Consider the following 72,089-nt stretch of genomic DNA (forward strand, 5'->3'; position numbering starts at 1 on the left):
GACTTACACACACACACACACACACACACACACACACAGAAAAACACACATTCTAGATAGTTAAGTCACATAAGTAGCTTGACTGACATTCTGGGTTAATATATCATCTGAAAAGAAGGGAGGGATTTGGAGGAACGAGGCAAGTATGACTGATGCTATACCTCTACAGTCCAGTTGATCTAAAGGGTCTACCACAGGGACATTGTGCCCACTGTCCACCACAGAGAAATGCTCCCCACTGTCTACCACAAGAACACCTTCTAATTGTCAACCATAAGGACAATCACAGGGACTTCCTTCCCACAGTCTACCACAGGGACATCCTCACAATTGTCCAGCACAAAGACATAATCCACACTGTTCACAACAGGGACATCTTCCTCACTGTCCAGCACAGGGATTTGCTCCCCAATGTCCACCACTGAGACATGTCCCCACATTCCACCACAGAGATGTGCTCCACACTGTCCACTAAAGGGACATTCTCCTCACTGTCCACCACAGGAATATGCTAACAAGTGTCATCAAGAGGGACATCCTCCTCACTGTCCACCACAGGGATATCCTACAAACTGTTCACCATTGAGACACTCTCCCAATGGTCCACCACAGTGACATTCTCCACACTGTCAACCACAGGGACATTTCCCAACTGTCCACCACAGGGCTGTCCACCCAACTGTCCACCCAAGGGAAATCCTCTTCACTTCCACCCCAGGGATTTGCTCCTCACTATCCACAACAGTGACAACCTCCCAATGGTCCAATGCAAGGATGTGCTCAACACTCTCTCCAACAGCTAGATCCTTCACACTTTCCATCAGAGGGACGTCCTCCTCACTGTCCACCACAGGGACATTCTCCCCTCAGTCCTCCACAGGGACATTCTGAAAACTGTCCAACACTCAGATGTGCTCCACACTGTCCAGCACAAGAGACATCCTCCCCACTGTCCACCACAGTAATGTGCATGCCATAGTCCACCACAGCTATATCCGCCTCACTGTCCACCACAGGGACATCCTCCTCACTGTCCACCACAAGGATCTACTCCCCAATTTACTCCACAGGGACATCTTCCTCACTGACTACCAGAGCGACATCCTCCCGACTGTTCACCACAAGTTTGTGGTCACCAGTGGCCACCAAAGGAACATCCTACCCACAGTCCTCCACAGGGACATCCTCCCCCTGTCCACCACAGGAATGTACCCCCCAGTGTCCACCACAGGGACATCATCTTCAATAACCAAGTCAAGGACATCCTACCCAATGCCCACCACAGGGACATGCTCCTCAGTGTCCATCATAGGAACATTCTCCAATCTGTCCACTAGAGTGACATTCCTCACACTGTCCAACACAAGGACATCCTCCACACAGACGACCACCAGAATGTGTCACCCACTCTCCACCACAGGGACTACTTCCTGACTATCCACCACGGGGATATGTTCCCCTCTCCCCACCACAGGGACATCCTCCTAACTGTTGCATTTAGCTCGGGAACTAAGAATGTTTTGCTTTTCCTGTGTCTATACTACCATGTTTTTCAATAGATTGTGTGGTGATTTTCAGCTGTAATATACCAACTTGCTTGTACATTCTATTTAAAAGAATAAAGAAGGTATGGCCAGGTCAAAAGTGGAGAGTACGTCCATCATAAGGATATGCTCCCCACTTTCCACCACAGGGACATCCTCCACACTGTCCACCACAGAGACATCCTCCCAAATGTCCATCACAGTGATATTCTCCCAACTGTCCATCACAGGAATGTGCTCACTAGTGTTGACCACATGGACATCCTCCTCACTGTCCACCACAGGGACATCGTACAAACTGTCCACCATAGGGACATTCTCCCCACTGTCCACCACAGGGGCATCATGCTCACTGTACACCACAGGGATTTGCTCCCAACTGTAGTCCACAGGGACATCCTTCCCACTTTCCACCACAAGTATGTGCTCCCAACTCTCCACAACAGGGAAATCCTCCACACAGTCCACCAAAGGAAGATCCTCCTCACTGTCCACCACAGGGTAATCCTCCCAACTGTCCACCCCACGGATATTCTCCCCACTCTCCTCCAAAGGAACATCTCCATCACTGTCCACCATAGGAATGTTGTACTCACTGTCCACAACAGGGACATCCTCCAAACTGTCCACCACAGTAACATCCTACCCGCTGTGCACCAGAAAGCTAAATCCAACTATTAGAATGCAAAACCCACTAAATTTCAGTTCAGACATGTTGTGTGGATTTTCGCATAAACAATAGTATGACCCGGCCATGTATACTTCATTCTTTCAAATAGAATGTCCAAAAATTTGCTATATTACAGCTGAAAATCACCATACAGCTTAATGAAGAACCTGCTGTATTGACACACGAAAAGCAATGCATTCTTAGTCTCCAAGCTAAATGCAACTATTACAAAGCTGCAAACACTGAATACATGTTACTGGTGATGTTTCTGTTAAGATATGTTGTTTGGATTTTCACATAAACAACTGTACACCACCTGGACATGCATACTTCATTCTTTTGTATAAGATGTACAAGTAATTTACTATATTACAGCTGGACATCACCATACAACCTAATGAAGAAACCTGCTGTATAGATACACAAAAAACAAAGCATTCTTATTCCTGTGCTAAATCCACTGATTATAAAGTTGAAAACACTGAATGCATGTTACTGGTGATGTTTCTGTTAAGATGTGTTGTTTGGTTTTTGCATAAACAATAGCACCACCTGGCCAAGCTTACTTCATTCTTTTAAATAGAATGTACAAGTAAGTTGCAATATTACGGCTGAAAATCACCATGTAAACTTATGAGGAAACATGCTGTATAGATACATGAAAGGCAATGTATTCTTAGTTACCAAGCTAAATGCAACTATTCTGAAATCTGAAAACACTGAAACGCATGTTACAGATGATGTTTCAGTTAAGAAAAGTTGTTTGGCTTTTTGCCTAAACAATTGTACAACCCAGGCATGCATATTTCATTTTTATGTATAGAATGTACCAGTGAGTTGCTATATTACAGCAACTCACCATACAACATAGTCATGAAACCTGCTGCATAATTACATGAAAAGCAAAGCATCCTTAGTTTCTGAGCTAAATGCAACTATTACAAAGCTGAAAACACTGAATGCATGTTACACATTATGTTTCATTTAAGACATGTTGTTTGGATTTTCCCATGAACAATAGTACCACCTGGCCATGCATACTTCATTCTTTAAAATAGTATGTACTTATGTACAAGTAAGTTGCTATATTAAAGCTGAAAATCACCATACACATAGTGAAGAAACCGGATGTATGGATACATGAAAGTAAAGAATTCTTAGACCCGGAGCATTTATGCAACTCTAAGAAAGCTGAAAACACTGAATGCATGTTACAGGTGATTTTTCTGTTAAGACATGTGGTTTGTATTTTTGGATAAACAATTGTACCATCTGGCCATGCAGAATTCATTATTTTGTATAGGATGTACAAATAAGTTGCTGTATTACAGCTGAAATTCACCATACAAAATACTCAAGAAACCTGCTGTGTAGATACGCGAACAGCAAAACAAGCTCAAGGACTTGGAATCTCAGAATTCAAGCAATGCCAGGCACAGGCTAATCCTAGTTTTCCTACAGTTAGAGACAGGAGAATCCCCAGTTCACAGGACACTGGTATATGCAGTGGTAAGCAACAAGGAACCTTCTCCAGGTACTAATCAATTCATGATGTCATCCTCTGACCACACAATTATGCTGGCAACACATGTGCCTCACAAACACACTGGATAGGACTTACACACACACACACACACACACACAAACATGCACGCATGCACACACACAAATGAAAACACACACACACTCACACACACTCTACATATTTAAGGCACATAAGCAGCTTGACTGATATTCTGGGGTAATCTCTTATCTAAAATGAATGGAGGAAGGTGGAGGAAAGAGGAAAGTGTGACAGACGCTTTAACACAACAGCCCAATTGATCTAAAAGGTCTATCACAGGGACATGGTCCCCACAGTCCACAACAGGTATATGTTTCCCCACTGTCCATAACAAGGACATCCTTCTCACTGTCCACCACAGGGACATCTTTCCCATTGTCCACCACAATGTGATCCTCAAAATTGTCCACCACAGAGACATTCTGTATACTGTCCACCACATGGATATCCTCCTCACTGTCCAGCACAGGAATATCCTCCCCACTGTCTACCACAGTGACATCCCCCCACTTTCCACCACAGGGATGTGCTCCCCACTCTCCACCACAGGGATTTCCTCCTCACTGTCCTCCACAGGGATACCACACCACTTTTCAACACTGAGTTTAACTCATCACTGTCCACCACAGGAATGTGCTCACCTGGTCCCCAACAGGGACATTCACCTCACCTTTGATCACCAGGACATCCTCCTCACTGTCTACCATAGGGACATCCTCAAAAATGACCACCACAAGGATATCCTCCCCACTGTCCACCAGAGGTACATTCTCCTCAATGTCCAACACAGGTACATCCTTCACTCTGTCCACCAAAGGAATGTGATCTCCAAAGTTCAGAACAGGGTCATCCTCTTCACTGTCCACCACATGAATGTGCTCCCCACTGTCCACCACAGGGACATTCTCCTCACGGACCACCACAATGGTATTCTCCCTACTGTCAACCACAGTGATGTGCTCCCCACTGTCCACCACACAGAAATCCTCCACACTGTCCAAAACATGAATTTGCTCCCCACAGTCCAAAACAGAGATATCCTCCTCACTGTCCACCACAGGAATGTGTTCCCCACTGTCCGCCACAGGGACATCCTCCTCATTGACCACCACATGGGCATCCTATCAACTGTCTACCACAATTATGCCCTACCAACATCTACCACAGGGACCTTCTCCCACCTGTCCACCACAGGCACATCTTGCACTGTGTTGACCACAAGAATGTGCTCCCCACTGTTTACCACAGGGATTTGCTCCCAATTTTCCACAACAGGGACATTCTCCTCACTGTCCATCACAGAAATGTGCTCCCACTGTCCACCACAGGGACATCCTCCTCACTGTCCACCACAGGAATGTGCTCACCAGTGTCAAACACAGGAACATCCTCCTCATTGTTCACCACAGGGACATCCTCCCAAATGCCCACCATAGACATTCACCCAATGTCCACCACAAAGACATACTCCAAACTGTCCACCACAGGGATATGCTCCATACAGTCCACCACACAGACATCCTGACCAGTGTCCACAACAGGGATTTGCTCTCCACTGTCCACCACAGTGACATCCTCCTCGCTGTCCTCCTCAAATATGTACTCAATATTGCCCTTCAGAGGGGCATCTTCCTCACTGTCCAACAAGCGATATCCTTCCCCCTGTCCACCACATGGACATCCTCCCAATAATCCACCACAAGGATGTGCTCCCTACTGTCCACCACAGGGACATCCTCCTCACTGTCCACCACAGGGACATCCTCCTCACTGTTCACCACAACAATGTGCTCCATAAAAGGGTCATCCCCCTCAATGTCCACCACAAGTATGTGCTCACAACTGGCCACCAGAGGAATATCATCCTCATTGTCCACAACAGGGACATCCTTCCAACTGCCCACCATAGGGACATTTTCCCCATTGTCAACCACAGGGACATTCTCCCTACTGTCCACCACAGAGGCATCCTCCACACTATCCACCACAGGCATATGCTCCCCACTGTCCACCACTGGGATATCCTCCTCAATGAACACCACAGAAATTTGCTCCCAATCTTCAGCAACAGGAACATCCTACACACTGTCCAAAACAGGGACTTCCTTCCAATTATATAGAACAAAGATGTGCTCCCCACTGTTTGCCAGAGTGACATTCTTCGTCTACCACAGGGACATCTTCCTCACTGTCCTCCAGGGGAATGTGCTCACCAGTGTCCACAACTGGTTCATCCTCCTCACCTGTCCACCACAAGGATGTGCTCCCCACCTTCTTCTACAGGGACATCCTCCTCACTGTCAATCATAATGATGTTCTCACCAGTGTTCAACACAGGGATATCCTCCTCACTGTCTACCACAGGAATGAGCTCACAATGACCACCACAGGGAAATCCTTCTCACTGTAAACCACAGGGACATCCTCACAAATGTCCACCACATGGATGTGCTCCCCACTGACCACCACAAAGACATTCTCCCCACTGTCAACCACAATGATGTGCTCCCCATTGTCCACCATGCAGACCTCCCTCCTCTGTCCAAAACAGTGATTTTCTCCCCACTGTCCACCATAGGGAAATTCTCCTCAGTGTCCACTACAGGTTAATGATCCCAAAGTCCATCACAGGGAAATCCTCCTCACGGTCATCCACAGGAATGTGTTCACCAGTGTCTTCCTCATGGACTTCCACTTCATTTTTCACCAAATGGTTATTCTCCCAACTGTCCAACATATGAATATCCTCCCAAATGTCCACCACAGGGACATTATCCCTACTGTCCTCAACAGGACATCTTACTCAATGTCCACCACATGAATGTGCCCTCCACTCTCCACCAGAAGAACATCCTACTCACTGCCCACCACAGGGACATACTCCCAATTGTCCACCACAGGAATGTGCTCCCCACTTTCCACTAGAAGGACATCCTGTCTACCAGAGGGATATCCTCCTCACTGTCCAACACCAAAATGTTCTCACCAGAGTTCACAACAGTGCCATCCTCCTAACAGTCCACCACAAGGATGTGCTCGCCACTGTCCAACCAAGGATCATCCTCATCACTGTCCACCACAAGGACTACCTACCAACTGTCCACCACAGGGAAATTCTCTTCATTGTCCACCACAGGGACATCCTCCAAACTGTCCACCACAAAGACATTCTCCCCGCTGACCACCACAAAGACATTCTCCCCATTGTCAACTACAGTGATGTGCTCCCCACTGTTCACCACAGAGACATACTCCCCACTGTCAAAAACAGTCATTTGCTCCCCACTGTCCATCACAGGGACCTCGTCCTCACTGTCCAACACAGAAATGTGCTCCTCACTGTCCACCACATGGACATCCTCTCACTGTTCTCCACAGAAATGTACTCGTTAGAGTTCACAACATGTTCATCCTCCTCACTGTCCATGACAAGGATGTGCTACCCACTGTCCACCACAGGGATATCCTCCTCATTGTTCACAACACGAACATCCTCGAAACTGTCCACCACAGGGACATTCTCCCCACTGACACCACAAAGACATTCTCCCCACTTTCAACCACAGTGATGTGGTCCCCACTGTCCATCACAGGGACATTCTCCTCACTGTCTACCACAGCAATGTGGTCAACAGTGTCCTCTACAGGGACATCCACCTCACTGTCCACAAGAGGGACATCCTCTGAAATGTCCACAAAAGGAATATCCTCCCAATTATACAACATAGGGACATTCTCATCATTGTCTACCACAAGGACTCCCTCCTCACTGTCCACCACAGGATTGTGCTCACCAGTGTCCACAAAAGGGTCATCTTCCTCACTGTCCACCACAAGGATGTGATCTCCACTGTCCACCACACAGATATTCCCTCCACTGTCCACCAAGGCACATCCTGCACAATACTCACCACAGGAATTTGCTCCCCACTGTCTACAACAGTGACATCCTCCCCACTGTCCACCACAGTGATTTGCTCCCAACTCTCCACAAGAGAGATATCTTCCTACTGTCCACCACAGGAATGTGCTCCCCACTGTCCACCACAGAGATATCTTCCTCATTATCCACCACAGTAATGTGCTCACTAGTGTCCATGACAGGGAAATCCAACTAGCTGTCCACTACAGGGACATCCTTCCACCACAGACATTGTCCCCATTGTCCCCCAAAGGGATGTACTCCACATTGTCAACTACACAGACATCCTCTCCAGTGTCCACAACAGGGATTTGCTCCCCATTGTCCACCACAGGGACATCCTCCTAACTGACCTCCACTACAATGTGCTCACCCTTGTCCTTCAGAGGGACATTCCCCTCAGTGGCCACCAACGGAGATTCTCCCCAATATCCACCACATGGCATCCTCCCCACACTCCACCCCAGTGTTCTGCTCCCCATTGTCCAACACATGTATAGCCTCTTCACTGTCCACCACTGGAATGTGCTCCCCACAGAAACATCCTCCTCACTATCCACCACATGAACATCCTCTGAAATATCCACCACAAGGATGTGATTCTCACTTTCCCCAGAGGGACACCTCCTTACTGTCCACCACAGGAACATCCTCATCACTGTCCACCACAAGAATGTGCTCCGCCTGTCCACCATAGAGACATCCTCCTCACTATCCACCACAGTAATGTGCTCACCAGTGTTCACCACAGGGACATCCAACTCACTGTCCACTACAGGGACATCCTCCCAAATGTCCACCACAGACATTCTCCCCACTGTCCACCACAAGGACTTCATCCACACTGTCCAACCCAGGGACATCCTCCTCACTGACCTCCACAGGGACATTCTCTCCATTGTCCACCATAGGCAATTCTCCGCAATGTTCACCACAGTTATTTGCTCCCCATGGTCTACCACAAGGGCTTCCTCCCCAATGTACACCATAGGGATTTGCTCCGCGCTGTCCACAATAGGGACATCCTTCTCACTGTCCACCACAGAGACGTCCTCCCAAATGTCCACCACAGGACATTCTTCCCACTATCCACCACAAGGACATCATCCCCACTGTTGGCCACAGAGCTAAATCCAACTATTAGAAAGCTAAATACACTAAATGCATGTTACAGGTGATGTTTCTGATAAGACGTGTTGTTTGGATTTTTGCATAAACAATAGTACTACCCAGCAATGTATAATTCATTCTTTTAAATAAAATGTACAAAAAGTTGCTATAAATCCAAAAATCACCCTAAAACCTAATGAAGTAACCTGATTATGGACACACAAAAAGCAAAGCATTCTTAAGTTTTCAGGCTAAATGCAACCATTACAAACATGAAAACAATGAATACACATTACACATTATGTTTCAGTTAAGACATGTTGATCGGATTTTTGCATAAACAATTGTACGACCTGGCCATGCATATTTCATTGTTTTGTATAGAATGTATATATAAGTTGCTCTTTTACAACTGAAATTCACCATAAAGCCTAATGAAGAAACCTGCTGTATAAATACATGAACAACAAAGCAAACTCGAGGACTTGGGATCTCAGAACTCAAGCAATGCCAGGCATAAGCTAATGCTAGTTTTCCTATGGTGAGATGGGAGGTAGAGACAGGAGAATCCCCAGCTCACAGGACAGTGGGAAGCAACAAGGAAACTGCTCCAGGTACGAATCAATACCTGATGTCATCTTCTGACCACACAGTTATCCTGGCAACATATGTGCCCCACAAACACACTGGATAGGACTTACACACACACACACACACACACACACACACACACTAGATAGTTAAGGCACATAAGTAGCTTGATGGAGATTCTGGGGCAATCTTTCATCTGAAAAGCAGAGAAGGTGGTGGAGGAAAGAGGCAAGTGTTACTGAAGCTATAGCTCTAGACCCCAAGTGATCTAAAGGGTCTACCACAAGGACATCCTCCCCACTCTTCAGCACAGGAATCTGCTCCCCATTGTCCACCACAGGGACATCCTTCTCACTGTCCACCACAGGGACATCCTCCCTACTATCCATTTACAGGGACTTCCTTCCGACTTTCCACCTTAGTGTCATCCTCACAAATGTCCACCATAGAAACATTCTCCACACTGTCCATAACAAGACATCCTCCTCACAGTCCACCACAGATATTTGCTCCCAACACTCCACAACATGGATATCCTCCCCACTGTACACAACAAGGATGTGCTCCCCACTGTCCACCACAGGGACATCCTCCCCACAGTCCAAAACACTGATTTCCTCCCCACTATCCACCACAGGGATATGCTCCCCACTGTCCACCACAAGGACATCCTTCTCACTGTCCACTACATGGACATCTTCCTCAATGTCCACCACAGGGATTTGCCCACACTGTCCAACACAGGGACATCCTCCACACTGTCCAACAAAGGAATGTGATAACCAATATCCCCCACAGGGACATGCTCCTCATCTTTGACCACAGGGACATCCTCCACATTGTCCACCACAAGAATATGATCCCCAATGTCCACCAAAAGGACATCCTCCTTACTGTCCACCACAGGGAGATCCTCCCAATTGTCTACCACAGAGACATTCTTTACACTGTCCACCACAGGAATGTTCTCCCAACTGTCCACCACCAGGACATCTTCCTCACTCTCCACCACAAGGTTTTTCTTCCCACTGTTCACTACAGAGACATCCAACCCACTGTCCACCACAAGATGTACTTCCCACTCTTCACCACAGGAAGATTCTCCACACTGTCAAATAAGGGGAAGTCCTCATCACTGACCGTGACAGGGACATCTTTCCCACTGTCCACCACAGAGAATTCTCTACACAGCCCATCACAGGGACATCCTCCTCACTGACAAGCACAGGGATTTGCTCCCCACTGTTAACCGCAGGGACATCTTCCCCACAGTCCACCATAAGGAAATGCTCCCCACTGTTCACCACAGGGACATTTTCCCCACATTCCACCACAAGGTTGTGCTTCTCACTGTCCACCACAGGAACATCATCTCCACTGTCCAAAATAGAGATGTGCTGCCCACTGTCCGCCACAGGGACTTCCACCCAACTGTCCACCACAGGGATTTGCTCCCCAGTGTCTACCAAAAAGACAAACTCCTCACTGTCCACCATAGTTCTTTGCTCCCCATTGTCCACAAGAGGGACTTCCTCCCCACTGTCAACCACAGGAATTTGCTACCCACTGTACAGCACAGCTATATCTTCCTCATTGTCTAACACACGGACATCCTCCTGAATGTCCACTGCAAGGTTGTGATCACCAATGGCCATCACAGAGACATCTTCCCCAGTGTCCACCACAGGGTCTTTCTCCCCAGTATCCACAACAGGGATATTCTCCTCACTGTCCATGACAGGCATATGTTCCCCACTCTCCACCACACGAGCATCCTCCTCACTGTCCACCACAAAGATGTGCTCAACATTGTCCACCACAAAGACCTTCTCCTCACTGTCCACCACAGGGACATTCTCCCCACTGTCCACCACAGGGATATCCTTCTGATTGTCCACCACAGGGATTTGCTCTCCAGTGTTCAACACAGGGACATCCTCCCAAATAAACACAACAAGGCTGTGCTCCTCATTTTTCACCACATGGAAATCCTCCTCACTATTCACCACAGAGATATCCTCCCAACTGTCCACCACAGGGACATTTTCCTCACTGTTCACAACAGGGCCATCCTCTCTGCTGTCCACACAGGGATGTGTTCCGCACTGTCCACTAGAGAAACATCCTCCCCACTGTTCCACTATAGGGATTTGTTCCCCACTGACCACAACAGGGACATCTTCGCTGTCCATAACAAGGATATCCTCCTCACTCTCCACCATAGGGATATCCTCCCCATTGTCCACCACAGGAATGTACTTCCCAATGTCTACCACAAGGTAATACTCAACACTATCCACCATGATGATGTGATCCCAACTGTCCACCACAGGTATATCCTCCTCAATGTCTACCACAGAGACATCTCTGCAACTGTCCACCACAAGATTGTACTCTCCACTGTCCACCAGATGGACACCCTCCTCACTGTCCACCACAGGGACATCCTCCTCACTGTCCACCACAGGAATGTGCTCACCAATGTGAACTACAGGTTCATCTTCCACACTGTGCACCACAAGGATATTCTCCCCACTCTCTATAACAGGGACATCCTCCTCACTGTTGACCACAGACACTTCCTTCCCACTGTTGACCACAGGTATGTGCTCCCCATTGTCACCACGGTGACATCCTCCCCGCTGTCCACCACAGGGACATCATCCTCACTGTCTACCACAGAAATATCCTCCCAACTGTCCTCCACAGTGACATGCTCACAGCTGTCCACCACAGTTATATTTCCCCACTGCCTACCATAGGTACATTCTCCCAACAGTCTACCACAGGAAATTCTCCCCACTGTCCACCACAGGCATGTGCTACCCACTGTCCACTACAGGGACATCCTCCCCACTGTCCACCTCAGAGACATCCTCCCCAAGGTACACCACAGGGACTTCCTTCCCACTGTCAACCACAGATTCATCCTCCACACTGTCCACCACAAGAATGTGCTCCCCACTGTCCACAACAGAGACATTCACCTCACTGTCTACAACAGACATCCAACCCACTGTCCCCCACAGGGAAGTGCTCCAAGTTGCCCAATACATCAACATCCTCCTCACTGTCCTCCACAGGGACATACTCCCAACAGTCCACCACAGGGGTATTTTCCCCAATGTCCACCACAGGGACATCCTTCCCACTGTCCACAACAGCAGCATCATTCTCACTATCCATCACAGGAATGTGCTCACCATTGTCCACCATGTGGAAGTTCTCCCCATTGTACACAGCAGGAATATTCTCCTCACTATAAACCACAGTGGTGTCTCCCCACTGTCCACAACAGGGACATCCTACTCACTGTCCACCACAGAAATGTGCTCACTGGTGTCCTCCACAGGGACATCCTACACACTGTCCACCACAGGGACATCTTCCTCACTGTCCTCCACAGGGACATTCTCCAAACTGTCCAGAACAATGACATCCTACCCAGTGCCCACCACAGATATGTGCTCCCTACTGTCTACCACACCTACATCCTCCTTTCTGTCCACCAGAGGGACATCCTCCTCACTGACCACTACAAGGATGTGCTCAACACTGTCCACCACAGTTATATCCTCCAAACTCTTCATATTAAGGTTGTGCTCACCTGTGTCAAACATAGAGACATCCACACCAATGTCCACCACAGAGACATTCTAATTCCTTTCAACCAAGGGAATGTGCTTCCCACTGTACAACACAGGGACATCCTCCCCACTGTCTACCACAGAGATTTACTCCCCATTGTCCACCACAGGGATTTGTACTCCAGTGTTCTTTTCAGTTACATGCTCCCCACTAAACACCACAGAGATGTACTCCCCACTGTCCACCACAGGAAAATAGATTTAACTGACCACCACAGATACATTCTCCCAACTGTCCACCACAGGGACATTTTCATGATTATTCACCACAGAGACTTCCTCTCTACTGTCCATCACAGGGATGAGCTCCCCACTGTCCACCACAGAGACATTTTCCCCACTGCCTAACACAGGGATTTGCTGCCCACTGTCCACCACAGGGACATCCTCCTAACTATACACCATAGGAAAGTGCTCACCAGTGTACACCTCAGGGACATCCTTCTCACTGTCAACAACAGGGACATCCTCCTCACTCTCTACCACAGAGACATCATCCCAAATATCCACCACAGTGATATCCTCCCCACAGTAAACCACAGGGACAACCTCCCCACTATCCACCCAAGGGAAGTGTTCCCCACTGTACATCAGAGGAACATCCTCCTCATGGTCCACCACAAGCATGTGCTCTCCACTGTCCACAACAGGGACATCCTTCTCACTGTCAACTTCAGGGACATCCTCCCAACTGTCTATCACTGAGACACTCTCCCCACTGTCCACCACAGGTATATCCTTCACATTGTCCACCACAGAAACATCCTCCCCACTCTCCACAAAAAGGATGTGCTCCCCACTCTCCACCATTGGGGGATCCTCCAAACTGACCACCACAGGGTCATCCTCCCAAATGCCCACACAGGGACATTTTCCCTACTGTCTTCCACAAGGACCTCCCCCCGACCACTGTCCACCAGAGAGATGTGCTCCATCTGTCCACCACAGAGACATTTTCCCCATTATTCATCACGGGAATGTGCTCCCCACTCTCCACCACAACTATATCCTCCTCGCTTTCCACCACAGGGGCATACTCCTCACTGTCCACCACAAGGATTGTTCCCCATAGTCCATCATAGGAACATCTTCCTCACTGTGTATGACAGGGAGTTGCTCCCCACTGTCCACCACAGGGACATCCTCCCCACTATCCAACATGGGAATTTGCTCTCCGGTGTCCACCACAGGGACTTCCTTCCCCACTAAACACCACAGAAATTTGCTCCCCATTGTCCATCACAGGGAAATCATCCTCACTGTCCACCACAGGGACATCTTCCCAACTGTCCACTACAGGAATATCCACTTCCCTGTTCACCACAGTGATGTGTGCCCCACATTCCACCACAGGGACATCATCACTATTGTCCACCATAGGGATTTGATCCCCACAATCCACCACAGGGACAATCTCCTCATGATCAACCACAGAAATGTGCTCACCAGTGCCACCACACAGACAACCTTGTAACTGTCCACTACAGGGACATCCTCCTCACTGTCCACCACAGGGATATCCTCCTCACTGTTCACCACAGGGACATCCTCCCAATTGTCCACCACAGGGATATCCTGCCCACAGTTCACAACAGGGGCTTCCTCCCCACTATCCACCACAGGGATGTGTTCACACTGTCCTCCACAAGAACAATCTCCTCACTGTCCCACAAGGATGTGATTCCCACTGTCCACAAATGAGACATTCTCCCCATTGTCCACCACAGGGACATCCTTCCTACTGTCCACCACAGGGACATCCTCCTCACTGTCCACCACAGGGATATCCTCCTCACTGTGCAGCACATGCACATCTTTCTCACTATCCACCATGTTGATATCTCCCCACTGTCCACCACAGGAATGTGCTCCCCACTGTAAATCACAGGGACTACCTCTTCACTTTCCACCACAGATATTTCCCCCTAAATGTCCACCACAAAAAATGTGCTCCACACTGTCCACCTTAAGGAGATCCTCCGTACTATCCACCACAGTGATGTCTCCCCACTGTCCACCACAGGGACATCCTCCTCACTTTCCACCACAGGAATGTGCTCACCAGTGCCACCACAAGGACAAACTACTCACTCTTCACAACATGGACATCCTCCCCACTGTTCACCACAGGGGCATCCTCCTTACTCTCAACCACAGGATGTGCTCCCCTCTGTCCACTACAGAGACATCCTCCTTATTGTCCACCACAGGACATTCTCCCAACTGTCCACCAGAGGGACATTTTCCCCACTGCCTACCACCAGGACATCCTCCTCATTGTCCACCACAGAAATGTTCTCACCACTGTCTACCAAAGGACTTCTTCCGCACTATCCACCTCAGGGATATGCTCCCCACTCTGCACCACAGGGATTTGCTACCCACATTCCACCACCATGATATCTTTCTCACTGTCCACCACAGGAATGTGCTCTTCACTGTACCCCACAGTAGTATCCTCCTCGTTGCTCTCTACAGGGATATCATCCTCAGTGTCTACCACAGGGACATCCTCCCAACTCTTCAACACAAGGACATTCTCCCCACTGTCCACCACAGGGACATCTTCCCCACTGTCCATATCAGGATACCATCCGGCCATGCATATATCATAGTTTTGTATAGAATATACAAGTTAGTGACTATATTACAGATTAAAATCACCATACTACCTAATGAAGAAACCTTCTGTAGAGATACACAAAAGCCAAGCATTCTTAGTTCTCGATATAAATGCATCTATTAGAAATCTGAAAACACTGAATGCATGTTTCCACTGATGATCTATTTAGATATGTTGGGATTTTAATAAAAACAATAGTACCACCTGGCCATACATAATTAATGGTTTTGTATAGAATGTACAACAATTTGCTATATTACAGCTGAAAATCACCATAAAACATAATGAAGAAACATGCTGTATAGACACATGAAAAGCAAAGCATTCTTAACTCTCAATCTAAATTCATCGATTTTAAAGCTGAAAACATTGAATGCGTATTATAGGTGATGGTTTTGTGAAGACATGCTGTTTGGATTTTTTCATAAACAATTGTACAACTGTCCTATGCATATTTCATTTTTATATTCATAATATACAAAAGTTTCTGTAGTAAAACTGAAATTCACCATACAACATAGTCAAGAAACCTGCTCTACAAACACACAAAAAGTAAAGACTTCTTAGATCCTGAGCTAAATGCATCTGTTAGAAAGCTGAAAACACTGAATGCATGTTACAGGTGATGTTTCTGTTAAGACATGTTTTTTTATTTTTTCATCTAAACAGTTGTACCACCTGGACATGAATAGTCATTGTTTTGTATAGAATACACATAAGTTGCTATATTACAGTTGAAACTCACCATACAAACTCTTGAAGAAACCTGCTGTGGAGACCACAAAAAGCCAATGTTCCTAGTTCTCGAGCTAAATGCATCTATTAGAAATCTGAAAATATTGAATGCATGTTACAGGTGATATTTCTGTTAACACATATTGTTTGGATTTTTGCATAAACAATTGTAAAACCTGGTGATGCATATTTCATTGTTATGTATATAATGTACAAGTAAGTTGCTATATTACAGCTGAAGATCACCATATGACATAGTCAAGAAACTTGCTGTATAGACACATGAATAGTAAAGAATTCTTAGATCCCAAGCTAAATGCTATTAGAGAGCTGAAAATATTGAACGCATGTTACAGGTGATGTTTCTGTTAAGACATGTTGTTTGGTTTTTTGCAAAAAATATGTATGACCTGGCCTACATACTTCATTGTTTTGTATAGAATGTAGAAGTAAGTTGCTATATTACAGCTGAAAATCACCATACAACATAGTTTATAAACCTCCTGTAAAGATACATGAAAAGCAAAGCATTCATATTAACCGAGCTAAATGCATCCATAAGAAACTGATAACACTGAATGCATATTACTGCTGATATTTCTGTTAAGATATGTTGTGTGGATTTTCACATAAATTATTGTTCCACCCAGTCATGCATACTTCATTGTTTTGTATAGAATGTACTAGTAAGTTGCTATGTTACAGCTGAAAATCACCACAAAACCTAATGAAGAAACCTGGTGTATTGACACATGAAAAGCATAGCACTCTTAGTTCCAGATCTTAATTCATCAATTATAAAGCTGAAAACACTGAATGCATGGTGAATACAGGTGATGTTTCTGTTAAGGCATGTTGTTAGGATTTTTGCATAAACAATTGTACCACAGGGCCATGCATTTTTCATTGTTATGTATATAATGTACAAATAAGTTGCTACATAAAAGCTGAAAATCGTCATACAACATAGTCATGAAATCTGCTGTATAAACAGAAGAAAATTAAAGAATTTTTAGATCCAGACTAAATGCATCTATTAGATAGCTGAAAACACTGAGGGAGGGAGAAAGGGGGAGGATTGGGGGAGAATCTGGGGGAGGCATGCTTAATTTGCTCTGCCCTCTGGCCTTCACTAATATGTAAATCCCTAAGGCCTGAGGCCTATAGTCTGGCCTATGTGACTGAACAATGTAATTCTATGAAGACATGACTGCTTTTTAGGACCCTGGATTCTGGGGGGCGCCAAACTCCTGCTGGTACTCACACAGAGTCTCGGGGTTCTAGGCACCTGCTCAACCATGATCCAGGATACCCTCACACAGTCCCACAGTGGACAGTGGAGAATACATCACTTTGGTGGACAGTGAGGAGAATGTCGCTGTGGTGGACAGTTGGGAAGATGTTTCTACAGTGGACATTGAGGAGCACATTCCTGTGGTGGACTGTGAGGAGGATGTCCCTGTGGTAGACAGTGGAGGGTACATCCTTGTGGTGGACAGGGAAGAGAATGTCCCTGTAGTGGAGAGTTGGGAGGATGTCTCTATGGTGGATAGTGAAGAGCACATACTTGTCCTAGACAGTGAGGTGTATGTCCGTTTGGTGAACAGTGTGGAGTGCATTCCTGAAGTTGACAGTGGGGAGGATGTCCCTGTGGTGGACAATGGTGAGCAAATCACTGTGGTGGACAGTGAGGAGGATGTCCTTGTGGTATACAGTGGTGGGCACATGCAAGTGGTAGACAATGAGGAGGATGTCCCTGTGGTGAACACTGAAGAGGATGTCCCTTTGCTAGACACTAGAGAGCACATCCTAGTGGTGGATGTCTCTGTGGTAGACAGTGGGGAGCACATTCGTGTCCTGGACTATGAGGAAGATGTCCCTTTGGTGGACAGTTGAGAGCAATGCCCTGTGGTGGAGTGTGGTGACGATGTCCCTGCGGTGGACAGTAGGCTGAATGTCCTTGTGGTGGTCAGTTGGGAGGATGTCCCTCTGGTGGACAGTGAGGAGGATGTCACTGTAGTAGACAATGGTGAAAAAATCCCTGTGGTGGACAGTGGAGAGGATATCCATGTGGTGGACAGTGAGTACCTCATCCCTGTGTTGTACAGTGAGGAGGATGTCCCTGTTGTGGACAATGGTGAGCACATTCCTGTGGTGGACAGTGAGCAGGATGTCCCCATGGTTGACAGTGGGGAGCACATGCTTGTGGTGTACAGTGAGGAGGATATCCCTGTTGTGGACAGTTAGAAGGATGTCCCTGTGGTGGACACTGCTGAGCACATTAGTGTGGTGGATAGTGCAAAGGATGTCTCTGTGATGGAAGGTTGGTAGGATGTCTCTTTGGTGGACACTGAGGAGGATGGACAGTTGGGAGCTCATCCTTGTGGTGGATAGTGAGGAGGTTGTTCCTGTGATGCTCAGTGGGGATCACATTCCTGTGGTGAATAGTGAGACGGATGTCCCTGTGGTGGACACTAGTGAGCACATTCCTGTAGAGGACTGTGAGGAAGATGTCCTTGTGGTGAAGATTGGAGAGCACATATTTGTGGTGGACATTTGGGAGGATGTCTCTGTGGTAGACAGCAGGGAGCATATTTGTGGAGAAGAGGATGTCCCTGTGGTGGACACTGATAATCAAATCCCTGTTGTGGACAGTGGGGAGGAGGTTCCTGTGGTGGAGAGTGGGGAGCACATCCCTTTTGTGGACTGTGGGGAGGATGTCCCTGTCATAGACAGTGAGGAGGATGTCCCTGTGGTGAACACTGGTGAGCACATTACTGTGTTGGACAGTGAGGAGGATATCCCTCTGGTCGATAGTTAGGAAGATGTCTCTTTAGTGGACAGTGAGGATAACATTCCTATGGTGGACTGTGAAGAGGATGTCCCTGTGGTGGACAGTGGAGATTAAATCCCTGTGGTGAACAGTGTGGAGTGCATTCCTGTGGTAGACAGTAAGGAGGATGTCCCTGTGGTGGACACTGGTGAGCAAATCACTGTGGTGGACAATGGGTAGTATGTCCATGTGTTAGACAGTGGAAAGCACTTTCATGTGGTGGACAGTGAGGAGGATGTTCCTGTGATGGACAGTGTGGAGGATGTCCCTAGCTATACAATAGAGAGCACATCCTAGTGGTGGACAGCCGGGAGGATGTACATTTGGTGGAGAGTGGGGAGCACATTCCTGTGGTGGACTGCATGGAGGATGTCCTTTGGTGGAAAGCAGGGAGCAATTTCCTGTGGTGTACAGTGTGGAGAATGTCTCTGTGGTGGACAGTGGGGTGAATGTCCTTGTGGTGGACAGATGTGGGGATGTCCTAGTGGTAGAGAGTAGGATGTCCCTGTGAGAGACAACAGTGAACAAATCTCTGTGGTGGACTGTGTGGAGGATGTCCCTCCTGGTGGACAGTGACGAGCACATCCCTGTGTTGTACATTGAGGAGGCTGTCCCTGTGGTTGACACTGGTTAGCACATTCTTGTGGTGGACAGTGAAGAGGATGTCCCTATGGTGGACAGAGGGGAGAAAATCCTTGTGGTGTATTGTGAGGAGGATATCCCTGTGGTGGACAGTTAGGAGCATGAACATGTAGTGGATACTGCTGAGCACATTTGTGTAGTGGATAGTAAGAATGATGTCCCTGTGGTGAACCCTGGTTAGCACATTCCTGTGGTGGACAGTGAGGAGAATGTTCCTGTGATGTACACTGGTGATCAAATCCCTGTAGTTGACAGTGGGGAGGATGTCCCTGTGGTGGACAGAAGGGAGCATATCCCTGTGGTGGACTGTGAGGAGGATGTCCGTTGGTGGAAAGTGGGGAGCAATTCCCTGTGGTGGACAGAGGGGTGAATGTCCTTGCAGTGGACAGTTGGGAGATGTCCCAGTGGTAGACAGTTTGTAGGATGTCCCAGTGATAGACAACAGTGAACAAATCTCTGTGGTGGACAGTGCAGAGGATATCCCTCCTGGTGGACAGTGAGGAGCTCATCCCTGTGTTGTACATTGAGGAGGATGTCCCTGTGGTTGACACTGGTGAACACATTCCTGTGGTGTACAGTGGGGAGGATCTCCCTCTGGTGGAAACTGATGATCAAATCTTTGTGGTGGACAATGGGGAAATACTGCTGTGGTGTACAGTGTGGAGAACAACCTTGTGGTAGACAGTGAGGAGGATGTCTCTATGGTGGCAGTGAGGATGATGTAACTGGACTAGACACTGGTGAGCACATTCCTGTGGTGGACAGTGAGGAGCATGTCCCTGTAGTGGACAATGGGGAACAAATAACTGTGGTGGACTTTGGGTGGATATCCCTTTGGTGGACACTGGGGAGCACATCTTTGTGGTGGAGTGCTAGTAGAGTGTCCCTGTTGAGGACAGTGGGGAGCACATACCTGTTTGGACACTGTGGAGGATGTCACTGTGGAGGATGTCTCTGTGATGGACAGCTGAGAACAAATCCCTTGGTGGACAGTGGGGAGGATGTCCCTGTGGTGGAGTGTGTGGCTCACATCACTGTGTTGGAGAGTAGGGAGGATGTCCCTGTTGTGAACAGTGGGTGTACATCCATGTGGTAGAGAGTAAGGAGGATTACCCTGTGGTTGACAGTGGGAAGGAAGTCACAGTGGTTAGTGGGGAAGATGTCCCTATGGTAGACTGTAAGAGGATGTCCCTGTGGTGGACAGTGGGGAGCACATTCTTCTGCTGTACAGTAGGGAGCATTTCTTTTTGGTGGATAGTTGGGAACACATTCCTTTGGTAGACACTGAGGAGGATGTCTCTGTGGTTGAACTGGGGAGAATGTCCCTATCTTGGACACGTAGGAGGATGACCATGTGGAGGACAGTGAGGAGGATATCCCTATGGTGGACACTGGTGTGCACATTCCTCTGGTAGACAGTGAGGAGGATCTCCTTGTGTTTTAAACTGGAAAGCACATCCTTGTGGTGGGTGTATCTGTGGAGGATGTATCTGTGGTGGACAGTGTAGAGTACATCCCTGTGGTAGACAGTGAGGAGAATGTCCCTGTGGTGGACAGTTTGGAAGATCTCTCTGTGGTGGACACTTGAGGAACATATTCTGGTGGTGGACTGTGAGGAGGATGTCCTTGTGGTGGACAGTGGAGAGTACATCCCTGTGGTGGACGGTGAGGATGATGACCCTGTGGTGGACAGTGGGGTGATGTCCCTATAGTAGACTGTGGAGAGGAAGTTCCAGTGGTGTACAGTGTAGAGGATGGCCCTGTGATAGACAGTGAGGAGGATGTCCCTGTAGAGGAGAGTGGGGATCATATCCCTCTGTTGGGCAATGAGGAGGATGTCCCTGTTTAGGACAGTGGGGATGATGTCTCAATGGTGGACAGTGGGGAAGATGTCCCTGTGATGGATGGTGGAAAGTATGTCCCTGTTTTGGACAGTGGGGAGGATGTCTCTTTGATGCAGAGTGAGTAGGACGTCAGTTTTATGGACAATGGAGGTGATGTCCCTGTGGTGGACACTGGAGAGTATATCCCTGTTGTGGACAGTGGGAAGCATGTCCCTGTGGTGGATTGTGAGGTGGATGTCCCTGTGGTGGACAGTAGTGAGCATATTTCTGTGGTGGACAGTGAGGAGGATGTCCCTGTGGTGGACACTGGTGAGCAAATCTCTGTGGTGGACAGTGTGGAGGATGTCCCTGTGGTGGACATTGAGGAGGATGTTCTTTTGTCAGACAGTGGAGAGCATAGCCTAGTGGTGGATAGAAGGGAGGATGTCAATATAGTGGGCAGTGGGGAGCACATTCCTGTGGTGAACTGTGTGAAGGATGTCACTTTGGTGGACAGTGGGGAGCAATTCCCTGTGATGGCCAGTGGGGAGGATATCCCTGTGGTGGACAGTGGGCAGACTATGGTGGACAGATGGGAGGATGTCCCTGTTGTTGACATTGTTGAGGAAGTCACTGTGATGGACAGTGGGGAGGATTTCCCTGTGTAAACATGGGTGAGATGATTCCTGTGTTGGACAGTGAAGAGGATGTCCTTGTGGTGGACAGTTAGGACGATGTCTCTGTTGAGGGGTGTGGAGAACACATATCTGTGGTGAACAGTAGGGAGAATGTCCCTGGGGTGGATAGTGGGGACCACGTCCCTATGTTGGACATTGTGGAGGATGTTCCAGTGGTGGACACTAGGGAGGATGTCCCTGTGGTGGACAGTTAATAGGATGACACTGTGGTGTACACTGCTGAGCACATTCTTGTGGTGAATAGTGAGAAAGATGTCCCTGTGGTAGACAGTAGGGAGGGTGTCCCTGTGGTGGATATTGGGTGCACATCCCTGTGGTGGACATTAAGAAGGATTACCCTGTGTTTGCCAGTGGGAAAAAAGTCACTGTGGCTAGTGATGAAGATGTCCCTGTGGTGGAGAGTTAGGAGGATGTCCCTGTGGTCGACAGTGGGGAGCAAATTCCTGTGGTGGACACTGAGAAGGATGTACCTGTGGTTGACGGTGTTTAGAATGTCCATGTTTTGGATAGTTAGGAGGAAGACTCTGTCATGGACAGTTTTGGGACTGTGTAAGGGTATGTTGGTTCTTGGCTGGGCATAGGCCTCGAACCTCTAGACTCCATGGGAGAATCGGCCGGTGTTCAGCCACATCCCCAGAACCCAGGATCCTGATAAGCAGTCTAGTCTCCATGAACCTACATTGTTGAGTCACGTAGGCCACTACAGCCCCTCCCAAAGAGCACAGGTAGAGGGTGTGTCTACAGGCCTCAGGCCCTAGAGATTTACATACTAATAAAGGCCAGATGGCAGAGCCAATTAAGCATTCTTCCCAGGCCCTCCCATTTCTCCCTCCCTATTAAACTCAGGTCTGCCCTGAGATTCAGGAGGGGAGTACATTCAAATCGATCTACCATCCACCATGAAAATGAACCCTTTTGGAACCTAGGATTTTCTCTTTTCATTGGGGCCTGCTGTCACCAAAGCCTACAGCCTCCGGAACCTTAGACTTTCTCCTGTTTGTGGGAACCACCGAGTGGAAAGCCCCAGACTCCGCTGCAGCCTTTTTACCCACAGCTGGTGCCTAATGTGGGGTACAGACACCCACGGACTTCAAGAACCGGGCCACCCCAGTCTGCTTCAGGTGAATACATCCCAAGAGACATGACGCCAAGGCTCTCTCAGTCTCCCTCACCTATCTTGGGGCACACAAGCCTGTTGTTTCACTTTGCTTCACACAGCACAGCTCCATGTGCTCTATGATCTCTGTTCTGCTGAGCCCTGCCCATGGTGTCTGGGGCCACAAACAGAGATCCCTACCTCCCACTGGAAAGAGCCCTGCTCCTGCCCCCACATAACCCCAGACTAGCTTTGCTCCCTGCCTGGGCCCGACCTACACAATGTCCACCCAGAACAGTGTGAGAAGAATGCAGCTGAGCTTTCTGCCACGCTTGTCAAGTGCTGTGTTGAACTGACTCAGCCAAGAGATTTTGTGCTTCTCTCATGCTTACCTGTGGTTCCAGGTGGCTAAGGAGGCCTACTGTGTGGAAGCTGTGGAGAAGGCCTTCAATGCCACCACTGCCATAGCTGCAGCTGCTTAATCTTTCACCTGGAGGACTTCTCTGCATTCCAGCCACAGGGACCCACATCTTCAAGCAAGCTAGCCAGACTGCTAAGCGAGTACAGTAACCAAATCTCTCCTGTGGGTTGCTGCTGGGGCCTCTTTCTTCTCTCCCCAACGCCCTTTGTTTCTCTCAGATGTGGGTTGACTGGTTCAGGCCCACATACCTCCAGTCTCGGTCCTTCCTCGGCCTATCAGTGGTCTGAGAGCCCAAGAGTTTGAGACCAGTCGATCCCCAGCCACCTTCTGGCTCGGGGATCCCCAATCCATGAGCTCTGCACCCCCGCAAAACCAGACTGAGTGAGAATTCCTCATGCCAGGCAGGCCCTGCCTCACTCATCTGGTGTTACAGGGAATAATCTCAGCCAAGATTCTGTGTGCTCCTGCCATGCTGAACTACAATCCCAACCTACCAAGTCATGGCAGACACACAGACCCACAACACAACAAAGACTCATGCCTGTGCATACCCACACATGGGCCTACATCATTCCCTACAGATGGTAGAGGATGTGGGCAAAGCCAGCTACAAGAGTACCCTCCGCTGGCGCCCACCAAGAATCTCTCCATAGAACTGTGAGTAACTCCAGCCTAGTTCACAAGACTAGGCAGGTCTCTCTCTGTTCCCCTCCCCTCTTTTTCTGTGTTACTGAAAAAGAGTTACTGGCTAGCATTTTCTCTCTGACTCTTAGCTATCACTAGCTCCTGCCTAGCTCAAAAGACTAGGTCTCTCTCTCTCTCTCTCTCTCTCTCTCTCTCTCTCTCTCTCTCTCTCTCTCTCTCTCTCTGCCTCTCCCTCTCCTCCATGTATTCTCCAGCTCAAGAGCAAGATGGCAGCTCCCTAACCTCCACCTTATCTAACCCCAGCTCCACAGAGAGGGCTCCTTCACAGCAAACAGCTGTCTTTCAGGCCACAGTGTCTGCTGTGACTCTCATTATAAGATGCTTGCCCTTGGGTGAGAGAGTCTCCTTTCATTTTGAGCTCTCAGGAGTGCCTACTTCAGTCTTTCACGCACTGCCTGCTATCATGGTTTTCTTTTTCTCTTTCTCCCCATGTGTCCTCCAACTCAATAAAATGGTGGTGACTTCCTAGTCTCCATGCCCTTCCCCTCCCCCCAGGGGTCAGCCTTTTGCATGCTGCCTGCCAGTTTCTCCCAGGAGCTGCTGGTTCCAAACCAGCCTCCATGTGTCTCCCTCCAATGGCTCAGATTTTGACATGGAATCTCACTCCTTCTGATTCCTAGCAAGCCCTTTGTTTCTTGCTTTGAGCTTTTCTTCAAAGTTAGCCTTTCTTCTCTTTCTCTACATTTAAGACTACTAAGAAAAACAAATAGGGAATACCCTGGCCCCATAGAGCACCCAGCCACCACATGGCAAAGCAGACTCCTCCTCCACCGCTTCTGAACCCGCCGTTAATGCTTTTTCTCCCCACCAGAAATAAATATTTCCTTTTTTCCCTAACAGGAACACCTAAAACAACAGTGTCCCTGCTTTTCTTTCTTTCTTTCTTTCTTTCTTTCTTTCTTTCTTTCTTTCTTTCTTTCTTTTTTTTTTTCTCTTCGGAATGAGCTTTAATGGGCCTCGGTGACTTTCAGAAGCATTTTCTTTTTTTTTTCTTTAATTCTTTTATTTTTTTTATTTCTTTTTTTTTGAACATGAAATGCTTTTTTATAGCATGTTTTACAAGGGGAGGGGGTAAGAGGGGCCAGGTGGTGGAAAAGTACAGAATCTTCTTGGCCTGTGCCTTGAAACATGTCATGCTCTATACGGTACGAATAACTAGGACCTGCCGGTTGGGTCAAGTGGCGCCCAGATATGGGGCTCGAGGCACGGACCCCTCTGGACGGACCCTCATTGAGAGGATGTGCGCACAACATCAAGATTGAGTGAGACAGAGATCGTTGCCTGCGACCTGTCGTCCACGGAACCAGGTTGATTCTGCCATCAAGAAGACAGTTGAAGTTCATTACCATCAGCTGAAAATTGAAGAGGATCCAGAAGTGACTCCGCAGGAGACTGACACAGCTGCCAGCTCCCCCTGCCTCCCCCTACAGTTGACCCCTAGACTTCCATGCCCTCCAGAAGGGTTCCTGGTATGCCTGGCTTTGCCCTTGTTTCTCTCACTAGAGAGCTTGGCCTCTTGATCACCCCAACAAAAATTGGCTTTTTCCTAAACCAAGGCCGCCCTTGATATGGCCGCTAACATTGGGGAGCCTTCCTTTATGAAAATATTACACCCCAAACTGACAAATGGTTGGTAACTTGAACATGTACAAGAGACTAGGATGGCTGTGAGTTAGCCCAATGATGGGATTATTGTAGGTCCACTTCCCAGGGGCCCACCCAATGCAGCCGAAAAGGAGTGCGTGGTGCTGGGAGTGGGTGCAGCCTACATGGCCTAAGACAGGGTTCTCACCCTCCTTTCACCCACCTCGGGGTCCCTTGACGTTGCCCATCGTCGACAGCCTAAAGCCTTCGACCATCAATGTGACTCGTCTCACATCAGTGTTTTGGGGTTGTGAACTTGTCTAAGACCCCCCATAATTAGACATCCAAATTCAAAATTCACATAGTTGGGATTGATCATAAGACACCTTCTCTAACTAAACAGAGAAGGGGAAGATGCCAGAAGCCAGGACCCTTGCCCTTACCCTCACCCCCTACTTTTCCCCACCTGCACAATGTCCCCCGAAGCTTGGCAACTGCAAGATCCTGCTTAGCAACTGCAGATAGACTCAAAGCAGAGTACCATATCTTCTGAAGAATAGCAGGGAGACCATAACTCAAGCAGTGTACCATATCTTCTGAAGAACAGCAGGTAGATCATAATTCAAGGCAGTGTACCGTATAGACCATGACATGTGTCCGTGCTTTTCAACCCAAAATTTTTTCTCCTTTTGCCTAAATGTCTCCTTTTCTTTCTAACACTCATGATATATTTCCAACACTTTTTTCAACTTTTTAAGATTTCTTCAAGACTCAAATGCCATTTAATCTACTTCCACAGGTCAAATCAACTATGCTGATGACCATTTTTCAAACCTTAATTAACAACTAGTTTCCTTTTACAAACTGTTGCTGCCTATCCCAGATACATAATTAACATGATGTTTTTCTTCCTCAGCCATCCAAAACAGACTCAAAGGTGCCTTCAAAGACTGAATTTCCTTGAACACCTTTGCTTTTCTAGGATCTCAATGGCACACCATGACATGCTTGTTCCCAAGTAGCCTAATGCTTACTACACACCCTTTGCAGACATCCCCCTGCCAAGGTGCTGTTTCTCTGTCTGATTATCCTATAGGTGCTCCCACACATCCAGAAGAGACAATGCTACCTACTGGAACCTGCCTAAGATGTCAAGCTACCCTCTCCCAGCCATCTCATCTGACTGCAGACTCCAGAGACACGCTGAGACCCAGAGATGCATACCAATATCCAGAGATGCTCACTGAGTCCTACGGACAGATTCAGACCTTCCAGCTACAGACAAATGCTTTTGCCAATGACAAATAGCTAAAGTTACATGTTAGTAAGGAAAACATAATATCTATCTAGATTAGTCAGCTGTTATTACCCTCAAACTGTACTACCTGTATTCAATTGATTCAATGATTCCTTGCCTTCCCAAACCCCACCCTCAACTCCCCTTACTCTGTGACTTAATTGTGCTAAGGTCTCTGGCCTACATAGTGCTTTTTTTTTTTTTTGGATTTTCGAGACAGGGTTTCTCTGTGCAGCCCTGGCTGTCCTTGAATTCTCTCTGTAGACCAGGCTGCCCTCGAACTCAGAAATCCGCCTGTCTCTACTTCCCAAGTGCTGGGATTGCAGGCATGCAACACCACCGCCTGGCTACATAGTGCTTTCTTTTGACTTTCTTATCCAAAATTTTCACCACAGATGACACAGTGACACCCCTTTAAAAAAAAAAAAGTAAAGGGGAGGAGATGTGGAAATGTGTAAGGGTATCTTGGTTCCTGTCTGGACATGGGCCTGGAACCTCAAGACTCCAAGGGAGAAACAGCAGGTGTTCGGACACATCCCCAGAACCCAGGGTCCTGACAAGCATTCTAGTCTCCATGGACCTACATTGTTAAGTCACATAGACAATTACAACCCCTCCCAAAGTGCACAGGTAGAGGGCGTGACTACAGGCCTCAGGCCCTAGAGATTTACATACTAATGAAGGCCAGAAGGCAGAACCGATTAAGCATTCTTCTCAGACCCTCCCCTATTATCCTTCCCTATTTGACTCAGGTCTGCCCTGGGTTTCCTGGGGGTGGGGATATGTTTAGATCCATCTACCATCCGCCATGAAAATAAACACTTTTGGAACCAAGGACTTTCTCTTATCATCGGAGCCTGCTGTCACCAAAGCCTCCAGCCTCTGGAACCTTAGACTTTCTCCTGTTTGTGGGACCCACCACATGGAAAGCCCTGGACTCCACTGCAGCCTTTTTACCCACAGTCCACCACAATGATGTGCTCACCACAGTCCACCACAAGGACATCCTCCTCACTGTCCACAAGATGGACATCCTCTCAACTGTCCACCAAAGGAACATTCTCCCCAGTTTCCACCACAAGGACATCCTCCCAATTGTCCACCACAGGGATATCCTCCTCACTGTTCACCAAAGGAATATGCTCCACACTGTCCCCACAAGAACATCCTTCTCACTGTCCACCATAGGGACATCTTCCCCACTGTGCAACACAGGGATTTAATTCCAATTCTCAATCACAGGGTCATTCTCTTCATTCTCCTAACTGTCCACCACGTGGTCATCCTCAAACTCTCCACTACAGGGAAATTCTCCCAACTGTCCATGACAAGGACATCCTCCTCACAGTCCACCACAGGGTTGTACTCTTCACTGTCCACCATAGGTACCTCTTCCTCACTGTCTATCACAGGAATGTGATCACCATTGTCAACCACAGGGTCATCCTCCTCACTGTCCACCAAAGTAATGTGCTTCCCATTTTCCACCACAGGGACTACCTCCTTGCTTTCCATCACAGGGACATCTTCCCCACTGTCCACCATAGGGACATGATCCACACTGTAAACCACAGGTACATCCTCCCAACTGTGCACCATACAATAATCCTCCTCATTGTCCACCACAAGGATGTGCTCCCCACTGTCCACCATCGGGACATCCTCCTGATTGTCCACAATAGAGACAACCCCCCAAATGTCCACCAAGGGACATTCGCCTCACTGCCCTCCAGAGGACTGTAATCACCAGTGTACACCACAGTTACATCCTCCTCACACTCCACCACAGGTACATCCTCCCAACTCTCCACCACGAGTACATTCTCCCCAGTTTCCATTACAGGGACATCCTCCCACTGTCCAACACAGGGATGTACTCTCCACTGTCCACCACAGGGATATCCTCCTCACTGTCCACCACAGGGACATCCTCTTTACTGTCCACCACAGTAATGTGATCACCACTGTCCACCACAGGGACATTCTCCTCACTATCAACCACAGGGACATCTGACCAACACTCCACCACAGAAACAATCTCCCAACTGTCCACAACAGGGACATACTCCCTGAAGTCCACCAGAAAAATGTGATCCCCATGGTCCACCACAGGGACATGCTCCTCCCTGTCCACCACAAGAACATTCTGCCCACACTCCACAGGAATTTCCTTCTCACTGTCAACCACAGGGTCATCCTCCTCACTGTCCACCACAGAAATGTGTTTCCCACTGTCCAACACAGGGATTGTCACCTACTGTCCACCACAGGGACATCCTTCCCACTGTCCACCACAGGAATGTACTCCCCAATTTCCACCACAGGAACATCCTCCTAACTCCACCACAGGGACATCTTCCCCACGGTCCACCAAGGGATTTTGTTCCCACTGTCAAACACTGGGTCTTCCTCCTCACTGTCAACCACAGGGATTTGCAAACACTGTCCACCACAGGGACTACCTCTGGGTTTTCCATAACAGGGATATCCTCCCCACTGTCCAACATAGGAACATGATCCACACTGTAAACCACAGGGACTTACTCTCAAATGTACACCACAGAAATCTCCTCATTGTCCACCACGAGAATGTGTCCCTATTGTCCACCACAGGAACATCCTCCCACTATTCTCCATAGGCATTTCCTCACCAGTGTCCACTCCAGGGGCATTTTCCTCACTGTACACCACAGGGACATCCTCTTGACTGTCAATCACAATGATTTACACCCAACAGTCCACCACAGGGACATCCTCCCCACTGTCCACCACAAGGACTTGCTCACCAGTGTCAACCACAGAAACATCCTCCTCACTGTCCACCACAGGAAGGTGCTCACCAGTGTCCACCACAGGGACATCATCCTAAAGGTCAACCATAGGGTCATCCTGCTCTCTGTCCAACACAAGTATGTGGTTCCCCACTGTCCACCACAGGGACATCCTCCCCACTGTCCACCATAGGGACATCCTCCCCACTGTCCACCACAGGGATTTGCCCACCAGTGTATACCACAGGGACATCCTCCTCACAGTTCAGTACAGGAATGTGCTAAGCAATATCCACTAAAGGGGCATCCTCCTCACTGTCCACCACAGAAATTTGCTCACCAGTGTACAACACAAGGACATCTTACTCACTGTCCACCACAAGGACATCCTCCCCACAATCCACCACAGAGATTAGCTCACCAATGTCTATCACAGGGACATCCTCCAGAATGTCCACCACATTAATATGCTCCCCACTATCCACCACAAGGACATCCTCCTCACTGTCCACCACAGGAATGTGCTTCCCACTGTTCACCAGAGACATCCTGCTCACTGTATACCACAGGGACATCTTCTAAACTGTCCAACACAGGGACATCTTTGAAACTGTCCACCACAAGGACATTCACCAAACATTTTACCACAGAAACATCCTCCCCACTGTCCTCCACAGGGATGTGCTCCCCACACTGCACCACAGGGACATCCTACCAACTGTCCACCTCAGGGACAATCTCCCCACTGTACAACACAGGGATTTGCTCCCAGCTGTCAACAACAGAAACATCCTATACTCTTCACCACAAGAATATCCTCACCAGTGTTGACCACAGTTTCATCTCCTCAATGTCCAACACAGGAATGTGCTCCCCACTGCCCACCATAAGGACATCATCCTCACTGTTTACCAAAGGGACATCCTCCCAACTGTCCATCACAGGACATTCTCCCCACTTTCCATCACAGGAACATCCTCCCCATTGTCCACCACAGGGATGTGCTCCCCACTGTCTACCACAAAGACATCCTACCCAATGTCCCCCACAGGGATGTGCTCCCCACTGTCAACCAAAGGGGCAACCTTCCTATAATCCACCAAAATGACATCTTCCCTGCTGTCCACCACAAGGACATCCTCCCCACTGTCAAACATGGGGATTTGTTCCCACTGACCTTCACAAGGACATTCTTCTCACTGACCACCACAGGAATGTGCTCACTAGTGTCCACCACAGGGACATCCTTCTCACTGTCAATCACTGGGTCATTCTTCTCACTATCCACCACAAGGATGTGCTCTCCACTGTCCACCACAGGTATATGCTCCCTATTGTCCAACACAGGTACATCTTCCTCACTATCCACCAAGAAAGATCCTTTCCACTGCCCACTCCAGGGACTTCTTCCCACTCTCAATCACAGAGTTATCCTCCCAACTGTCCACCACAGGGGCATTTTCTCCACTATCCTCCACAGGGACATCCTCCTCACTTTCGACCACAGGAATGTACTCCCCACTGATCACTACAGGACCATCCTCCCCACTGTCCACCACAGGGACATCCTCCCGATTGTCCAACAAAGGCATATTCTTTCCACTGTCCACCAAAGGGATGTGCTCCCCACTGTCCACCACAGGGACATTTTCCCCACTGTCCACCACAGGAATGTGCTCCCCACTGTCCACCACAAAGACATCCTACACAATGTCCACCACAGGGATGTGCTCCCCACTGTCAACCAAAGGAACAACCTTCCCATAATCCACCAAAGGACATCCTCCCTGCTGTCCACCAAAAGGACATACTCCCCACTGTCAACCATAGGGATTTGTTCCCACTGACCTTCACAAGGACATTCTTCTCACTGACCACCACTGAAATGTGTTCACTGGTGTGCACCACAGGGACATCCTCCTCACTGTCAATCACAGGGTCATCCTTCTCACTATCCACCACAAGGATGTGCTCCCCACTGTCCAACACAGGTATATGCTCCCAATTGTCCAACACAGCTATATCCTCCTCACTGTCTACAACAGGGACTTGCTCCTCACAGTCCACCACAGAAAGATTCTTTCCACTGTCCACTCCAGGGACTTTCTTCCCACTCTCAATCACAGAGTTATCCTCCCACAGGGACATTTTCTCCACTGTCCTCCACAGGGAGATCCTCCTCACTTTCGACCACAAGAATGTACTCCCCACTGATAACTACAGGAACATCCTCCCTACTGTTCACCACAGGGATTTCCTTTCCACTGTCCACAATAAGGACACCTTACCCACTCTCCACCACAGAGACATCCTCCCGATTATCCACCAAAGAGACATCCTCCCAGCTGTCCACTAAAGGGGCATTCTCCCCACTGTCCACCACAGAGATTTCCTTTCCACTGTCCACAATAAGAACATCTTACCCACTCTCCACCACAGAGACATCCTCCCAATTGTCCACCAAAGGGACATTCTCCCCACTGTCCACCACAGGGATTTCCTGTCCACTGTCAACAATAAGGACACCTTACCTGTGGGGCAGTAGGCTGTGAGAAAGCCAGAAAGCTTGGTAGAAATCTTTGAAGCCCCGGAGACCTTGGCCTGAAGAGGGTCAGCAGGATGGGAGGTTGCTTCAGATTTCCCAGGCCATATATGGCCCTCTTAGCTTCCACAAAGAGGTCTGTGACCTTTACCATGTAGGATAACACTTCCATGCAAATAAAGCATCCCCAAGCTCTCAAGCCAAACCAATAGAGGTTACCTGTTCTCCCCCCAGAACTGTATATATACTGCCAGAGCTAAAAGTAAAGAGCTGCTGTGTGGTGTAAGATCTCCCGCTGTAGGAGTGCTTTCGTGAGTCGCAGGCTATCCTGCACATTTCAAAGGACAACTCTCCTCTCTCCTCTTCTCTCAGTGGGAAGAGCGAACTAAGAAAGCTGTAACACTTTTCTTCTGTGGGCTTTCACGAGCTACCCCCGGAAAGAGAGAACTGAAAGAGCCGGTAACACTCTCCTGCATTTGGAGGCTGGGGCGGAGGTCCTGCTCTGTGCGACTGGAAAGCGTGCTGTGCCCTAGTTCACAGCTGCGCTCTCCCTCATCACCGCTGCCGCCACCCCAGCCTCTGGGCTGCCAAAGGCCCCCGGGCTGGCTAGGCCGGCGCCTTCCATGCCCCTACCCCAGAGTCTGTCCGCCCACCCCCACGGGCCCGGCCTGGAATGGACGCCCACCACTGCAGCGCCTCCTCCTGCCTGGGCAGCCCGTGACCGCCTCTGCCGCCCCGCCAGGCACTGCTGCCCCCGGTGCCCTGTGGCGGTCCCTCCAGCCACTCTCCCGGGTCTTGTGGCGCTTCTGCTCATGCCAGCACACCTGCCTGCAATCCCTAGGCATGAGCAGTGCTCAACACTTACCCACTCTCCACCACAGAGACATCCTCCCGATTGTCTATCAAAGAGGCATCTCCCAACTGTCCACTAAAGTCCACTAAAGGGACATTCTCCTCACTGTCCACCACAGGGATTTCCTTTCCACTGTCCACAATAAGAACACCTTACCCACTATCCACCACAGAAACATCCTCCCAATTGTCCACCAAAGGGACATCCTCCCAACTGTCCACCAAAGGGATATTCTCCCCACTCTCTACCAAAGGGATATGCTCCCCACTGTCCAGCACAGCAATGTGTTACCCATTGTCCACCACAGGGACATTCTCCTAACTGTCCACCACAGGGACATCTTCCCCACGGTCCACCAAGGGATTTTGTTCCCACTGTCAAACACTGGGTCTTCCTCCTCACTGTCAACCACAGGAATGTGCAAACACTGTCCACTACAGGGACTACTTCTGGGCTTTCCATCACAGGGACATCCTCCTCACTGTCCAACATAGGGACATGATCCACACTGTAAACCACAGGGACATCCTCCCAACTGTGCACCACAGAAACATCCTCCTCATTGTCCACCACAAGGATGTGTCCCCACTGTCCACCACAAGGACATCCTCCCCACTGTCTGTCACAGGGATTTTCTCACCAGTGTCCACTTTAGGGATATTGTCCTCGCTGTCCACCACAGGGCCATCCTCTTCACTATCCACCACAATGATGTGCTCCCCACAGTCCACCACAGGGACATCCTCATCACTTTCAACCACAGGAACATGCTCACCAGTGTCCACCACAAGGACATCAGCCTCACTGTCAACAACAGGGACATCCTCCTCTCTGTCCACCACAAGTATGTCCTCCCCACCATCCACTACAGGGTTTTGCTCACCAGTGTGTACCACAGGGACATCCTCCTCACTGTTCAGCACAGGAATGTGCTAAGCAATGTCACTAAAGGGACATTCTCCTCACTGTCCAACACAGGGACATCCTCCCCAGTCTCCACCACAGGGATTTGCTCACCAGTGTGTAACACGGGGACATCCTCCTCACTGTCCACCACAGGTTGTGCTCACCAATGTCCACCACAGGGACATCCTCCAGAATGTCCACCACAGTAATATGTTCCCCACTGTCCACCACAAGGACATCTTCCTCACTGTCCACCACAGGAATGTGCTCCCCACTGTTCACCACAGAGACATCCTCCTCACTGTCTACCACAGGGACATCCTCAAAACTGTCCAACACAGGGGCATCCTCCAAACTGTCCACCACAAGGACTTTCACCAAACATTCCACCACAGGGACATCCCCCCCCACGGTCCTCCACAGGGATGTGCTCCCCATACTGCACCACAGGGACATCTCACCAACTGTCGATTTCAGGGACATTCTTCCCACTGTAAACCACAGGGATTTGCTCCCCACTGTCAACGACAGAAACATCCTCTTCACTGTTCACCACAGGAATATGCTCACCAGTGTTCACCACAGTGACATCCTCCTCACTGTCCAACACAGGAATGTGCTCCCCAATGTTCACCATAAGAACATCCTCCTCATTATTTCTCAAAGGGACATCCTCTCAACTGTCCATCACAGGGACATTCTCCCCACTTTTCATCACAGGAACATCCTCCCCATTGTCCACCACTGGGATGTGCTCCCTACTCTCCACCACAAAAACATCCTACCCAATGTCCCCCACAGGGATGTGCTCCCCATTGTCAACCAAAGGGACATCCTTCCCATAAACCACCAAAGGGACACCCACCCTGCTGTCTACCACTGAGACATCCTCCCCACTGTCAACAACTGGGATTTGTGCCCACTGACCTTTGCAAGGACATTCTCCTCACTGACCACCACAGGAATGTGCTCACTAGTGTCCACCACAGGGACATCCTCCTAACTGTCAATCACTGGGTCATCCTCCCCACTGTCCACCACAGGTATATGCTCCCCACTGTCCAACACAGGTACATCATCCTCACTGCATACCAGAGGGCCTTGCTCCCCACAGTCCACCACAGGGAAACCCTCCTCACTGTCCACCACAGAAAGATCCTCCCCACTGTCCACTACAGGGACTTCCTTTCCACTACCCACAATAGGGACATCTTACCCTCTATCCACCACAGAAACATCCTCCCCACTGTCCACCAAAGAGACATTCTCTCCACTGTCCACCAAAGGGACTTGCTTCCCACTGTCCACAGCAGGGACATCCTCCACACTGTCCACCAAAGCAATTTGTTCCCCATTAACCACCAGAGAGACACCCTCCTCACTGTTGACCACAGGTACATCCCCCAAATGTCCACCACAAGACATTCTTCCCATTGTCCTCCACAGGAATATGCTCACCAGTGTACATCATAGTTACATACTCACCATTGTCCACCAAAGAAATGTGTTCCCCTCTGTTCACCACAGGGACATCCTCCTCACTGTCCACCAAAGGGACATCCTCCCATCTGTCCACCACAAGGACATTCTCCCCATTTTCTACCACAGGGACATACTCCCCCGTATCCACCAGAGGAAGTGCTCCCCACAGTCCACCACAGTTACATCCTTCCCACTGTCCACCACAGGGACATCCTTCTCATTATCCACCACAAGTATGTGTTCGCCACTGTCTACCACAGAGCCATAGTCCTCACTAAATGCCACAGGGACATCCTCCCCACTGTTCAAGTAAGGGACTTCCTTCCCAATGTCAACCACAGTTTCATCCCCCTCAGTGTTCACCAAAGGGATGTGCACCCACTATCCACCACAAAGATATCTTCCCTGCTGTCCACCACAGGAACATCCTCCCCACTGTCCACCACAGGGATTTATTTCCCACGGTTCACCACAGGGACATACGCCTCACTGTCCACCACAGGGACACCCCCTCCACTCTCCACCACAGGGACTTCCTTCCTACAGTCAACCACAGTGTCATCCTCCCTACTGTCAACCACAGGCACATTCTCCCCACTGTTTTCCACAGGGACAACCTCCTCATTGTTGACCACAGGAATGTACTCCCCACTGATCACCACAGGAACATCCTCCTGACTGTCCACCACAGGAATGGGCTCACCAGTGTCCACCACAGGGATATGCTCCTCACTACCCACAAAAGGATGTCCTCCCCACTGTCCAACACAGGGCCATCCTCCTCACTGTCCACCATAGGAATTTGCTTCCCACTGTCCACCACAGGAAAATCCTCCCAGCTTTCCCAAACAAGTATATGCTCCCCACTGTTGACCACAGGGACATTCTCCTTACAGTCCATCACAGGGACATACTCCCCACTGTCTACCACAGGGACTTCTTTCTCACTGTTGAGAACAGGGTCATCCTCCACACTGTTCACCACAGGGATATTCATTCACCCAGTGTCCACCACATGGACATCCTCCTCAATGTCTACGGCAGGGACATCCTCCAAACTGTCCAACACAAAGAAATTCTCCACACTTCCCACCAGAGGGATATCATTCTCACTGTCCACCACAGGAATGTGCTCCCTATTGTCCACCACAGGGACATCCTACCCACTGTCTTCAAAGGAATGTGCTACCAAATATCCACTACAGGGACATCCTTCCCACTATCCACCACAGAGAGGTGCTCCACACTTTCCACCACTGGGACATCCTTCCCATTGTCTAGCACAGGGCCATCCTACCCACTGTCTACAGTAGGGTCATCCTGTGTGGGGAAGATGTCCTTGTGGTGGACAGTTGGGGGAAGTCCATGTGGTGGACAGTTGGGTAATGTCTCTGTGGTTGACAGTTAGGAGAATGTCCCTGTGTTGGACACTGGTGAGCACATTTCTGTGGTTTCTAGTGGGAAGGATGTTCCTGTGCTGGACAGTGGGGAGGATGTGCCTGTGGTGGACCTTGAGGAGAATGTCCCTGAGGTGGACAGTTGGCTGGATGTCCCTGTGCTGGACAGTGAGTAGGAAGTCCCTGTGGTGGACAATGAGTAGAAAATCCATGTGATGGACAGTTAAGAGAATGTCCCTGTGGTGGATAGTGGGGAAGATGTCACTGTGGTGGACAATGGGGAGCAAATCCCTGTGGTGGACACTAGGGAAGATGTCCTTATGGTGGACAGTGGAAAGAATGTCCTTATGGTGGACAGTGGTAAGCAATTCTCTGTTGTGGACAGTGAAGAGGATGTACCTATGCTGGACAGTGTTGTGCACATCACTGTGGTGGACAGTGAGGGGGATGTCCATGTGAAGAGTAGTGAGGAGGATGACCCTGTGTTGGACACTGGTGAGCATATTCCTCTGGCAGACATTGAGGAGTATGTACTTGTACTGGACAGTTGAAGTAAATCCCTGTGGTGTACAGTGAGGAAGGTGTCCCTGTGGTGGACTCTGGTCAGCACATTGCTGTTGTGGATAGTCGGAAGGATGTCACTGTTGTGGACAGTGGGGAGGATCTCCCTGTAGTGGACAGTGGGGATACTGTCCCAGTGATGGGCTTTTGGGGGAAGTCCCTGTTGTGAACATTGAGAAGGATGTCCCTGTGGTTGATAGTGAGTAGCACATCCTTGTTATGGACAGTGGGCAGGAAGTCGCTGTGTTGGACCCTAGTGAGTACATTCCTGTAATGGATAGTGAGGTGGATGTCCCTGTGGTGGACACTGGTGAGCACATTCCTGTGATGGACAGTGAGGAGGATGTCCCTGTTGTGGGTAGTGGGGAGCACATCCCTGTGGTGGACAGTGGGGAGCATGTATCTTTGGTGCACAGTTGGTAGAATATCCCTGTTGTGGACAGTTGGGAGTGTGTCCCTGTGTTGGACATTGAGGAGAATGTCACTGTTGTGGACAGTGGTTAGCATATCCTTGTGGTGGAATGTGAGGAGGATATTCTTTGAGGACTGTGGGTACAAATCCCTGTGTTTGACAGTGGGGAGAATGTTCATGTGGTGGACAGTTGAGAAGATGTCCCTGTGGTGGACAGTGAGTAGGAAGTCCCTTTGGTGGACAGTGGGTAGAACATCCATGTGGTGGACTGTGAGGAGAATGTCATTGTGGTGCGTAGTGGGGAGGATGTCCCTGTTGTAGACAGTGACAAGCACATTCCTGTGGTCGACAGTGGGGAACAAATACCTGTGGTGGACAGTGGGGAGAATGTATCTCTGTTGAACAGTGGGGAAAATGTCCCTGTAGTGGACAGTTGGGAGGATGTTCCTGTGGTGGACAGTGAGGAGGATATCCCTGTGGTGGGCACTGGGGGGCACATTCATGTGGTGGACAGTTAGGAAGATATCCCCGAATTGGACAGTGGGGAGCACTTCCCTGTAGTAGATAGTGGGGAGGTTGTCCCTGTGGTGGACAGTGGGGAGCACATTCATGTGGTTGACAGAGGGGACAATGTCCCTGTTGTGGACTGTGGTGAGCACATTCTTTTGGTGGACAGAGGGGACAATGTCCCTGTTGTGGACTGTGGTGAGCACATTCTTTTGGTGGACAGTGAGGTGGATGTCCCTGTGGTGGATTCTAGTGAGCAAATCCTTTTGGTCGACAGCAGGGAGGATGTCCTTGTTGTTGATACTGGTGAGTACATTCCTGTGGTGGACAGTGAGTAGGATGTTCCTGTGGGGGACAGTGTGGTGCAAATCCCTGTGGTGGAGAGAGGGGTCGATGTCCCTGTGGCAGACACTGGTGAGCAGATCCTTGTGTTCGACATCAGGTAGGATGTCCCTGTGGTGAACAGTGGAAAGCACATCCATGTGGTGGACAGTGGGAGGGTGTACCTTTGGTGGACAGTGGGGAGCACATCCCTGTGACAGACAGTGAGGGTGATGTCCCTGTGGTGGACACTGGTGTGCACATTCCTGTGGTGGACTGTGAGGAGGATGTCCCTCGGTTGGACTGTGGGTAGAACATCCCTGTGGTGGGCAGTGGGGAGGATGTCCCTGTGGTAAACAGAGGGGAGAATGTTCCTGTTGTGTGTTGGGCTGTAGAATACACCCTGGGGTGTTTGGCCACACCCCCAGAACCCAGAAACTTAACATGCAGTCCCACCTCCATTTAACCTGCATGCTAGGTCATGTAAGGCACAGGTAGAGGGCATAACTAACAGGCCTCTGCCTCAAAATTTACATATTAATGAATTACCTAAAGGCCAGGGGTGTAGATAACTAAATTTTCATCTCCCTAGCCTCTCCTCTTTCCCCGCTCCCCAATATAATGGGGCCCCTCCTGGCATTTTGTGGGAAACCATTCACATCCAGATACAACCATCAATGTGACCAATAAAACTTCCATGTCTTCGATTCCACGTGTCTCCTGGAACTTTGAACTCTCTTGTGTAAGTGGGAAACTCACCTGAGGGAAAAACTTCTCCCACTCTCCCTGTTGCAGCCGCCTGTGGGGCTCTCTCCCTAGCAGCAGCGGCCTGTGCACCCGCGCCTTTGCGGGCTGCCTCTATCCCTGCTCTGAGGACTCACACTCCCACCGCTGGGCCATTCTAGGATGCTTCGCCTCTGCTCCTTGGACCCTGTCATCATCTGAGGACTCACACTCCCACCACTGGGCCATGCTAGGATGCTTCGCCCCTGCTCCTTGGACCCTGTCATCACTGTGGCACATGGGTGAGGCCGAACAGCCACCCCCCCCCCCCCGTGCATGCGCCATGCATGCAAGTTCTTTCCCTTCATCCACGGTTTGTGGGCGGCTAGTGCCTCTGAGTCCCATGGACCGCCAACTTGGCTGCTGCTCCAGGGACGGCCTCGGCAGCAGGAAGCAGGCATGCCAGACCTGTCCCGTGCCCTGTGTGAGGTTTAAACCACAGTGGTGGACAGTGAGGATGATGTATCAGTGGTGGCCAGTGAGGAGCACATGCTGGAGGTGGACAATGAGAAGGATGTCCCTGTGGTGGAGAATGAGGAGCACATTCCTGTGATGGACAGTGGGGAGGATGTCCCTGTGGTGGACGGTCATGAAGATGTCCCTACTGTGAACATGGGAGATCACATACTTGTGATGGATACATGGGAGGATTTTTTTGTGGTGGACAGTAAGGAGGATGTCTCTGTTGTGGACACTGGTGAGCACATTCCTGTGGTGTATAGTGGGGAGGATGTCCCTGTGCTGGACAGTGGCGAGGATGTCCCTGTGGAAGACAGTTGGGCAGACTTCCCTGTGGTGGACAGTGAGTAGGAAGTCACTGTGGTGGACAGTGGGGAGCAAATCCATGTGGTTGACAGTTACGAGAATGTCCCTGTGGTGGATAGTGGGGAGGATGTCCCTGTGGTCGACAGTAGGGAGCACATTTCTGTGATGGACAGTGAGGAGGATGTCCCTGCAGTGAACCGTGGGGACCAAATTCCTGTGAGGGACAGAGGGTAAGATGTCACTTTGGTGGTCAGAGGGGAGCAAATTCTTGTGGTGGACAGTGAGGAGAATGTCCCTGTGTTAGACAGTCAGGAGGATATCATTGTGGTGGACACTATTGAGCATATTTCTGTGCTATACAGGGAGAAGGTTGTCCCAGTGGTGGACACTGGTTTACAAATCCCTTAGAGGCCAGTGAGGAGGATGTCCCTCTGGTGGACAGTGGGGGGCACATTCCTGTGATAAACACTGAGGAGGATGTCCCTGTGGCTGACACTGGAGAGAAAATCCCTCTGGTGGACTGTGGGAAGGATAACACTTGCTTGTACAGTGAGCAGGATGTACCTGTGGTGGACAGTGGGGAGCACATTCCTGTGGTAGACACTGAGGAGGACATTACTGCAGTGGACAGTGGGGTGCATATCCCTGTAGTGGACAATGGAGGGGATGTCACAGTGGTGGACACTGGGGAGCACATCCCTATTGCAGACACTGGGGAGACTGTCCCTGTAGTGGACAGTAGGGAGAATGTACCTGTGGTGGACAGTGAGGAGAACATCCCTGTGGTGGACAGAGTGGAGGATGTCCCTGTGTTGGACAGTGGGGAGGGTGTGCCACTGGTGGACAGTAGGGAAGATGCTCCTGTGGAGGACATTGGGAATAATGTCCCTGTGTTGGACAGTTGGGAGGGTGAAACTTTGGGGGACACTGGTGAGCACATTCCTTTTGTGGACAGTGAGGAGAATGTCCCTGTATTGAACAGTGAAGATGATGTCACTGCGGTAGAAACAGGTGAGCATATTCCTGTGGAGGACAGGGAGGAGGAAGTCCAAGTGGTGGACACTGGTGTGCAAATACCTTAGTGACTACTGGGGAGGATGACCCACTGGTGGAGACTGATGAGAATGTTTTTGTAGTGAAGGGCACGAAGGATGTCCCTGTGGTGGACAGTGAGGAGCACAATCCAGTGGAAAACACGGAGGAGGATGTCGCTGTGGTAGATAGTGGAGAGCAAATCTCTGTGGTGGACTGTGGGGAGGATGTCCCTGTGGTGGACACTGGGGAGCATATCCCTGGCTTGGACAGTGAGGAGGATGATCCTGTGGTGGACAGTAGGGAGTACATTCCTGTGGTGGATAAGGAGGATTATGTCCCTGTGGTAAGCAATGGGGTGCATATCCCTGTGGTGGACAATGGGGAGGATGTCCCAGTGTGGAGAATGAGGAGTACATACCTCTGGTGTACAATGGAGAGGATGTCCCTCTGGTGGACAGTTAGGATAATGTCCCTGTGGTGGACAGTGGAGAGCACATACTTGTGGTGGACAGTGAGGAGGATGTATTTTTGGTGGACAGTGAGGAGGATGTCCCTGTGGTGAACAGTGGTGAGCACATGCTTGTGGTGTTCATTGATGAGGTTGTCACTGTGGTGGACAGTGAGGAGGAGGTCTCTTGGTGGACACTGGTGAGCAAATCCCTTGGTGGCCAGTGGGGAGAATGACCCTATGTTGGACAATGGTGAGCACATCCTTGAAGTGCTGTGCAGGGAGAATGTCTCTGAGTTGGACAGTGGGGAGCACATTCTTGTGGTGAACAGTGAAGAATATTTCCCTGTGGTGGACAGTGTGGAGAAAATCATGTTAGATAGTGAGGAGGATGTCCTTGTTTAAGACAGTGTGGAGGATGTCCCTGTGTCGGACAGTGGGAAGCACAACCCTGTGGTGGATAGTTGGAAATATATCCCTTGGTGGACATTTGGGAGCACATCCCTGTGGTGGACAGTGGGGAGAATGTCCCTGTGGTGAAAAGTTGTTAGAATATCCTGGGGCGAACAGTAAGGAGGATATTCCTGTGGCAGACAATGAGGAGAATGTCCTTGTGCTGGAGAGTGGGGAGCACATCATTTTTGTGGACAGTGAGGAGGATTCGTTGTGGTGGACAGTGGGGAGTACATCCCTGTGGTGGACAGTGGGAAGTATGTCTCCTTGGTGGACAGTTGGGAACACAGCACTGTGGTGGGTAGTGGGGAAGTTGTCCCTGTGGTGCACAGTGTGGAGCACATTCCTCTGGTGAACACTGAGGAGGATGTCCCTTGGTTGAGAGTGGTGAGCAAATCCATATGGTGGACAGTGGGGGGATATCCCAGTGGTGGACATTGGGGAGTACATCCCAGGGTTGGACAGTAAGGAGGATGTCCCTGTGGTGGACAGTGGGGAGGACATTCCTGGGTTGGACAGTAAGGAGGATGTCCCTGTGGTGGACAGTGAGGAGGTTGTCTCTGTTGTGGCCAATGGTGAGCACATCCCTGTGGTAGATATTGGGGAGGATATGCCAGTGGTGGACAATGTGGATAATATTCCTGTGGTGGATAGTAGTGAAGATGTCACTGTGGTGGACAATTGGGAGGATATCCCTGTGGTGCACACTCGTGAGGACATTCCTGTATTGGACAATGAGGAGGATATTCCTGTTGTGGACACTGAGGTTGATGTTCCTATGGTGGACAGTGGGGAGAGTGTGCTTGTGGAGGACAGTGAGGGGGACATTCCAGTTGTGGCCAGTGAAGAGCACATACTTGTGGTGGACAGGAAGGAGTATGTCCCTGTGGTGGACAATGGGGAGCACGTCTATGTGGTGAACAGTGAGGAGGATGTCCCTGTGGTGGATAGAGGGAGCAAATCTTTGTGGAGGACCATCAGGAGGATTTCCCTGTAGTACACAGTGGGGAGCACATCACTGTGGTGGACACTGAGGAGGTAGTTCCTATAGTGGACAGTGAGAGGGATGTCCCTGTGCTGGACAGTGTGGAGCAAATCTATGTGGGGTACAGTGAGGATGATGTCACCCTGGTGGACAGTTGGGAGTAAATCCTTGTAGAGGACAGTGGGGAGGATGTTCCTTGCTGGACAGTGATGAGCGCATCCTTGTGGTAGACATGGATGAGGAGGTCACTGTGATGGACATTGAGTGGAATGCCCCTGTGGTTGACACTGGTGAGCAGATTCTTGTGGTGGACAGTGAGGAGGATATCCCTGTGGTGGACACTTGTGAGAAAATCCTTTGGTGGGCAGTGTGGAAGATGATCCTGTGTTGGACAATGGTGAGCACATACTTGAGGTGCTGGAAAGAGAGAATGTCTCTGAGTTGGATAGTGGGGAGCACATTCTTGTGATGGACAGTGAAGAATATGTCCCTGAGATGGACAGTGTGGAGCAAATCATTGTGTTAGATAGTAAGGAGGATGTCCCTGTTGTGGACGGTGGGGAGTAGGTTCCTGTGTTCGACTATGGGGAGCACATCCCTGTGGTGGATAGTGGGAATGATATCCCTTTGGAGGACAGTTGGGAGCACATCCCTGTGGTTGACAGTGAGCAGAATGTCCCTGTAGTGACAGATGTGAGGAGTTCCTGTGGTGGACAGTGAGGAGAATGTCCCTATGGGGGACAGTGTTCAGTACATCCCTGTGGTGGACAGTGAGGAGGATGAATAGTGGAGAGCACATACCTGTGGTGAATAGTAGGAAGGAAGTCCCTTTGGTGGGCAGTTGGGAGCACATCCATGTGGTTGAGAGTGAGGAGGATGTCCCTGTGTTGGACAGTGAAGAGAATGTCTCTGTGGTGGACATAGGTTAGCACATTCCTGTGGAGGACAGTCAGGAGGATGTCTCAGTGTGGACACTGGTGAGCATATCCTTGTGGTCGAGAGCAGATAGAGTACCCCTGTGGTGGACAGTGGGGAGCAGATTCCTGTGGTGGATATTGGGGAGGATTTCCCTGTGGTGGACAGTGTGGATAATGTCCCTGTGGTGGACAGTGGGTAGAATGTCCCTGTGGTGGACAGCAGGGAGGATATCCTTGTGGTGGACTGGGGGTGCACCTCCCTGTGGTGGACAGTGAGGACAATGACCCTCTGGTAGACAATGTGAAGGATGTCCCTGTGGTGGACCGTGGGGAGCACATACTAGTGCTGGGAAGTGGAGAGGATGTCCCTGTGGTGGATAGTGGAGAGAACGTCCCTATGGTGAACTGAGGGGAGGATATTCCTGTGGTGGACAGTGAAGAGGCTGTCCCTATGGTTGACAGTGGGGAGTACATGCTTGTGTGGACAGTGAGGAGGATATCCCTGTGGTGGACACTGATGATCATATTCCTGTTGTGGACAGTGAGGAGGTAGTTCCTGTAGTGGACAGTGAGTGGGATGTCCCTTTGGTGGACAGTGCGGAGCAAATCTATGTGGTAGACACTGAGGATGATGTTAACTCTGGTGGACAGTTGGGAGTAAATCCTTGTGGAGGACAGTGGAGAGGATATCCATGTTGTGAACAGTGGTGAGCACATTCCTGTGCTGAACAGTGAGGAGGGTGTTCATGTGGTAGACAGTGGGGAGAATGTCCCAGTGGTGGACATTAGGGAGGTAGCCCCTGTGGTGGACAGTGAAGAGGATGTCTCTGTGGTGGACAGTGGGAAGCACATCCTTTTGATGGACTGTGAGGAGGAAGTCCCACTGATAGACAGTGAGGAGGATGTCAGTATCATGGACAATGGTGAGGACATTCCTGCGATGGACAGTGAGGAGGATGTTCCAGAGGTGGAGAATTTTGTGCACATTCTTATGGTGGATAGTGGGGAGGATGTTCCTGGGGTGGACAGTAGGGAGGATGTCCCTGTTGTGGACAGTGAGGAGAAGGTCCTTTTGGTGGACAGTTGGGACGATGTCCCTGTTGGTGACAGTTATTAGAACTTTTCTTTGGTGGACAGTAGGGAGCAAATTCCTGTGTTGGACAGTCAAGAGGATGTCTCTGTGGGGATGGTGAGGAGGATGTCTCAGTTCTGGCTGTGGGGGAGCACATCTTTGTGGTAGAGAGTGAGGAGGATGTCCCAGTGGTGGATAGTGGGGAGCACGTCCCTGTAGGGGATATTGAGGAGGGTGTCCCTATGGTGGAGAGTGTGGATAATGCCCCTGTGGTGGACAGTGGATAGGATGTCCCAGTGGTGGACTACATGGAGGATGTCCCTGTCGTGGACAGTGGGTGCACATTCCTGTGGTGGATAGTGAGGAGGATGAAGTTGTGGTGGACAGTGGGAAGGAGTTTCGTGTGGTGGACCGTGAGGAGGATGTTCTTATGGGTGAAAGTGGGGAACACGTCCTTGTGGTGGACATTTATTCCTGTGGTGGACAGTGAGAAGGATGTCTCTGTGGTGGACACTGGGGACCACATCCTTGTGGTGAACAGTGAGGAGAATGTCCCCATGGTGGACACTAATGAGCACATTCCTGTGGGTGACAGTGAGGAAGATGTCCCTGTAGTGGAGAGAGAGATGATTGTCCTTTTGGTGAGCAGTGGGGAGCAAATCTATGTGGTTGACATTGAGGATGATGTCCCTGTGGTGGACAGTTGTGAGTAAATCCTTGTGGAGGACAGTGGGGAGAATGTCCCTAAAGTGAACAGTGGTGAAGACATTCCTGTGGTGGACAGCAAGGATGATGTCCCTGTTGTGGAGACTGCTGAGCTCATTCTTGTGGTGAACACTGGAGAGAATGTCCCTGAGGTGGAGACTGCTGTGCACAATCTTGTGGTGGACAGAGGGAAGGATGTCCCTGTGATGGACAGTGGGGAGGATTCCTTCTGGTGTACAGTGGGGAGAATGTCCCTTTGGTGGACAGTTGGGATGAAGTCCCTGTTGTGGACAGTGAGTAGGATGTACCTGTGATGGAGAGTGGGAAGCACATCCATGTGGTGGACACTGAGGAGGATTTCATTGTGGTGGACACCAAGGAGGATATCCCTGGGGGAGAGTGGGGAACACATGACTGTGATGGACAGTGAGGAGGATGTCCCTGTGGTGGACACTGGTGAGCAAATCCCTTGGTGGCCAGTGGGTAGGATGTCCCTGTGGTGAACACTAGTGAACACATCCTTGTGGTGGAGAGCATGGGTAATGTCCCTAAGTTGGTCAGTTGGAAGCACATTCTTGTGGTGGAAAGTGAGGAGTATGTCCCTGTGGTGGACAGTGGGGAGAAAAATCACTGTGGTGGACACTGAGGAGGATGTCACTGTTTTGGACAGTGTGGGGGATGTCCCTGTGTTGGACAGTGGGGAACACATGACTGTGGTGGATATTTGGAAGGATGTCCCTTTGGTGGACATTTGGGAGCATATCCCTGTGGAGGACTGTGGGGAGAATGTCACTGTGGTGGAAAGTTGGAAGCATATTCCTGTGGTGGACACTGAGGAGAATGTCACTGTGGTGGACAGTGGGAAGAACCTCCTTGTGGAGGACAGTGAGGAGGATTTGCTATGGTGGACAGTAGGGAGGATATCCCTGTGGTGGATAGTGGGAAGGATGTCCCATTGGTCAACAGTTGGAAGCACATCCCTGTAGTGGACAATGGGTAGGAAGTACCTTTAGTGGACAGTGCGGAGAATATCCCTTTGGTGGACAGTTGGGTGGATGCTCCTCTGGTGGAGAGTAAGTAGGATGTCCCTGTGGTTGACACTGGTGAGCACATTCCTGTGGTGGACAGTGAGGAGGAGATCTCTTTGGTGGACACTGATGAGCAAATCAATTGGTGTCCAGTGAGGAGGATGACCCTGTGTTGGACAAGGGTGACTTCAAATCCTTGAAGTACTGTGCAGGGAGAATGTCTCTGAGTTGGACAGTGGGGAGAACATTCTTGTGGTGGACAGTGATGAATATGTCCCTGTGGTGGACAGTGTGAAACAAATCATTGTGTTAGATAGTGAGGAGGATGTCCCTGTTGTGGACAGTGGAGAGTATATTCCTGTGTTCCACAGTGGGGAGCACATCCCTGTGGTGGAGAGTGGGAATGATATCCCTTTGGTGGACAGTTGGGAGCACATCCCTGTGGTTGACAGTGGGGAGAATGTCCCTGTCGTGACAATTTGGAGGAGATCCAGTGGTGGACAGTGAGGAAAAAGTCCCTGTGTGGGACAGTGTTGAGCACATCCCTGAGGTGCACAGTGAGGAGGATGTCCCTGTGGCGAACAGTGGAGAGCACATCTCTGTGGTGGACAGTGTGGAGGATGTCCCTGCTGTGGACAGCAGGATGGATATCCCTTTGGTGGACAGTGGTGCACATAGCTATAGTGGACAGTGAGGAGGATGACCATGTGGCTGACAGTGGGAAGGAAGTCCCTGTGGTGGGCAGTTGGTATGATCTCCCTGTGGTGGACAGTGAGGAGGATGTCCCTGTGGTGGAATCTGGTGAGTACATTCCTGTGGTGGAAAGTGAGAAGGATTTCCCTGTGGTATACAGTGGGGAGCATATCACTTTGGTGAACAGTGGCAAGGATGTCCCTGTGGTGTACAATGGGAGCATATCCCTTTCGAGGACAGTTGGGACAATGTCCTTGTGGTGGACAGTGCTGAGCACGATCCTGTGGTGGACAGTGAGGAGGATGTCCTTGTTGTGGATGTCCCTGTGGTGTACAGTGGTGAGCACATCCCTGTGTTGGTAATTTGGTAGGGTGTCCCTCTGGTGGATAGTGCAGCGAATGTCCCTCTTGGGGCCAGTATGGAGGATGTCCCTGTGGTAGAGAGTGAGGAGGATGTGCCTATGTTTGAAAGTAGGTAGCACATCCTTGTGGTGTACATTTGGGAGGATGTCCCTGAGGTGTACAGTGAGGAGGCTGTCCCTATGGTGGACTTTGGAGAGCTAAATGGTGTTGGGCAGTCCAGAAGATGTCCCTGTAGGGGACAGTGGAGAGCACATCCCTGTGTGAGACAGTGAGGAGGATGTCTCTGTTGAGGGAAGTGGTTATAATGTCCCTGTGGTAAACAGTGGGGACAATGTACTTCTATTGGTAATGTTGGTGTATGTTCCTGTGGTGGATAATCCATACAGGATATCCCTGTAGTTGACATTGGTGAGCACATTCCTGTGGTCATTAGTGGGGAGGATGTCCCAGTGGTGGATAATGGGGAGAATGTCCCTGTTGTGGACAGTGAGTAGTATATCCCCCTGGTGGACAGTGGGCAGGATGTTCCTGGGTGGACATTGAGGAAGATATTCCTGTGGTGGACACTGGTGAGCACATCTTGTGGTGGACAAGGAGGATGTACCTGAGGTGGACATTCATGAGCACATCCTTGTGGATGACAGGGAGGAGGATGTCCCTGTGGCGGACAGTGGGAAGGATGTCCCTATGGTGGACACTGCTAAGCACATTCTTGTGTTGAACAGTAAGGAGGATGTACCTGTGGTGGAAGGGGGAGCATATTCCTGTGGTGAACAGTGGGCAGCATGTCCCTCTGATAGATAGTGGGGAGCACATCCCTGTGTTGGACAATAGGGAGTATCACCCTGTAGTGGAGAGGAATGTCCCTGTTTTGGACAGTGAGAGCAAATACCTGTGTGTGGACAGTGTGGAGGATGTTACTGCAGTGGACAGTGGGAACACATTCCTGTTGTGGACAGTGGGAAGAATGTCCCTGTGGTGGACAGCAGGAGGATGACTCTGTGGTTCACAGTGGGAAGGAAGTCCCTGTGGTGGACATTGACAAGGATGTCCCAGTGGTGGACAACGGTGAGAATATTTTTGTCGTGGACAGTAAGAAGGATATCCCTGTTGTAGACAGTGGGGAGAATGTCCCTGTTGGGGACAGTGGGGAGTACATCCTTGTCTTGGACAGTGAGGAGGATAACCCTTTTGAGGAAATGAAGGAAGGATGTCCCTGTGGTGGACACTGGGGAGAATGTCCCTGTAGTGGTCAGTTTGGAAGATGTCCCTGTGTTGGAGCATGAGGAGGATATCCCTGTAGTAGACACTGGTGATCACATCCTTGTGGTCGACAGTGAGGAGGATGTCCCTGTGATAAACAGTGAGGAAGATGACCTTCATTGGACATTGCTGAGTAGATTGCTACGGTTTACAGTGAGGATGATGTCCCTGTGGTGGACATTGGGGAGCATATCCCTGTGGTGGTAAGGATGTCCCTCTGGTCGACATGGGGGAGAAAATCCTGCGATGGAGAGTTCAGAGGATGTCCCTGTTGTGGAATTTCAAGAGGATATCCCTGTGGTGGACAACAGGCAGCACATCCTTGTGATGGACGTTGAGAAGGATGTCCCTGTGGTGGACAGTGGGGGGCATATCCATGTGGTGGACAGTGATGAGGAAGTCCCTGTGGTGGACAGTGAGGAGGATGTCCCTGTGGTGGACAGTGTCGAGCACATTCCTGTGGTGGACAGTGAAGAGGACGTTCCTGTTGTGGACAGTGAGAACACATCCCTGTGGTAAACTGTTGGGACAATGTGCCTGTGGTGGACAGTTGTGAGGATGTTCCTGTGGTGGAGAGTGAGGACAATGTCATTGTGGTGAACAGTGGGGAGGATGTTCCTGTAGTGGACAGTTGAAAGGATGTTCCAGTGGAGGACAGTGTGGAGCACATCCTGGTGGTGGAAAGTGGAGAGGATTTCCCTGTGGTGCATAGTGAAGAGGATGTCCCTATGGTTGAGTGTGGGGAGCACATGCTTGTGGTGGACAGTAGGGAGGATGTCCCTGTGGTGGACACTGGAGAGTACATTCCTGTGGTGGACAGTGAGAATGATGTCCCTGTGGTGGACAGTTGGGAGCAAATCATTGTGGTGGACACTGAGGAGGATGTCCAGGTTTGAGACATTGGGGAGCACATCCCTGTGTTGGACAGTGAGGAGGATGTTCCTGTTGTGGAAAGTCGAAAGGATGTCCCTGTGGTAGACAGTGGGGACAATGTCCATATAGTGGACAGTTTGGAGGATGACCTGTGGTGGACAGTGCGGAGTATATCCCTGTATTGTACATCGGTGAGCAAATTCCTGTGGTCGATAGTGGGGAGTATGTCCCTATTGTGGACAGTGAGGAGTATGTCCTCATGGTCGACAGTGGGGAACTTATCACTGTGGTGCACAGGGGACAGGATGTTCCTGTGGTAGACAGTGAGGAAGATATTCCTTGGTGGACACTGGTGAGCACATTCCTGTTGTGGTCACTGAGGACGATGTCCCTGTGGTAGACAGTGTGGTCATATCTCTGTGGTGGACAGTGGAGAGGTAGTCCCTCTGGTGTACAGTAGGGAACATATCCCTGTGTTAGACAATGGGAAGGATATCTCTGTGGTGGAAAGTGGGGAGAATGTCCTTGTAGAGGAGAGTGAGGGAGACATGCCAGTTGTGGCCAGTGGTGAGCACATCCAGTGAAGAGGATGCCACTGTGGTGGAGAGTGGGGAGCACATCAATGTGACTGTTAGTGGGGATGATATCCCTGTGGTAGACAGTGACAATAATGTCCCTGTGGTGGAAAGTAGGGAGGATGTCCCTGTGGTGGACAGTGGGAAGGATGACCCTTTTCTGGACAGTGGGGAAGAAATCCCTATGGAGGAAAGTTGGGAAGATACCCTTGTGGTGGACAGTTGGGAGGATGACACTGTGTTGTACATTGAAGAGGATGTCCCTGTGGTGGACATTGGAGAGCACATCCCTGTGGTGGACAGTGAGGAGGATGTCCCTGTGGTGAAGAGTGGGGAGCACATACCTGTGGTTAATAGTGGGGAGAATGTCCCTATGGTGGACAGTGTTGATAATGTCCCTGTGGTGGACAGTGTTGAGCATGCCCATATGCTGGACAGTCAGGAGGAAGTACCTGTGGTGGACAACTGGAAAAATATCTTTGTGGTGGACAAATGGGAGGATCAAACGGTAGTGGACAGTGAAGAGGATGTCCCTGTGCTGGACAGTGGGAAGCACACATTTGTGATGAACAGGGAGGTGGATGTCCCTGTGATGTACAGTGAGAAAGATGTCCCTGTTGTGGACACTGGTGAGCATATTCCTGTGGTGGACAGTGAGGAGGATGCCCCTGTGGTGGATACTATTGCGCACATTCCTGTGGTGAATTTTGTGGAGGCTGTAACTATGGTGGATACGGCTGGGCACATTCCTGTGGTGGAGAGTAAGGAGAATGTCTCTGTCCTGGATGATTGGGAGCATATTCCTGCAGTGGACAGTTGAGACAATGTCCCTGTTGTAGACAGTCGCAAGCACGTTCCTGTGATGGACAGTTAAAAGGATGTCCCTGTTGTGGACAGTGGGATGGAGGTCCCTGTTGTGGATAGTGGGGAGCGAATCCCTGTGGTGGACAGTGGAAGCACATTGCTGTGGTGGACAGTTAAGTACCTGTGAGGGAAAGTTGGGACGATGTTTCTGTGGTGGAGAGTGAGGAGAATGTTACTGTTGTGGACAGTGGGGAGGATGTTTCTGTGGTGGACAGTAGGCAGGATGTCCTTATTGTGGACAGTGAGGAGTATAACCTAGTGGTGGATAGTGGGGAGTACATTATTGTGATGGACAGTGAGCAGGATGTCCCTGTGGTGGACATTGAGAAAGATTTCCCTATGGTGGTTACTGGAGAGCACATTTCTGTGGTGGACAAGGAGGATGTTCCTAATGTGGACACTGGTGAGCATATCATTATGTTCAACAGTGAGGAGGATGTCCCTGTGGTGGACACAGGTGAGCACACTCCTGTGGTGGACAGTGAGGAGGATGTCCCTGTGGTGGACAGAGGGGAGAATGTCCCTGTGGTGGACAGTTGGGAGGATGTCCCTCTGGTGAATAGTGAGGTAGAAGTCCCTGTATGGACAATGGGAACCATATCTATCTGGTGAATGGTCAGGAAGAAGGACATGTGGTTGACAGTGAGGAATATGTCCCTGTGGTGGTCTGTGAGAAAGATGTCCCTTTGGTGGACAGTTGGGAGCACATCCCTATAATGGACAGTGCGGAGGATGTCTCTGTAGTGGAAACTGGGCATGATGACTAGGTAGTTGATAGTGAAGAGGCTGTGCCTGTGGTGGACACTAGTAAGCACATTCTTGTGGTGGACAGTGAGGAGGATGTCCCAGTGGTGAACTGTGAGAAGCACAACACTGTGGTGGATAGTAGGGATGATGTCACTCTGGTGTACAGTGGGAAGCACATCCCTGTGGTAGAAAGTGGTGAGGATGTCACTTTAGTGGACAGTGAGGAAATTGTCCCTGTGGTAGACAGTGGAGAAAACATCCCTGTGGTGGAAAGTGGGGACCAAGTCCCTGTGGTGTACAGTGGAGAGTAAATCCCTGTGGTGGACAGTGAGGAGGGTGATCCAGTGTGGTACAGTGGGGCGCATGTACCTGTGATGGACAGTTAGAAGGATGACCTTTTGTGTACAGCAGGAACCAAGTGGTCGACACTGGTGAGCATATTCCTGTGGTGGAGAGTGGGGAGAATGTCCCTGTGTTGAATAGTTGGGAGGATGTACCTGTGGTGGACAGTGAGTAGGATATCCCTGTGGTGGACAGTAGGGAGCACATCATTGTGATGAACAGTGAGGAGGATGTCCTTTTGGTGGACATTGAGGAGGATGTGCCTGTGTTGGACAGTGGTGAGTACATCCCTTTGGTGGACAGTAGGGAGGATATCCCTGTTGTGGAATGTGGGGATCACATCCTGGTGGTGGACATTCAGAAGGAATTCCATGTGCTGGACAGTGAAGCTAATGTCACTGTGATGGACAGTTGGGAGGATGTCCCTGTAGTGTACATTGAAGAGGATGTCCCTGTGATGGATATGGGTGAGCACATTACTGTGGTGGACAGTGAGGAGGATATCCCTGTGGAGGACACTTGTGAGCACATTCCTGCGGTGAACTGTGAACAGAAGTCCCTGTTGTGGACATTTCTTAGCAAGTACCTGTTGTGGACATTGGGAAGGATGTTCCTTTGGTGGACAGTTGGGTTAATGTCCCTGTGATGGACAGTTGGGAGGGTGTCCCTGTGATGGACAGTTGGAAGTTGTCCCTGTGATGGACAGTATGGAGCTTATCCTTGTTGTGGACTATGGTGAGGATGTCTGTGTGGTGGACATTAGGGAGCACATCCCTGTGGAGGACAGTGGTAAGGATGTCCTTGTGGTGGAGAGTGGTGAGAATGTCCCTCTGGTGGACAAAAGAGTGCTCATTCTTGTTGTGTACAGTGGGGAAGATGTCGCTCTGGTGGACAGTGAGTTAGATGTCCCTGTGGTGGACAATCAGGAAGATGTTGCTGTGGTGAACACAGGTGAGCATATTTTTGTGGTGGACAGTGAGCAAGATGTCACTGTGGTGTATGGTGGGGAGGAAATCACTATTGTAGACGGTGGGAAGGTTGTCCCTTTGGTGGACAGAGGGTAAAATGTCCCGGTGATGGACAGCTGTGAGGATCTCCATTTGGTGGACATTCTGGAGGAAGTCCCTGTGGTGAACAGTGGGGAACATATTCCAGTGGTGGGTAGTGAGGAGGATGCCCCTGTGGTGGACACTGGTGAGCACATTCCTGTGGTGGACAGTGAGGAGGATGTCCCAGTGTTGAACACAGGTGAGCACATTTTTGTGGTGGACAGTGAGCGGATGTACCCATGGTATATAGTGGGGACCACATCACTGTTTTGGACAGTGGGAAGGCTGTAAGTGTAGCGGACAGTGGAGAGAATGTCCCTGTGGTGGAGTTTTTGAAGGATGTTCCTGTGGTGGACAGTGAAGAGGATGTCACTGTGGTAGACACTGGTGAGCACATTCCAGTGGTAAACAGTGGAAAGGATGTCCCTGTGGTGGACAGTGAGGAGGTAGTTCTAGTTGTAGACACTGGTGAGCACATTCCAGTGATGTACACTGGGGAGGACATCCCTGTGGTGGACAATAGGAAGTATGTCCCTGTGGTCTACAATGGGGAGCAAATTCATATGGTGGAAAATGAAGAGGATGTACCTTTGGTGGACAGTAGATAGCATATTCCTGTCTTGGACAGTGAGGAGGATGACCCGGGGGTTGACAGTGGGAAGAAAATCCCTGTGGTGGACTGTGGGTATGATGTAGCTATGGTGGACACTGAGGAGGATCTCCATGTGGTGGACAATGGGGAGCACATTCCTGTAGTGGACAGTAAGCAGCATTTCCCTGTGATGGACACTGGTAAGCACATTACTGTGTTGGACATTGAGGAGGATGTCCTTGTGGTAGAGAGTGGGGAATACATTCCTTTGGTGGACAGTGAGGAGGATGTCCCTGTGTTGGACAGTGGAGAGTAAATCCCTGTGGTGGATAGTGAGGAGAATGTACCTGTGGTAGAGTGGGGAGCACATCCTTGTGGTGGACACTGAGGAGGAAGTCCGAGTCAGGGACAGTAAGGAGGATGTGCCTGTGGTGGATAGTGGGCAGCACTTCCCTCTGGTGGACAGTAGGGAGCATGTATCTGTGGTGGACACTTGTGAGCACATTCCTTTGGTGGACAGTGAGCAGGATGCCACTTTGGTGGAGAGTGGGTAGCACATCATTGTGGTGGACATTGAGTAGGAAGTCCCTGTGGTGGACAGTTAGGAGGATGTCCCTGTAGTAGACATTGAGGAGGATGTGCCTTTTGTGGACAGTGTGGTGCATATTCCTGTGGTGGACATTGGGAAGGATGTCCCAGTGGTAGACAGTAGGGAGCACATACCTGTGATGTACAGTAGAGAGGATATCCCTGTAGTGGAGAGTGAGGATGTCCCTGTGGATAACATTGAGGATGATGTCTCTGTGGTGGACTGTGGGGAGAATGTCCCTGTGGTTGGCAGCTAGGAGGATGTCCCTGTGGTGAACTGTGAGAAAGATGCCCCTATGGTGGAAAGTTGAGAGCACATCCTTGTGGTGGACATTGAGGAGGAAGTCTTGTGGTGGATAGAGAGGAGGATTTCCCTGTGGTGGACAGTGTGGAGTACAGTCCTCTGGTGGACCGTGGGGAAGATTTCACTGTGGAGGACAGTGGGACCCACATCACTGTGGTGAAGAGTGGGGATGATGTACCTGTGGTGATGGTGAAAAAGATGTCCCTCTGGTGGAGAGGAAGGAAGATGTGCCTGTGGTAGACAGTGGGGAACACACCCTTGTGGTGGACAGTGAGGAGCATGTCCTTGTGGTGTACAGTGCAGAGCAAATCCCTATGGTGGACAATGGAGAGGATGTACCTTAGGTGGACAGTAGAGAGCAAATTCCTGTGGTGGACAGTGAGGAGGATGTCCCTGTGGTGAACACTGGTGTACAAATTCCTGTGGTGGACACTGGGGAAGATGTCCCTGTTGTGGACAATGGGGAGCACATCCCTGTGGTGAATAGTGAGGAGGATGTCCCGGTAGTGGACTCTGGTCAGGACATTCCTGTGGTGAGCAGTGAAAAGGATTTCCCTGTGGGTGACACTGTTGAGCAACTACCTGTGGTGAACAGTGGGGAGGTTATCCCTGTGTTAGACAGTGGGGAGCACATCACTGTTGGACAGTGAGGAGGATGTCACTGTGGTCGACACTGGGGATGATATCACTTGGTGGACAGTGAAGTGGATGTCCCTGTGGTAGAAACTAGTGAGCACATGCCTGTGGTGGACAGTGAGGAGGATGTCCCTGTGGTGGACACTGGAGAGCACATTCCTGTGGTGGACAGTGAGGAGGATGTCCCTGTGGTGGACAGTGGAAAGCACATCCCTGTGGTGGATGGTGTAGAGGATGTCCTTGTGGCAGACAGTGGACAGTACATTACTGTGGTAGACAGTGGGAATGACATCACTCTGGTGGACAGTAGGAAGCACATCCCTGTGGTAGACAGTGGAGAGGATGTCCCACTGGTGGATAGTGAGGAGGATGTCTCTTTGGTGGACAGTGAGAAGAAGAATGTCCCTGAGTTGGACTGTGGGGAACACACCCTGTGGCAGAAAGTGGGGAGTAGGGCCTTGTGGTGTACAGTGGCGAGCAAATCATTGTGGTGGACAGTGAGGAGGATGATCCAGTGTTGGACAGTGGGCAGAATTACCTGTGTGGTCAGTAACGAGGTTGACCTTTTGATGTACAGTGGGAAGCAAGTCCCTGTGGTGGAGAGTGGGGAGAATAACCTTGTGTTGAATAGTTGGGAGGATATACCTGTGCTGAACAGTGAGTAGGATGTCCCTGTGGTGGACAGTGAGGAGGATGTCTCAGTGGTGGACACTGGTGAGCAAATTTCTGTTTTGGGCAGCTGGGAGGATGACCCTTAGTTGAACAGTGAGGAGGATGTCCCTGTGGTGGACTTTGGTGAGCACATTCCTGTGGTGAACAATGAGGAGCACATCCTTGTGGTGGGCATTGAGGACATCACTGTGGGGGACAGTGTGCAGCACATTCCTTTGGTGGATAGTGGGGAGGATGTTCCTGTGGTATAAAGTTTTGAGCATGTACCTCTTGTGACAATGAGAAGGATTTCCATGTGTTGGAGAGGGAGGAAGATGCCCTTGTGGTGGACCATTGGGAGCACATCTCTGTGATGCACAGTTGGGAACATGTCCATGTGATGGACAATGAAGAGGATGTTCCTATGGTGGACGGTGGTGTGCACATCACTGTTGTGAACAGTGAGGAGGAGGATGCTGTTGTTGACAGAGGGAAGGAAGTCCCTGTGGTGGACTGTGGGGAGGATGTCCATCTGGTGGAAACTGAGGAGGATGTCGCTGTTGTGGACAATGGGGAGAAAACACTTGTCATGGGTATTGAGGAGTAATTCCCTACATTGGACAGTGAGGAGCATGTCCCTGTAATGGACAGTGGGGAGCATATTCCTGTGGTGTACAGTGGGAAGCATGCCCCTGTGGTACACAGTGGGGAGTATGTCCCTGTAGTGGACAGTGAGGAGGATGTCCCTGTGGAAGACAGTGAGGAGGATGTCCCTGTGGTGGAGATGGAGGAAGATGTAGCTGTTGAGGACAGTGGGGAGTACATCCCTGTGGTAGACAGTGAGGAGGATGTCCCTGTGATGGACAGTATGGAACTTATCCTTGTTGTGGACAATGGGGAGGATGTCTGTGTGGTGGACATTAGGGAACACATCCCTGTGGAGGACAGTGGGAAGGATGTCCTTCTAGTTGAGGGTGGTGAGGATGTCCCTGTGGTGGCCAGAGGAGAGCTCATTCCTGTGGTGGACAGTGGGGAGGATGTCGCTCTTGTAGACAGTGAGGAAAATGTCCCTGTGGTGAACAGTGTAAAGCATTTCCCTGTGGTGGATAATTGTGAGGAATTCAGTATGGTGGATAGTGGGGAGAACATCTCTGCTGTAGACAGTGAGGGGGATGTCCGTGTGGTGGACAGTCGGAAGCATATCACTGTGGTGGACAGTAGGGAGGACATTGCTGTTGTGGACAGTGAGGAGGACGTCCTTATGGTGGACTGTTGGAAGCATATCACAGTGTATAGTGGGGAGCAAATCCCTGTTGTAGAAAATGGGGAGGATGTCCCTGTGGTAGACAGTAGGAAGAATGTCCCTGTTGTGGACAGTTGGAAAGATGACCCTCTGATGGACAGTGGGGAGAATGTCCCTGTGGTGGACAGTTGGGAGGATGTCCCTGTGGTGGACAGGGAGGAGGATGTCCCTGTTGTGGACAGTGGCAAGCACATCCTTGTGGTACATTGAGGAGGAAGTCCATGTGGTGGACAGTGAGGAAGATGTCCCTGTTGTGGACACTGGGGAGCACATCCTGGTGGTGGACATTCAGGAGGAATTCCATGTGCTGGACAGTGAGGATAATGTCACTGTGATGGACAGTTGGGAGGATGTCCCTGTAGTGGACAGTGAGGAGGATGTCCCTGTGGAGGACACTTGTGAGCACATTCCTGTGTTTAACTGTGAGCAGAAAGTCCCTCTTGTGGACAGTTTGTAGCAAATCCCTGTGGTGGACATTGGGGAGGACATCCCTGTGGTGGACAGCAGGGCTAATGTCCCTGTGGTAGACAGTTGGGAGGATGTCCCTTGTTGTGGACTATGGTGAGGATGTCTGTGTGGTGGACATTAGGGAGCACATCCCTGTGGAGGACAGTGGGCAGGATGTCCTTGTGGTGGAGAGTGGTGAGAATGTCCCTGTGGTAGACAAAGGAGTGCTCATTCTTGTGGTGGACAGTGGGGAGGATGTTGCTCTGGTGGACAGTGAGTAGGATGTCCCTGTGGTGGACAGAGGGGAGCACATGCCTGTTATGGACAATAAGTAGGATGTTACTGTAGTGAACACAGGTGAGCACATTTTTGTGGTGGACAGTGAGAAGGATGTGCCTGTGGTGTATGGTGGGGAGCACATCACTGTTGTAGACAGTGGGAAGGCTGTCCCTGTGATGGACATAGAGTAAAATGTCCCAGTGATGGACAGTTGGGAGGATGTCCATTTGGTGTACAGTCTCGAGGAAGTCGCTGTGGTGGACAGTGGGGACCATATTCCAGTGGTGTGTAGTGAGGAGGATGTCCATGTGGTGGACACTGGTGAGCACATTCTTGTGGTGGACAGTGAGGAAGATGTCTCTGTGGTTGACAGTAGGGAGAAAGTCCATTTGGTGGACAGTTTGGAGGATGTCCCTATGGTAGACAGTGAGGAGGAAATCCCTGTGCTGGACAGTGAGGTGAATGTCCCAGTGGTGAACACAAGTGAGCACATTTTTGTGGTGGACAGTGAGTAGGATGTCCCTGTGATGTATAGTGGGGAGCACATCACTGTTGTGGACAGTGGGAAGGCTGTAAGTGTAGAGGACAGTGGAGAGAATGTCCCTGTGGTAGAGTTTTTGGAGGATGTTCTGTGGTGGACAGTGAAGATAATGTCATTATGGTGGACACTGGTGAGCACATTCCAGTGGTAGACAGTGGGGAGGATGTCCTTGTGGTGGACAGTGAGGAGGATGTCCCAGTGGTGAACACTGGTGAGCACATTCCAGTGATGGACATTTGGGAGGACATGCCTATGATAGACAGTGGAGAGCATGTCCCTGTGGTCTACAATGGGGAGCAAATCCCTATGGTGGACAATAAAGAGGATGTACCTACAGTGGAATGTCAGGGACATTGAGGAGGATGTCCTTGTGTAGGACAGTGGGCTGCACAGTCCTCTGGGTGGATGCTGGGGAGCATTATTTGTGGTGGACACTGGTGAGCACATTCCTGTGGTGGACAGTGAGAAGGATGTCTCTGCGGTGGACAGTGGGGAGCATATTCCGGAGGTGGACAGTGGGAAGAAATTCCCTGTGGTGGACTGTGGATAGCATATCCCTGTGGTGAACTGTGGGTAGGATGTCCCTGTAGTGGACAGTGATGAGAATGTCCCTGTGGAGGACAGAGGGGAGCATATCCCTGTGGTGGACTCTGGTGGGCACATCCCTGTGGTGGAAAATGGGGAGCACATCCTTGTGGTAGGCACTGAGGAGGACATCCCTGTGGTAGACAGTGTGCAGCATATTCCTGTGATGTACATTGGAGAGAATGTCCCTGTGGTGGAGAGTTTGGAGGATGTCCCTGTGGTAGACAGTGAGAAGGATGTCACTCTGGTGGACACTGGTGAGCACATTCCAGTCGTGGACTGTGAGGAAGATGTCCCTTTGGTGAACAGAGAGGAGAATGTCCCAGTGGTGACACTGGTGAGCACATTCCTGTTGTGGACAGTGAGGAGGATGCCCCTGTGTGGTGCAGTGCTCGTGCCTAGGGATCGCGGGCTGACAGAACCGCTGCAGGATACCGGGGTCGGCGGCGGCGGCTGGCGTCAGCTCCAGGCCGGGCCAGCAGGGGTGGGCAAGCGGCCTCTGGGGTCGGGGGCGTGGAAGGAACCAGCGGAGCGGGCCCAGGGCCTTCAGCAACCGACGGGGCAGGGCTCGCTCCACAGCGGCCTCTGGTCGCCCGAAAACCGGAGCAGGACCTCCGTCCCAGCCCCCGAAAGCGAGAAAGTGTTATCAGCTCTTTTAATTCTCTCCTTCCGGGAGTCGCTCATGAGAGCCCATGGAAGAAAAGTGTCTCAGCTCTTTTAGTTCAGCTTGCTCTTCCGCTAAGGGGAGAAGAGAGCGTTGTCCTTTGAAGTGCGCGACTGGCGACTGGCGAGGGATCGCGAAAACACTCCGACAGCAGGAGACCTTGCACCACACAGCAGTAGTAGTTTAATGTGAGCTCTGGAATTATATATATACAGTTTCGGGGAAAGAACAGGTAGCCCCTATTGGTTTGGCTTGGGTGTTTGAGGATGCCTTATTTGCATGGAGGTGCTATCCTACGTGATAAGAGTCATGGGTCTCTTTGTGGGAAGTGGAAGCTAAGAGGGCCATCAGCGTGGGAATTCTGAAGCAACCTCCCGTCCTGTGACCCTTTCCAGGCCGAGGTTTCCGGGGCTTCGAAGATTTCTACCAAGCTTTCTGGCTTTCTCATAGCCCACTGCCCCACACCCCTGTGGAGGACAGTGTGGAGAATGCCCCCGTGCTGGACAGTTGGTTGGAGGTCCCTGTGGTGGATAGTGAGGAGGATGTCACTGTGGTGGAGTGGGGAGCACATCCTTGTGGTGGACACTGAGGAAGAAATCCATGTCAGAGACAATGAGGAGGAGGTCCCTTGCTGGATAGTGAGGAGGGTATCCCTCTGGTGGACAATGGGCAGCACTTTTGTCTGGTGGACAGTAGGGATCAAGTACTTGTTGTGGACACTGGTGAGCACATTCCTTTGATGGACAGTGAGCAGGAAGTCCCTGTGGTGAACTGTGGGTAGCACATCATTGTGGTGGACATTGAGTAGGAAGTCCCTGTGGTGGACAATTAGGAGGATTTCCCTGTGGTGGCCACTGAGGAAGATGACCCTGTGGTGGACATTGGGAAGGATGTCCCTGTGGTGGACTGTGGGGAGAATGTTCCTGTGGTTGACAGTTGGGAGGATGTCCCTGTGGTGGTCTGTGAGAAATATGTCCTTGTGGTCGAAAGTTGAGAGCACATCCTTGTGGTGGACATTGAGGAGGAAGTCTTGTGGTGGATAGAGAGGAGGATTTCCCTGTGGTGGACAGTGTGGAGAGGATTCTTTGGTGGACCGTGGGGAAGATGTCACTGTGGTGGACAGTGGGAAACACATCACTGTGGTGAACAGTGGGGAGGATGTACCTGTGGTGACAGTGAGGAGGATGTCCCTGTGATGGAGAGGGAGGGAGATTTATCTGTGGTAGACAGTGGAGAGCACACCGTGAACCGTGGGGATCATGACCCTGTGGTGTACGGTGGAGAGCAAATCCCTATGGTGGACAATGGAGAGGATTTATCTTTGGTGGACAGTGGAGAGCACATTCCAGTGGTGGACAGTGAGGAGGATGACCCTGGGGTTGACAGTGGGAAGGAAGTCCCTGTGGTGGACTGTGGGGAGGGTGTCCCTGTGGTGGAAACTGAGGTGGATGACCCTTTGGTGGACAATGGGGAGCACATTCCTGTGATGGATAGTGAGAAGAAGGTCCCTGTGGAGGACACTGGTGAGCACAATCCTGTGGTGGACAGTGAGCAGCATGTCCCTGTGGTGAACACTATTGAACACATTTCTATGGTGGACAGTGAGGAGGACATCCCTGTGGTGGAGAGTGGGGAGCACATTACTTTGGTGGACAATGAGGAGGATGTCCCAGTGGTGGACGGTGGGGAGTAAATACCTGTGGTGGACAGTGGGGAGCATGTCCTGTGGTGGATAGCAGGGGGCACATAGCTGTGGTGGACAGTAGGGACAATCTCCATGTAGTGGCCAGTTGGGAGGATGTTCCTTTGGTGGACACTGAGGAAGATCATCCTGTGGTGGACAGTGGTGAGCACATTCCTGTGGTGGACAGTGTTGAGGATGTCCCTGTGGTGGACACTAGTGTGCAAATTCCTGTGGTTGACAATGGGAAGGGTGTCCCTGTGGTGAACAGTGAGGAGGATGTGCCAGTAGCGGACTCTGGTCATGGCATTCCTGTGGTGAACAGTGAGAAGGATGTCCTTGTGGTTGACACTGTTGAGTAATTACCTGTGGTGGACAGTGGGGAGGATATCCCTGTGGTGGACAGTGGGAAGCACATCTCTGTGGTAGACAGTGGAGAGGATGTCCCTGTGGTGGATAATGAGGAGGGTGTCCCTTTGGTGGACAGTGAGAAGAATGTCCCTGAGGTGGACCATGGGGAACACATCCCTGTGGTGGAAAGTGGGGAGCATGTCCCTGTGGTGGACAGTGGGGAGCAAATCCCTGTGGTGGACAGTGAGGAGGATGATCCAGTATAAGACAGTGGGCTGAATGTACGTGTGTGGTCAGTAGTGAGGATGGCCTTTGGTGTAGAGTGAAAAGCAAGTCTCTGTAGTGGACACTGGTGAGCATATTCCTGTGGAGGAGAGTGGGGAGAATATCCCTGTGTTGAATAGTTGGGAGGATGTCCCAGTGCTGAACAATGAGTAGGATGTCCCTGTGGTGGACACTGGTGAGCAAGTTTGTGTTGTGGACAGTGAGGAGGATGTCCCTGTGGTGACCAGTGTGGAGAATGTCCCTGTGGTGGACAGTTGGGAGGATGTCCCTGTGTTAGACAGTGAGGAAGAGGTCCTTGTGGTAGACAGTGGGGAGCATATTCCTGTGGTGAACAATGGCAAGGAGGTCACTGTAGTGGACAGTGGGGAGCATATCCTTGTGTTGGACAGTGGGGAGAATGTCCCTGTAGTGGAGAGTGAGGAGGGTGTTCCTGTGGAGGACAGAGAGAAGGATGTCCCTGTGGTGGAATCTGGTGAGCACATTTCTGTGGTGGTCAATGAGTAGCACATTCTTGTGGTGGGCATTGAGGAGGACCTCCCTGTGGGGGACAATGTGCAGCACATTCCTGTGGTGGACAATGGGGAGGATGTTCCTGTGGTGAACATTTGGGAGGATGCACCTGTGGTGACAGTGAGAATTTCCATGTGGTGGAGAGGGAGGAAGATTCTCTTGTGGTGGACAGTGGAGAGCAAATCCCTGTGATAGACAATGAAGAGGATGTTCCTTTGGTGGACAGTGTTGTGCACATCCCTGTGGTGGACAGTGAGGAGGATGACTCAGTTGTTGCCAGAGGGAAGGAAGTCCTTGTGGTGGACTGTGGGGAGGATGTCCCTCTGGAAAAAACTGAGGAGGATGCCACTGTTGTGGACAGTGGGGAGCACAACCTGGTGGTGGAAAGTGGGGATTATGTCCCTGTAGTAGACAGTGAGGAGGATGTCCCTGTAGAGGACAGTGAGGAGGATGAACCTGTGGTGGAATGTGGGAAGCACATACTGGTACTGGACATACAGAGGTAATTTCCTGTGGTGGACAGTGGGAAGGATGTCTCTGTGGTGGACAGTGGGGAACACATCCTTGTGGTGGACATTGAGTGGGAAGTCCCTTTGTTGGACAGTTAGGAGGATGTCCCTGTGGTGGACATTGGGGAGAAAAATCCTTGTCATGGACTTTGGTTGGATGTCCCTGTGGTCGACAGTGAGGAGGATGTCCCTGTTGTGGACAGTGGGGAGCACATCTTGTGGTGGATATTGAGGAGTAATTCCCTGTGTTGGACAGTGAGGAGCATGTCTCTGTGATGGACAGTGGGGAGCATATTCCTGTGGTGTACAGTGGGAAGCATGCCCCTGTGGTAAACAGTGGGGAGCACATTCCTTTGGTAGTCAGTGGGTAGTATGTCCCTGTAGTGGACAGTGAGGAAGATGTCCCTATGGAGGACAGTGAGGAGGATGTCCCTGTGGTAAAGAGGAAGGAAGTTATTCCTGTGGCAGAGTGGGGAGCGCATCCATATGGTGGACAGTGAGGAGGATGACCCTGGGGTTGACAGAGGGAAGAAAGTCAGTGTGGTGGACTTTTGGGAGGATTTCCCTGTGGTGGACACTGGTCAGGACATTCCTGTGGTGAACAGTGAGAAGGATGTCCCTGTGGTTGATGCTGTTGAGCAACTGCCTGTGGTGGACAGTGGGAAGGATATTCCTGTGGGGGACAGTGGGGATGATTTCCCTTTGGTGGACAGTGGGGTGGATGTCCCTGTGGTGGACACTAGTGAGCACATTCCTGTGGTGGACATTGAGAAGTATGTCCCTGTGGTGGACACTAGAGAGCACATTCCTGTGGTGGACAGTGAGGACGATGTCCCTGTGGTGGAGAGTGGATAGCACATCCCTGTGGTGGATAGTTGTGAGGAATTCCGTGTGGTAGACAGTGGGGAGCACATTTCTCTTGTGGACAGTGAGGGGAATGTCTGTGTGGTGGACAGTCAGAAGCACATCCCAGTGGTGGACAGTAGGGAACATGTCCCTATGGTATACAGTGCGGAGCAAATCCCTGTCGTGGACAGTGGGGTGGATGTCCCTGTGGTGGACAGTGGGGAGAATGTTCCTGTTGTGGACAGTTGGGAAGAAGACCCTGTGGTGGACAGTGGGAAGAAAATCCCTGTGGTGGACAGTGGGGAGCACATTTCTGTAGTGGACAGTGAGGATAATGTCCCTGTGGTGGACACTGGTAAGCACATTCCTGTAGTAGACAGTGAGGAGAATGTTCCTGTGGTGAATATTTAGGAGGATGTCCCTGTGGTGACAGTGTGGAGGATGTCCCTGTGGTGGACAGCGGGGAGCACATCCTTGTGATGGACAGTGAAGAGGATGTCACTGTGGTAGGGAGTAAGGTGGATGTCCTGTGGTGTTCAGTGGTAAGCATATTTCTTTGGTGGGCAGTGAGGAGGATATCCTTGTGGTGGACACCATATATCCCATCCCTGTGGTGAACAATAGGGAGGATGTCCCTGTTGTGGACAGTAGGAAACAAATCCCTGTCGTGGACAGTGGGGAGGATGGCCCTGTGGTGGACAGTGCAGAGAATGTCCCTCTGGTGGACAGTTGGAAGGATGTCTCTGTGGTGGATAGGGAGGAGGATGTCCCTGTTGTGGACAGTGGGGAGCACATCCTGGTGGTGGACATTCAGGAGGAATTCCATGTGCTGGACAGTGAGGATAATGTCACTGTGATGGACAGTTGGGAGGATGTCCCTGTAGTGGACATTGAGGAGGATGTCCCTGTGGTGGACATGGGTGAGCACATTACTGTGGTGGACAGTGAGGAGGATGTCCCTGTGGAGGACACTTGAGAGCACATTCCTGTGGTGAACTTTGGGCAGGAAGTCCCTGTTGTGGACTCTTTGTAGAAAATCCCTGTGGTGAACATTGGGGAGGACATCTCTGTTTTGGACAGTGGAGCCTATGTCCCTGTGGTGGACAGTTGTGAGGATGTCCCTGTGGTGGACAGTGGGGAGGATGTCCCTGTGGTGGACAGTGAGAAGGATGTCCCTATGGTGGACAGTGGGCAGCTCATTCCTGTAGTGGACAGTGAGGATGTCAGTATGGTGGACACAGGTGAGCACATGCCTGTGGTGGATAGTAATGAGGATGTCCCTCTTGTGTGCAGTTGGTAGGATGTCACTGTTCTGGACAGTAAGTAGGATGTCCCTATGGTGGACAGTGAGGAGCAAATACATGTGGAGAACAGTTAGGAGGATGTCCTTGTGGAGGAAAATGGGTAGGATGTCTCTGTGGTTGACAGTGGGGAGGTTGTATTTGTGGTGGACAGTGGGGAGAATGTCCACCATAGGGACATCCTCCCCACTATCCACCACAGGGATGTGCTCCCCTGTGTCCACCACAGGGACATTCTCCCCACTGTCCACCACAGAGATTTGTGCCCCACTGTCCACAAGAGTGACATCCTCCTCACTGACCACCACAGGAATGTGCTGACAAGTGTCCACAACAGGGAAATCCTCTCCACTGTCCACTACAGGGATTTGTTCCCCACTGTCCACCACAGGGACATCCTCCCCACTGTCTATCACCAGGATGTGCTCTCTACTGTCCACACGAGGGACATCCTACCCACTGTCCACCACAGGAATTTGCTCCCCATTGTACTCAGAAGTGATATCCTCCAAACTCTCCAACAAAGGGACATTCTTTCCACTGTACTCTGTAGCGAGCCATTCTGCTGCTCCGGTCCGCGGGTCAGGGAGCAAGAGAGAGAGTGGGAACAGAGACACAAAGAATGGAGACAAGACGAAGTCTGGTCAAAGACAAAGTCTGCCTGCTGGAGACGGAGTCTGAATCTGTCTGCTCTTTGTCGAGTCTGTCTAGTCAAAGTCTGTCTGGAGACAAGGTTTGTCTGCTCTGACTAGTCTGTCTGCTCTCTGCCTCTGACTCTCCATCAAGTCTGTCTAGCTCCCTGTCGAGTCTGACTAGCTCCGACTCTGGGTCTGCCCTAGCCTCTCCTTTCATATCTCTCCTGAGTCAATCAAGTGCTGGGATTAAAGGCGTGTGCTACCACTGCCAGACCTTGACTGAAAGGATCAAGATAATTACCAGAGTGTGTTCAAGCTGTTGTAAACAAGTCTCTTGTCAGGGTATATGGCTCAAGATGGCTGCAAAGATAATAGCCAATTTCAGCTCAGAGTCGGCTCCCAACAGTACTCCACAGGGACATCCTCCCCATGATCCACCACTGGAATGTGCTCACCAGTGTACAACACATGGACATCCTCCCCACTGCTCACCACAGGGACACTGTCTACCAAAGGAATGTGCTAACCAGTGTCCATCACAGGGACATCATCCCCAATGTCTACCACAGGGATTTGCTCCCCACTTTGCACCACTGGGACATCCTGCTCACTGTCCATGACAGGAATATGCTCACCAGTGTCCACTACAAGGTCACCCTCCTCAATGTCCAGCACAGGGATGTGCCCCCCACTGTCCATCACAGGAACATCCTCCTCACTGTTCACCACGAGGATGTGCTCCTCACTATCCACCACAGGGACATTCTCCTCACTGTCCACCAAAGGGAAACTCCGAACTCTCCAGCACAGGGACATTCACCCAATGTCCTCCACAAGGATATCCTCCCCATGGACCACCACAGGGACATCCTCTTCAATGTCCACCAAAGTGATGTGCACCCAAAATACACCACAGGGACATCCTCCTTGATGTCCACCACAATGCTATCCTCCCACTGTCCACCACAGGGATTTGCTGCCCACTGTCCACCACAAGGATATGCTCACCAGTGTCTTCCACAGGGACATCCTCTCCATTGTCCACCACAGAAATTTGTTTCCAACTGTCCACCACAGGGACATTCTCCCCATTGTGCACAACAGGGACATCCTTTCCACTGTCCACCACAGGGATGGGCTCCCCACTGTTCACTATAGGGACATATTCCCAACTATCCAACACAGGGACATATTCCCCACTGTCCATCACAGAGATGTGCTCCACACTCTCCTCCAGAGGGATATCTTCCCCAATGTCTACCACAGGGATATCCTCCCCATTGACCACCACAGGGACATTCTACTCACTGTCCAGAACAGGGATGTCCTCCCTACTGTCCACCACTGGGACATCCTCCCCAATATCCACCACAGGGATATGCTGCCCACTGTCCACCACAGGACATCCTCCTCACTATCCACTATAAGGATGTGCTCCCCACAGTCCAATACAGGGACATCCTCCTCACTGTCCACCAAAGGAACACGCTCCTCACTGTGCACCACAGGGACATCCTCCCAAATATCTACCACAGGGACATCCTACCAACTGTCCACCACAGGGACATTCTCTCCACTGTCCACCATAGGGACATCCTCGCCACTGTCTTCCACAAGGATGTGCTCCCCACTGTCCACTATAGCGACACCTCCACACTGTTGATCACAAGGATGATCTCCCTACTGTCCACCACAAGGACATCCTCCTCATGGTACACCACAGGGACAACATCCCAACTGTCCACCACAGAGACATTCTTCCCTCTGTCCACAACAGTAATGTGTTCACCAGTGTCCAACACAGGGACATCCTCCTCATTGTCCAAAACAGGGTTGTATCCCCATTGTCCACTACAGAGCCATCCTCCACCTTTTGACCACAGGGACATTGTCCCAATTGTCAATCACAGGGACATTCTCCCCACAGTCCACCACAAGAATGTGCTCACCAGAGTCCAACACATTGACATCCTCTCCACTGTCCAAATCAGTGTTGTGCTCCCCATTGTCCACCATGGTTCCATCCTTCCCACTTTCCACCAAAGGGATTTGCTCCCCACTGTCCACGGCAGGGACATTCTAATCACTGTCCACCACAGGAATGTGCTCCCCACTCTCCACCACAGGGAAATCCTCCTCACTGTCCACCACAGGGATTGGCTACCCACTGTCTACCACAGGGACATTTTTATCACTGTCAACCAAAGGAATGTGCTCCACACTGTCCACCACAGGGACATCCTCCTCACTGCTCACCACAGGAATGTGCTCACCAGTGTCCACCACAAAGATATCTTTTTCACTGTCCAACATGAGGATGTGATCTCCACTGTCCACCACAGGGACATCCTCCTCACTATCCACCACCGGAATGTGCTCCCCACTGTCCACCTCAGAGACATCCTCCTTACTGTCCACCACAGGAATATGTTCACCATTGTCCAGCACAGGAATATCCTCCCCCCTGTCCAACACAGGGAAATCTTCCTCACTGTCCATCACAGGAATATGCTCACTAGTTTCATCCACAGGGACATCCTCCTAATGTGCTCCCTACTGTCTACCATAGAGACATCCTTTCCACTGTAAACCCCAAGGATGTGCTGCCCACTGTCCACCACAGGGAATCTCTTCCCACTGTCATCCACAGGGTCATCCTCCTCACTGTCCATCACTGGAATGTGCTCCCCCACTGTCCACCACGGGGATATCCTCCTCATGGCCACCACAGGGACATCCTCCCCACTCTCCACCACAGGAATTTGCTCCCCACTGTCCTCCACAGGCACATCCTCTTCACTGTCCACCACAGGGTCATCATTACAACTATCCACTACAGAGACATTCTCACCTCTGTCTACCACAGGGACATCCTTTTCATTGTCCACCACAAGGATGGACAGCCACTGTGCATCACAGTGCTAACCTCCTCATTGTCCACCACAGGATCATCCTCCCAACTATCCACCACAGGGACATTCTCCCCAATGTCCACCACAGAGACATCCTCACAACTGTCCACCATAGGGACATTCTCTCCACTGCCCACCACAGGGACATCTTCCACACAGTCCACCACAGGAATGTGCTACCCACTGTCCACCACAGGGACATCCTCCCTGCTGTCCACCACAAGGATGTGCTCCCCAAGGTCCTTCAAAGATACTTCCTCCTCATTGTCAACCACAGGGACATTCTTCTCACTGTCCACAACAAGGATATCCTCCTTAATGTCCACCACAAGAATGTGTTCCCCACTGTCCACCACAGGGACATCCTCTCAACTGTCTACCACAGGGACATTCCCCAGGTGTCCACCACAGGGACAGTTTCTCTAATGTCCACCACAAAGATGTGCTCCCCACTGTCCACTATAGGGACATCATCCACACTGTTTACGACAGGAATTTTCTCACCAGTGTCCATCACAGGTATATAATTCTCACTGTCCACCACAGGGGCATCCTCTCCACTCTCCACCACAGGTTTTTGCACTCCATGTCCTCCACAGGGACATCCTCCTTACTGTGCATAACAGGGACCTACTGGCAACTGTCTACCACAGGGATATTCTCCCCATTGTCCACCAAAGGGGCATCCTAAAAATTGTCCACCACAGGGACACTGTCCACCAAAAGGATGTGCACCCAATGTACACAACAGGGACATCTTACCTGCTGTCACCCACAGGGACATCCTCCCCACTGCCCACAACTGGGATTTGCTGCCCACTGTCCACCACAGAGAAATACTCCTGAGTGTCCACTACAGTAATGTGCTCCCCACAGTTCACCACAGGGGCATCATCCCCACAGTCCAACACAAAGACATACTCTTCACTGTCTAACACAGGGATGTGTTCTTCACTGTCCACAACAGGCATATTCTCCCCACTGTTCACCACAGTGATTTGCTCCCCACTGTCCTGGACAGGACATCCTCCTCACTGTCCTCCACAAGAATGTGCTAACCAGTGTCCACCACAGGAACACCCTCCTCACTGTCCACCACAGGGACATCCTCCTCACTGTCCACCAAAAGGATGTGCTCTCCCTGGCCACCACAGGGACATCCTCCTCACTGTCCACAAGAGGGACATCCTCCCAACTATCCACCACAGTGACATTCATCCCACTGTCCACCACAGGAACATCCTCCTCACAGTCCACCACAGGGATGTGCTCCCTACAGTGCACCACAGGGGCATACTCCACATTGTCCACCACACTTACATACTCCCCACTGTCCACCACAAGAACATTCTCACTAATCATCTCAGGGATATCATCCACACAGTTCACCACAGGGATTTCTTTCCCACTGTAAACCACAGGGACATCCTCCACACTGTCCACCACAGGAATATCCTCCCTACTGTCCACCACAGGCATGGCCACCTCACTGTCCCTCACAGGGACATCCTCTCGACTGTGCACCACAGGGAAGGCCACATTACTGTCCACCACAGGGACATCCTCCCCACAGTGCACCACAGGGATGGCCTCCTCACTGTCCAACACAGGGATATCGTTCCCAATGACCACCACAGGGACATTTTTCTGACTGTCCTTCACAGGGACATCTTCCCCACTGTCCACCACAGGGACATCCTTCCCACTGTCCACCACAGGGACACCCTTCTCACTGTCCACCTCAGGGACATCCTCTCCACTTTCCACCACAGGGACAACATCCCCACTGTCCACCACATGGACGTGCTCCCCACAGTCTATCAAAGGAACATTCTCCCCACTGTCCAAAACAGGGACATCCTCCCTATTGTCCACCACAAGGAGAGCCACCTCATTGTCCACCACAAGGACACCATCCCCATTGTCCTCCACAAGGACATCCTCCTCACTGTCCAACATAGGGACATCCTCCCCATTCTAAACCACAGGAACATCCTCCTCACTATCCATCACAGGGACTTCCTTCCTCCTTCCACTTCTACCTCAGGAACATCTTCTTCACTGTCCACCAGAGTTACATCCTTCCCACTCTCCACCACAGGGACATCATCCCCACTGTCCACCAAAGTGACATCCTCCCCACTGTTCACCACAGGGATGCCCCCCTCATTGTACACCACAGGAACATCATCCCCTATGTCCACCACACGGATGTCCTCCTCACTGTCCATCACAGGGACATCTTCCCCACTG

The sequence above is a fragment of the Grammomys surdaster genome, unplaced genomic scaffold, assembly GCF_004785775.1.
Source record: "Grammomys surdaster isolate TR1022 unplaced genomic scaffold, NIH_TR_1.0 125707, whole genome shotgun sequence".
NCBI lineage: Eukaryota > Metazoa > Chordata > Mammalia > Rodentia > Muridae > Grammomys > Grammomys surdaster.